Source organism: Calypte anna, chromosome 1 (genome assembly GCF_003957555.1).
Source record: "Calypte anna isolate BGI_N300 chromosome 1, bCalAnn1_v1.p, whole genome shotgun sequence".
NCBI classification, from domain to species: domain Eukaryota; kingdom Metazoa; phylum Chordata; class Aves; order Apodiformes; family Trochilidae; genus Calypte; species Calypte anna.
The window spans coordinates 28,940,167-29,001,114 of record NC_044244.1 but is presented as its reverse complement, the minus strand read 5'-3'; the positions used below and the strand labels follow the sequence as shown (position 1 = coordinate 29,001,114).

Genomic DNA, 60,948 nt, shown 5'->3' with positions numbered 1-60,948 from the left:
GTTCCCCTCTCGACCCCTGCCCAGGGATGCATTTTCCAGAGGTCTGGGTGGGCAGCAAGCCCGGGATGACCACAGGGGGTCCCGGTGGAGCAAGCAGGTTATCATGGGCCCTCCTCAGGGCACCGGGACCAGACAGCAGCTCTGAGAGGAGCGGGGCGGCAACGGGGAGGGCAGCGCCCCCGAAGCTCCATGTCCGCCCCCGGCTTATTTGCGGAGGGGAAAACGAACTTTTAACTTTCCCCACCTTTGGGGGAACCGAAGGGGTTTGTAAGCAGCCACTGCGATGCCGCTCCGCCCCCCGAGGCCCGGCCCCGCCCCTCCGGTGGCACCTGGCTCCCTGCGAGCTCCTCAGGGCTGGCACCGCCCCCGCCCCCGCTCCTCCCCGTCCCCGCCCCTCGCATGCCGGGGCTCTCGGTGCTGCCGCTGCCGCCGCCGCCTCGGTTGGTGCTCTCGCTGCCGGTGTGGCCCCGGCCGCCGCCTGGCGCCGCTGCCGGGGCCGGGGCGGGAGGATGCGGCGGCTCGCGCGGGTGGCGCTGCTGTGCTTGGGCTGCGGCCTCTGCTCGCTCCTCTACGGCTTCAGCCAGCTGGGCCGCTCCCTGGAGCAGGAGCCCGGCGGCGGCGGCCAACAGCGCCAGGCCCAAGATCCCGCCGCTCCCGGCGCACGGGCGGCGGGGGGAAGCGCGGGCCGAGGCGCGATGGGGGCCGGCAGGTACGAGGCGCCGGGGCCGGGCGGGGGAGGCGGGGGGAGCCGGTGGACGGGCGGGCGGACGGGCAGGCAGTGTTTCCCCCCTCCGCATTCCTGCGGGGAGGGCCGGGGAGGCGCGGGAGCGCGCTGGCCGCCCTCCCGCGGGTGGAGCGGGGTTCGACGCCCGCCGCGGGGGCCCCGGGCCCCCCGGTTGCTCGGTGATGGGGGGCGGGGCGGGGGCGAGGCTGTCGTCGGGAGAGGTCTTTGGGGACGAGCGGGGTTGGGGGTGTCCCGTTGCGCTCCCGCCCGGGGAAGAGTGTTGAAAAAGCGTTAAAACCCAACAGAACTTTAAAAAGTAGCGTTGCAGGGCAGCTGGTTCCGAAACCGGGCCCCCGCGCCCTCCCCGCCGCTGGAGGGACCTTAACGCCGTGCTGCGGCGGGCGGGAGCGCTGCCAGGCCCGGCAGCGTCGGGGGCCTGCGGGAACCGGCGTCCCGCTGCGGGAGCTGCTGCCACCGCACCCCCGTCCTGTGCTGCATCAGACAATCAGACATCCACCCTGCTGCAGCTGCAGTCAGGGGGGTGCAAAGCTGGGAAACTTTCGGGGTGTTACTCAGCACCTGGTAACTTTAGGATTATAAAGTAGAACTTTATTTAAGTAAAAATACTCATTATGGAGCACTTTAATAAATGCGATCGTCTCACAGGGAACTGTGAGTTCTGTTCCGCAGTTACAGCGGTGTATGGCTGAGCTGCTCACGCTCGGCAGGGCTTGTGTATGTCTGTTGTCTGCCTCCTGTCAGCTGAAAATTTTATGTGGGCAAGCAGTGAGTGAGATGATGGAATGAGAAAATGCGAGTTTTGCTTTGAATTAGTTCAATGACCCTGTTCACCTGTGGCTGCCAGAATGCCAATGTCAAGAAAAGACGGGTAGGAAAGAAACCTGGAACTAAAACTGGAGCAGAAATTAGGGCTAGGCCTTTTCGAGCCAGCCTACCTCTGGCTCTGCTCAGATTCCACAGCAGTTTAAAGCACTGGAAGTTCGATAGTTTGGCCGCTGTTCCTGCTTCAGTATGCTGCATGTACTCTGGAACCCCCACCCTCCTTACACTCCCTTGTGGTTCCCTGGTCACACAAGTGAGGTGATCTGACACGCTGACTCTGCCTGGAAAGTACCTGGGTTTCAGCTGGCTCAGCACTCTGAGTTGGCTCATCATGTAATTATCAAAGTGTTGGTGCAAAAGGAGTTCTGGTGGATGGCAGCATGACAGAAGCTCTGACTTAATAATCTTAAAACATCATGAAACAGCATTCTGAGTGGTTAGGGGTGGAGTCAGCTGAAATGTGAAACCCAGGTGGTGTTACTACTTCAGGGATTGTTTTTTGTGCTTTAGTTCAAGTTAATATGGACTGTGACTTGAAAAATTGTGAAGATGCTTGTTCATGACTAAAAACTCAGAAGTTGGTATCTAGTAGTTCTAAAGAACATGAATTTAATACTTTTATGTAGGATTTCATTGTTTTAATAAATAAGTTTTAAGTGGAAATGTGAGGGAAAAATCGCATGTATGATATTTTTTTAGTAAAGAATATATTCTGCTTACACCAAGAAAACACTAAAATATGATGTAAATAATTTATATTAGTAAACACTGAAGTTACTTTCAGGCGCATCATGCTCTGGTTAGCAAAAGAAGATCCAAGTTGATTTAAAAAGTTGCACTTTATTATTTTTTTAGAGCTTGTACTAAAGTGTGTAGTTGTAAAGTCAAAGATGCTGGTGGAGGAGAAGACCAACAAGGTTCATGAAGCTTCTTGCTTGCTGCAGTTGGATGAAATGAGAGACAAATGTGCCCTGTATTGAAGTGTGGAAAAACTTCTTTACAAACTGAGAAAGTTATTTTTCAAAAGTCTGTTAAGTGCTGGAAATAATTCTTGAGCATATAGTTTCATCTTCTTGCAACTTTGTGTGACACACCTCTGTAGCAACCCCTGACCCCTGCTACCAAACCCTTGCTGTGCAAAGCCAATACACTTATGAAATGTAGAACTGAAGGCTCAGGATGAACCTCATCTTGTTGTAAATTGTGGAAATTTTGTATGCTGTTTGTGCAAACAGTGTGTGCAAAACTCAGTCCCTTACAACAGTCCTGAAAAGGCTTTTCTTTAAGTAAAAAAAAATAAATATCTGTCCTGTGGTAGTAAAGAAATGTCCCACTTAGTGTTCCTTTATATGTATGGTTCAATTATTAAGTATTATATCAGGTTACATTGACTTGTGTAAATGCTACACACATCTTGTTGAATGTTTTGGTGTTTTTCAGTTTTTATGCTTCAGCTGTTTCTTTAGTGGAGGCTGAGAGCATGACAGGCATGTGGTTGTCTTGTGTCCTCACCAGGTTATAATGGCTTAATATCTTAAAGGGTTCACAACCTTGCAGAGTAAATTGTGTTCAGATAACCTTCTGATCCTTCTGGAAGTTTAACATTCCATATACATCCGTAGTAACTTTCAGTAATAGGTTGCCTCAGCTGTTTTCACTGGTAACTTTAAAATGCAATTTGACAAAGAAAATGTTACTGCTTCTGAAGGCATTTGTGCACTCAGCAGTTATTTCTTCTCTTTAGCCAAGAAAACTTCTTTGCCTGAATAATCAAGTTTAGTGTATGACTTAAGGGCAAAAAGGGATCAATTGTAACTGCGTGATGAGGGGAGAAGATTTCTGATAGTTTTCAGAAGCATACAAACATGAAAACTGCAAGCTTGGAGTAAAGCTTAAACATATCACACCTGGAAGAATTTTGAAATAGTGACGACACTTTTAAGTAGAGAATTTTTCATTAAAAAGGAAGTACCATACTGAAATGAGAATTACAGGTTGAGGCAAGATCCTCCAATAAATATAATATTCAGGGGAGCTTGTTGGGTAATCACTTTGGTAAAGTGTTGTTTGTTTCAAAAGCTACAGTAGCCTGGTGAACAAGATGACTAAAGGTTTCTACTATCTTGAAACTTGATATAAATAGCTGAAAAACATTTCAAGAATTTATTAGCCAAATCCTAAGGTTGGGTTTAGATGTGAAGCAAGATCAATGTGTAAAGTAAATTGTCCTCCTCATTATTAATTCCAGTGAGAATTGGAATAATGACTAGTCAGTATTGTAATATAAAGGCTAAATAAACAATAGATCTGAACTTGAAAAAAAAAGAATATTGAAGTGGCTACTTACAGAAGATACCAAAACAGTTGGAAGCCCCAGCATAGGTAGTCAACTTTTTTTCCTTTGCTAGTTTAATTTGCGGATGAAGAAGGGAACTGTGAAAAAATGAAAAAAACCATAGTGAATAAATGCATGTATGTAATTTAATTGTGCCATAATTTGCTATGGAGTACCTTTTCAAGTCAGTCTTTCAGTCAAGCTTTCAGGCCAGTTAATTAGCAGACTGTGCTTAATAAGAAATGAATCTTCAGTTAATTTTATCAATATTGCCATCTCAAGGAGGCAGAGGATGTTCATCTTTATATTCAGGTCTAAAACAAGCACTACCCTAATGGCAAATTTGAAAAGCAGAGCAGGAAAATCAGCCTGTGGGCAGTTCTGTGAATTCAGTGAGGTCAATGAATTTGACACTTTTTAAATGAAACAATTTTCCATTGTGCTGTAGTTTAGCATTTTCATGCGGCCAGCTGTACTCTTCTGTTATAGAATCATAGAATCATAGAATTGGCTGGGTTGGAAGGGACCTCAGAGATCATCAATGCCAACCCTTGAACCCCCATTGCGGTTGCTAGACCATGGCACTGAGTGCCACATCCAGGCTCTTTGGAAATATCTCCAGACACAGAGAATCCACTACTTCCCTGGGCAGCCCATTCCGATGTCTGATCACCCTCTCCGTAAAGAAATTCTTTCTAATATCCAACCTAAACTTCCCCTGGCACAACTTAAGACCATGCCCTCTTGTCTTGCTGAGAGTTGCCTGGGAAAAGAGACCAACCCTCACCTGGCTACACCCTCCTTTCAGGGAGTTGTAGAGAGTGATGAGGTCTCCCCTGAGCCGCCTCTTCTTCAGGCTGAACAGCCCCAGTTCCCTCAGCCTCTCCTCATAGGGTCTGTGCTCTGTTATGTGGGACATTGATACCTGACTATATCTGTCTCTTGTTTTCTAACTATCATGGCAAGGAGAGAGTTAAGTGCATTGTAGTGCTTGAAAAAGTGTAGGAGGCATACAGGCATACCTACAAGCTTAGACAGAAGAGGGTGTCTCTTTGGTTTGTTCTTTCCTTGAACTGTGCACAGCTGTTTTCATCTGTGTCAGAGCTTAACCAGCAGTTTGACCAGAATGCTTCTCACATACTCTTGTGCCTTAAGAGATTTGTCTAGGAACTGAGGATTCAAAAATACGAGTAAAAGTTTCAAAAGGGTGAAGTGTTGAACAATTTGAAACTTCATTTAAAAAAAATCTGCTGAGTCTGTCAGTCAGTTGACTAGCAAATGTAATCTTACATAGATATGTTGTAAATTAATTAAACATTATTAAGACTTTTCCAGGTAAAAAGTTTGTTTCCTGTCAGACATTTAGCGTTACATCTGCTGTTTCTTACCTAATAAAGCCATTGCTTTTCTGATAAAATAGACTGTAACAAATTGTTGATGTTGCTGCTGTTCAGGAAAAGCTATTCAGAATCAGAAATTCTCAGTGCATGTGGGAGTTAAATTGAGGATGTTGTCTTCCCAAATTTTACTCCTGTGATTATGAGCAGGAAGGAACTAAAAAATGTGTCCTTCCTGTTTTGCTGCACGTTGTGGGTAATGCTGTAGGAGAGACACCAGGCTGTCTCTTAGTTCTTTTCTTGCAGTTGATCAGACTTAGGTTAACTGTTCCCTTCCTGTCAGTATTGTATTATGACTGCAACCCTCACCTTTTGGTCATACTGCTAAATTTGCTGTGAAGTTACAGTAGCATAAAAGTTGTTGCATGAACTGAAAAATACACTGGAAGACTGATTTCCATTAATAGTAAGTCCATCAGTGCATTTAGCAAAGGGACTGTTTTTTTAACCACTGATTGTTGGAGGATTCTGTATCATTGAAACCTGACTTGGCTAAGAACAGTCTCTTTCTTCATGAATGTGACTTGTGGGTTGCTGGGTATTTTGCACACAAATTTATAATTGTCCTTTTATTCTGAAAAGTAATTTTCTTTTCAAATCACAATATAGACACTTCTCCTGTTTTTTCAAGACTATAAATTTTATTATCCATTGGCTTTGAAGCGAAATTACGTGATAAAGGTGATCATGAAATGGCTGGTTACGTAAGAGAGAAACTTTGAACTGGCAAATGGATCTTTGAGAGTGCTTGTCTATGATACCAATGATTTCTAAAACTTTAGATTTGTATTTAGAAAGACTTTACATTTCTAAAACTTTATATTATAGTTTATAAAACTTTTTTGACAGTGGTTGGTGCCACATCACATTCCAGTAGCGTGATGGAGGTGAGGCTGCTGCAGCCCCATTGTCCAGAAGCAAAGCTGAGCATTTGTTCCCAGTGGGCACGTATGCCCACAATGTCTGTGTGTATGTATATATATATATATATATACACGTATATATATATATATGGCTGGCCACAGAGATCAACACAGAGAAAACACTGCTTGCACAACCACAGACAACACAAGCCTGATCCTGTTCTCTTCTCTGGCTGATCAAGATAAAAGGCTTTTAGTGAAAAAGTTATTAAGGTATATTGTGTGAATCCCTCCAGTAACTGTCCTTAGACACTCAATTTCTCCTGGAGCTTGCTTCCAATCCTCTGTTTTCCCCTGTTGCTGCCCTGGACATGCAAACCCAGGAGGCTGGCAGCCCCATTTCAGTTGCTGGCACTTGGAGCCTCTTGGACATGCATGGATTCCTCCAGTTACTGGTCTTATCCTTGTGGCTGCTTCCCATGGGATTATCTCATGCAAGTGAGTCTTTCAGATAGCTGGTCCAGACCTATGGCCTTAACATTACCAACCCCCAAAAGCCAGAGGCTTTCTGGAGGCTATCTTGGACCATCTGGTCCTTCCAGTAGCGATTCCTTCAACCTTGGTCTCTTGTGTCTAGGCTGAGAGAGGTTCTTTCAGTAGCCCAGACCCTCTGATCTCTGCAGAGTCTGGCCCAGCCTTCTGGAATGTCTGAGAGCTTGCTCTCAAGCCTCTTGGTCTACTAGTGAGCTGCTCTGGTTTGATACCTGCTAGTGATTGTGTGCACCAGCATGCACACCCACACACTGTGTGCTCCCATCTCTCCAGTTTCTGTCACTGCAGGCTTGTTGGCCCTTAGAAGCTGTGGTCACCTTTTATTTGCTGGCACTTGGACCTCTGTGCAGGCAAATGCACATGAAACTGAGCACCCATTCACCCAGGAAAACAGACATTTAATAAGGAGGCTGATCGTGCAGACAACACACAATAATGACTGGCAACCTGTTTACTTATGACTGAACCTTCTTGTCCTCTCTCTGGTTTTGCATTCTCACTGTTCCCTGGTCCCCCTTAATTCCACAGTGAGCCCCACACTCATGCAGGCTGTTGGTAAAGGGGTCTGGAGAGCATTTCCTCTTGTCACATCTGTGGATCTTCTGCCTGGTTCATGGGCTGACTGCTCTCCTGTGCTGGGGCTGGGTTAGATTGCCAGGTTTCCTTCACCAGACATTATTTTCTTCTTTCTATTTGTGTTAGAGTAGCCTTTAATCATATAACCTATAATAAATGTGAGTAAAATAACCCTCCCCAATGCTGAAGGTGACTATTCCTGTCTGACTGGTAACCTCTCTTAGGTAACAATGAGTGTCCCTGTTTGATGAACTGATACAGTGTGGCTTCCTAGCTTTGTGAAGCACTTGTGGCACTTACTTACAGTCTAAGCTTTTCTCAAGTTTTATTTGAAGTGAAAAAAAAATAATTGAGTGGCATTTTGAATGTTTTTCACAATAAGAAAATACTGTCCAGTGATTCTAGTTTCTTCATCTTTGGCACGTGGAAGCTTTATGGAATGTGATAGCATGTGGTCATAAGAGACTTCTGTTGGCAGAATATTAGGTAAATGTATCCTAGAAACATTTTCATTTCAAACACGAAATTTATGAAACAAATTAAAGGCTGACAAGCTTGTCATTGTGCTAAATGGGATGTTGGAAAGACTAATATGTTGGAAAAACAACTGACTTCAGCATTAATTCAAGATTGCCTCTTGCCTCTATAGTCTGGATAGGATAGTATTTCAAGACAGCTCAGAAAAACACAGATCTTGACAACCAGAAGAGGATTTCCCTGTAATAATATTAATAATAATGAGATAATAATCCTCCAAACCAGAAAAGTACTTTTGAGAGTTTTTTCTTTGTTTTGTTTTTTTTTTTTTTTTTAATCCTAAAATTAATGACAGTTACTCTTCATAAAATGTACACAGTGGAGATTGTAAAGATTGTTCTTCAGTTAGGTGCAAAGGCTTTATGTGTCTTGAAGTTTTTAAGAAACTTCAAAAGGCACAAAGATTAATGTAAGAGAGAATTTGGCAGAAAGAATTTGTGGTTTTATACTATTTAGTTTGCCCAGAGGAGTGCAGATACCCCAGTCACAACCTACATTACACTTCTTTGAATCTTTATTTGCAGAGACCATTCTTAAGTCATGAAACAGAATTACTTGACTAATTGTTGCAAACATGTATCTACAGGATAAGAGGATTTCCTGCAATCTCTACCAAAGAAATGCCCCACCTCACCCACCCACAACACTTAATGAGGCTTTGTGAATCAATGTGTTATAGCAGGTAATTTTGTCAAGTGCTGAAAAAAAGAAATTATACAGCTTAACATTTTTCATGTATTTTAATCTAGTAAATCTACTTTTTATAAAACACTGGTCTTTACATATAGCAGATAACCAACCCTATCAAGATGATGCTGATTCATTTCAAACTTGCAAAGCCAAGTTTCATTAGTGTGCTGAGCTGTAGTCCTTGAATACCCTTGCATCATCAAGGTTTTGTGTGGGTTTTCTTCTTGGGCATCTCTTTCATTCCCAGACGCCAATTTTCAAAGGAGGATAAACACCACTGGCATTTTGTCCTCAGGGCTGGATGAGGGAGCATAGGAAGTAAAACCCTTGCTTTGCAATATTCTTCTTGCTCCTTTAAGATTTTAAATCTTGATGCTCATTTCCTCACCAGAACCTTTGAAAATACACTTCTGTTGTTCTTTTTAAGTACTTCCTCAATTACTGTTGTGTAAAATGTAGTGATGGACTAGTAAGACCTACTTTTTTAGTTAGCTCAAGTCACTAATTCATTAGTTTTGTCATCAGTATGAAGGAAAACCTGGCACATGTGGTGATTATTTCTGTATTGAATTAACCCTTAATTATGGAACAGTAGAATTTATTGGTGCCGAAACCCCTTGTTTTTTGTTAAAAATCAGTTTTGAACTCAACAGGGTTATGGATTTACTGGGATTGTGTTTAAAGGGACATTGTAATTTTGAAAGTGAAGCATTGTAGACAAAGGTATTTCAAAGATGAAGTTCTTTCCAGCAGTAAGTGTTGCCATTCAGTATTGCCTGTGAACTTACACTATGACAAGAACGCAGAATGATGCTCAGAAATTGCAGCCTCTGCTTTTCTCACTTTGAAAATATATGGAGAGGAAAGGAAAAAGGATGGGGACCATTCTCCTGATACCTCTTTTTTATTTGAGTTCTGTTACATAGCCAGTCTTCTGCCAGGTAATTAACAATTCAAGTTATCTTTAAGCTAGAAAGTATTCCATTTAACTTTGCCATGAAATCAGTAACATTTATATAGGTTATTTTTGTCTTATTCTGTTAGGTGTAAGGATTTGTCTGTATCTTTCTGGAATTCCTATTGGATGCTGCCCTCTGATGTTTGTGGAATGAACTGCTTTTGGGAAGCTGCTTTTAGGTAGGATCAATTATTAAATAGTACTTTATTATTTGACTGCAGACAGGTGTAGTTGAGATGTATTTTTTTGCTATTTAACAAGGAGACAGCAAAATATTTTGATTGCTTCACATGTTTTTCACCTGTTTATCTTATGGTTACCTTTTGCTGGACTTTCTCCTTCTGCTTTATTACGTTTTTAAAATTGTAGACTCAAATGTCCTTACAAAGAGTAGATCTTTTTCAGTTACTTTGTTTCCTTAAATAAAGACTTGTTAACAGTGGTAAATTGATTATCTGAATACAGTCTGAAAAGTTACTGATGAATTACTTTTAGTAAATAAAATTTCTGTACAGTAATGCCCATGATGTAGCTTGTTATAAAAACTGACAGATATGCTTAGTAGTTAAGTTTGGAGTTTTTAATTCAAATTACATATATTATAGAATTTGAGGAGGGCATTTGATCCCAAGACACTGAAATGACCATTTGAGGATGTGTTTTAGGATTCAGCACATTAAAACATGTATCATGCCCTTAAAGTTGCAGCTTTAGCAATAAGTTTAAATGTTTTAGTATGGTTATTCAAATTCTTCAGGATGTCATATTGCAAAAGTAGCTTTTAAAGAAATGAAAGAAACCTTAAGCTACTTGTCAGACGTGCTCTAACCTTCATGGTTCTCTTTAGTGTATAATTACAGCTGCAAGTTAATTTTTCTTATATTTAAAGTTTGACTAATTGTCTTCTGATGTGGTTATCTCTTCCACTTAATCTGCAACTTGAATGCTTCTAGGGAAGCAAAGAAAAAAAGGAAATTAAATTCACAAAACTTAATGAATTTTTGAAAATTGCAATTGTGGGAAGGCCTTGAGAGCTGTTCCACATTCCTCTCTGCTTGTGTGCATTCAGTGCTTTTTGAGCTCATCAGTTGTCAAGAAGTTACTGAAAGAGATGGCTTGGATTGATTTTTAGTCTATTAATGCACTACATCAGTAATTTGAGACTGCTGAGTCTTTCTCCCTGGCCTTGGTAGCCAGTGTGTCATTTTCTTTTTGCACAGGGGTTCATCTGATTTTCCCTTTGGCAGATTTAGCTATCTGAATGGCCTAATTATTTTTTTCTTAAAGATTAGATTTTTGGATTTTAGCTTTTCTAAAGTTTAGCACAGGGGGTAAACCAAGTGTCAGTGCTTTCGTGGTGGGGGGGGCTTAGCCTATCTTTAGTGGAGGAACAGGATGTGATTGTAAACTTAATTCATCCTTGTGCATCTGAGCCACCCTGAGAGCTGTGTAATGCTGAAGGAGGAGAGGGTCTCATTGTCTTCACACTCCATTGCCCATAGTGATGTTCATGGAACTCCACAATGCATTGTAATGCACTAAAATGGCAGAAAACTTCCTTTCTGGATTTTATGCCAGGCTTAAGGCAAGTGGAAACTTGGAACCAGAAGTGGAGAAATGCCAGTCAGTTTCATTGCATGTACCTGTCACAGTTTAATGCTGGGCCAGCAATTAACTGGATGACAGATGTTCTCTATCAATCCTCCTCCCCCCCAATAAAGAAAGGAGAGAGAATAAGGGAGAGAGACTTATGGGTTGGAAACTAAACTACACAGCTTTACTGAAACAGTAGTGATAAAAAGGAAAAAATATTAAATATATACAGATATACAAACTATACCACATTCCTCCCCCCTTCTTCCCCAGTAACTCTCATGTCACCACCAAGGCTGCAGGGCAGCCCTGGGAAACTCCAGCCTGGACTCCTGGGGTCAGCAGCAGTTGGGAGCTGGAGGCAGGAACACAGAGATTCAGGCTGGCAGGGATCAGGACCACAGGCAGACAATTGCATGGAGTCCTCTCAGGATGCTGAAGCAAACAGGGACAGGTGAAGAAGGGTGAAGAGGAAGGAGCTTGATCCTCATGACAACTCAAATTTATACTCAGTATGACGTGTATGGGTTGCAATACTCTGGTCAGTTTGGGTCATTTGTCTTGTCTACTCCTCCTTAAAGAGGTTGCAGGTATGATCTCTTCACTCCTTTTCTCTTAATGGAGCACAAGATGTTCCTCAGAACCAAGCACTGGCCTTGGTTCAGCAGACCATTCTCCAGCTGTAACTAAAAACATTGAAGTTATCAGTCCTAGAAGCAGACACTGACTGAGAAAATTGCTGTTATTTGCAGCAAGTACTGCTACTTACAAAAGTTCCCAAACTGGGACAGTACCTTAAGCTGTAACTTGTATTATTCTGTTAAGAATGCTGTGTGTGGCTGTGAAGACATGTTAGTTGAAGTATTCATTGATTATGGCACTACTGGCCAGTAAAGGCTACTGGGTTTGGCCCCTTAATGGTTAATTGATTTATATCAAACACAAAACATTAATAGAAAAAGGAGTGTAATAATTAAGCCATCTCTATTGTATTTATGTATCTAATATTTGTTCTTCTGAAATGTCAGGTTTGAAATAATGTAGGTTGATAATAGGAAAATATTGTCCTTGTGCATTTGCTAGTTGTCAAAAAACTTGTATGGGTAAAATATTTGCACTAATAATCTGGTTCATCTTTTAGGCTGAAGAAGAAAACATGTTCAATAAGTTTCTGTTTATTCTTTTTGTGAATTTTTTAATTCTTTTTTGTAAACAACTTCAGCACAGCTGAACCTGACAACCTAGTCCATTTGGTTACAGAATCAAGCCAAGATGGTTTAGTAATGCTGGAGAAGGACTGAGAGACTTAAGTAAGCAGCCTTGCTTAGGAAGCTGAATATTGCATGTGTGCATCACTGCATTCAGAAAGGATCAAAGAAAAGCAAGGCTGTAGGTCTGTCACAACCAGGTAGGAAAGCTTGTTTTGATGTAGAATAATTTAAAAAATAATTTTTGCAACATACAAAAATAGTTTCGACATCCTTATATTACCATTTTGTAGTACAGTGGTGGCTGTACATAAAAAATAATGGTGTGAGTTAGGTTGGTGGCAATTTTCTCAGAAAATGGTGACTATTTTTAAATAGTTCAAAACTCATCTGATTATATTAAAAATGGTAACACCTTGTGGGCTGGAGTAAAATTTGAGAGGACAGCTGAAGTGAATTTATTATTTAATTATTTTTACCACTTAGTGTTCTCAGTGCCTGGATGGTAATCTTTCCTTCCTTAGCTTCCCCAGCCATGTTAAGGAAATAGGGGAGGGCATCTTGATTTCCAGTGAAGTTGGGCATGGAGCTTCCTGATGGATTCCTGGACATGTTCTTTGTGATATATGAATAGATGGTCAAAAGGAACTCTTGAGTTTGCAACACAGGATTAAGGCTGACTGTGGTTCCTTTGTGGCTTTCCATAATAGGTGCCACTATATTTCAATGTGGTTTGAAAAAAAGAAAAATAACATTGAACTGGGTCACATTGCCAGTTCTTTCAGCAGTACCTAAATCACACAAGGTGCTGTAGCACTGCTGCTGCTCTGAAAGGTTTGAAGCTGGAAAGGTGACAGCCTGTGTGTGTGTGCAGAAGCAGCAGCTGCTGTCCTGTGACCTCAGCAAAGCAGGCTAGGATTGGGACACCTGTAATCACAAATTGGAGTTGTATACAGGATTACCTATTCCTCTCTGAGTTTTCCTGGGGGTTTGATACCCTCTTACCTTTTTTTTTTTTAAATGTGTTAAGAAAGAATAAGATTAGGAGAGCCCTGCCATGCTTAAGAGGTATGCAGAGCTTCCACTGCAGTACCTTGTGCCAAGTCTAAAGGGCAGAGCTAAGATCTCTGGAGCTGGTGAGTTTTTTAGTAACAATACCATTTGGGTTTTTTTTCAAGACATTCAGCTGAAATGCAGTGAAGGTTCTAGAAGAGTACAACCCATAAAAACATACCATTGTACCTTACTAGCAAATAATTAATTCATAATTTAATTGACCTAGAAATGCTAATTTAATATATGGTGTGTCACAGTATACATCTTTAAACATATGGCAGTGTCTTGATGGACAGGTTCTGGAAAATCTTGTTATATTCATTGAGCAGCTGTATGTTCCTCTATCAGAGGTGATTAACACCATAGCAGAATTAATCAGTGCAAAATGGATGTCTTCAACACAGAAATACATCAGGACAAGTCTTGCACCTGAGCTTATGCTGCTGCTGAGTAATATGCTTTAAAGTCTATGGTTTTGTTCTCACAGTGTCAAAATGGATCGTTTTTATTGTGTTTTCTAAACTCATGGGAATATGTGTGGTGCTTGCTTAAGTGATGAGTTTCATTTATTTTTATTGCCTCTACCACTGGTGTGTAATTAGTATCCACAGGTAAGCAAAGTTCTCAATGTTTTTCCTTAAACACTCAAATCCAGGCATGGCTTCCTGCTCATTATCCTCTATTGGAGCACACTTTGCTCTTCCATTTTAATAACCAGAGGTTTCCCACACACACACCTGCAGGAATTAGTAAAAATTTCCTTGTTAGTCTATCCAAAAGCCTTACTTACTTACTTACACTGCATACTTGCACTGAATAATTTCACTCTATTTTTGCTTTTTCCAGCTTCTTCATGAAGCTCTCCCACACCAAAATATCAAGCTGCTAGTAATTAGAAATGTGCTTATAAAAATCTGCATTTTTATTTTTGTGTTTCCCATGTTGCCTCAAAATATTTATTTAAAACTAACTCTTTACTTTTCAAAGTGTCTTAACACTTTCAGAATCTCCGTTCAGGTTCAATGAGGGTGTTGCTCTGATACTAAAGCTGTCACACTCTGATACCAAACTTGCTCAGGTTCAGACAGTTCTTGGAAAATACATTTTATTTAGCTCATGCTCAGATTGGCTACTAGACTGCTATAAGCCATCTCTATTGCTGAAAAAACTTGTGTCATTAGGTCATACCAAACCCAGGGCTGTCTTAAAGGAACAAAGTTTTCCTTTCTCTGCCTTCTGTTGTGGCAGTTCCATGACTTAATACCATGGAGAGCAGTGGAAGGAAGATAGGAAAAGGGTTACAAAGACTGAAACATTCAGGAATGAGTAGAAAAGAGAGCAGTTGAGTGCATTTAATTTTGAAAGGGAAAGGACCAAGGGCACAGACAATAATTGAAGAAAGGAGTGAGACAAGTCATAGGTTTGGTAACTGGCTCAGTGCGTGAGGCATGTTAATACTGAAGGTGAAACTGCAGAGAAGGTGATGAGCTCTGCTGGACAGCTTAAGCTTTATGCTGCTTCTAGTGGGTGGAGGATGAAAAAAGTGATAAGTGCTGGCAGCAAAGAATTAGCACGAGAGGTGTAAGTAGTTAGTGAGGCAGTGGTTTCACTATGGGAGTGGAGAGAGATGTATATGTATAGGGAGAGAAGCTGAGGCCTGATAATTTAAAAGAAAGCTGTGATTGCCAGTGGCTTGTATACAGGGAAGTCAACTGCAGCTTATGATCACTAAACGATGTATCTTCATGGAGTCTGCAGTAAGGACCACAGTTCTGGAGTCTCAGAACTTGTCCTGCCATAATATGTCCATCACACCTTAAATGTCTCATCCCCATCTCAGTGAATAGTCCCCAGAGGGTGACTTCTTGTTCCATCTGCTTCAAGGGTAAAGCTTTGGATTATGGACTTACAGATCTGAATCCAGCTGTTCTCCATAATTAAGCTGAAATTAAGTTACTGGTATTTTCTGAAAACTTTTTAGCCTATTCAAAAATATTTTTAAGCACAGGTTTAAAAAATTGAACTCATGAAGTCAGAAACTCCATCATAGAACAGAGGGTTTTTGAACAACTTAACTGGAATCGTTATACTGTGATTATTCTGTTTTTTGTTGTATGGCTTGAAATGTTCTTTTATACACACTTCACTAAAATAAAAATAATACATGTGATCTTTGAATCTCAATGTGTTTCAGAGTTGCTTTGGCATAATTTTCATGATTCCTTATTCATGGAAAGCCATGTGGAACATGTAGTTCAGGAACCTGGCTTTCAGCTGTGGAATTTGTGTAGGTTGTGCCTTTCTTTATCATGTGAACTTGCAATATCACTGTAAGCTCTCATGACTTCAGGGTTTAATTATTGTAATTCCCTTTTCAGTGGATTATTGTGGAGGCTAATCTGCTGCTTGCAGCTTTTTCAGACTGCAGCAGTGTACTTCTATGTGGGTTTCAGCTACCTTCATTACATTCAGCTTGCTTTGTTTTTATTTTTTACAACAGCTACTTACTACATGGTGTAATGTTTAAATTAGCTCTGGGGTGCTAATTTAAAGGTCTGAATAAGGGTCTGAATGCATAAAGGTCTGAGAATAGGCATGCATGTTTACATTTAAAGATTCTATTTTATATAGTTTCCCTGTTAACCTGAAGTAATTTTTCAGGTTTTGTTGCAACACTTATAAAGGTTTCAGTCTGTGGATTAAATCATCTGAATGGAGACCTCTGCATAGAGGTGTCTAGGTCAAGTAGGTCTTAAGCAGTCATTAAAATTGAAAGAGCATAGAGAAGCATCCTGGTGACTGGCCATTAAATTACTGAGAAGTAAATAAATGACTGGTGTTAAGTGAGAATCACTTGGGTATCTTAGATGTCTCCTTAGGACTAGTAGATAAAATATGATCTTTGAGGCACTGAGTCCTTCTGGAGTGGCTCCTGGAAATCAGGTGGGATATTCTAGAGCATATAAAATGGGATTATACCTGTGCTGAGAAACTGAATCAAGCCCTAGGTATTTACTGTGAAATAGGATGAATTACTCACTAGGTCTCCATTGGTTTTAATGAGATTTTAGTCACAGTCTCATACGTCAGCGTGTTCATTTGGATGTCCTGTTTTGGATCTGAATCTTACCTATGAGGTCTTTTCTCCATTTTATTTTTAGTAATGTCTCAAACCTCAACTGAAGACTGACTGCATGTTCTTATTAAAACTTAATTAAACCTTAAATCCCTGGGATGCTGGAATGTTCTAGTTCCAGGGCATTAAACTCTTCCAAATCTCAGAATGCTTTTTAAATGCAGCCATTATTTATGACATTAAACGCGAGCAGGTTTAAAGTGGTATCTTATTTACATCTTGCCTCATGGAATTCAAAACAATGTATGTTGCTCTTCTGTGCCTTAAAAAGAAAAAGGCATATTTTCCTAGTATCTTTGTCAATTTAAAGGAAAACATGTATGCACTGAAATATATACTAGTTCATCAACTGGGGGGAGATTTTGTGCTAAGACTTACATCTGTTAATTTCTCTTTTGAAGTGTCTCTCTCTTTGGCAAGTTCCTAAGAATGGCTGGTATGTTTGTCAAGCATTCTCTGCTGTTACTAGTTGGGGAAGGTATTTTCTAACTTTAAGAATTTTTTTTGTCTGCACATCTTGGAATTAAACTTGCTATATAAAACTAGCTGCCCCTAGTTCTATTATCCCCCTTGTCCCATAGCCTGTGCAAATATCTCAAGCACAGAATATTGATTGAATATTAGCTTTGAGTTGACATATGCTTAAAACTTTTGAAAGCTCTTCTGGCTAATTAAACGTATGAAATCCTGGAGGACATGGATTTAGGTTTAATACACCCACTGTGTTTGCTACAAGGCTATTGGTATTTACTTGATGATAATTTTTAGCCTGTTGTATTGAAATAATAACTTTTAGAGGTACTTTGTGCAACAGAGTTCTCACCATAACTGTTGGACAGCTGTCCTCAGGGAGAAATGGTGTCCCAATGCCCACACCTCTCAGTGGTTTAGCCCCAAGGACGCTGGGCAGTGGATGTGGTCATTTTCCAGACCAGGTATGAGGGATTTTCCAGAACTCCTGCAAGCACCAACACATCCCAGAGCCATTCAAGCTGTTAGTTTCATGTCCTTCCAGTTCAAGTTGTACACCTGCAGGATAGGGCAGGAGAAGGCTTTTTGCCAGTGCTTAGGAGAAGCCCTAACGCATGGGTTTGACAGAAGGTCTTGCTGGAGCAGAAAATGGAGTTTTCTGCCTAAACAAAGTTTTCTGCCTAGACAAAATGCCTACATCACTCAGTTCTTTACAGAACTTTTTAAAAGTAGGAGTTATCTCAGTTTTTGTTGTTGGGTGTAACTTTGCTATATTTAAGATGTTTATCTGTGTACTGTCAGCCTTTCACATTTCAATGTCACTTTCTTCTAATCTTGATATTTCTTTCAACATTGTTATTTAGATGGAATTCTTTGCTAGTAATGGACAGTAAAATTATGAAGAAAATAAATGTATGTATGTTTGTTTAGTTTCTGCATAGCTCTTGCATACCTTATTTCTCCCTCGTGGTCAGGGTTGGGGGGAGTGAATATTTCAGGGGGAGAATATTTCAAGTTAAGTGTTAAGTCTACATAAGTTTAATATTGTGGTTTTGTATGTTATGTTTGAGTTATTCATTGCTGATTTGAATAAAATAATGGGTATTTTATGAAATTACATGTTGCAGTAAATGGCAGAGCTTTTCTTTTAAGTCTGTGCTAGGAATAGTGTCAAATGAAAAAATATTTTTCTATCAGGTACAATTACATGAAGACACATCCTTCTGAGAAAATGCATCTAGCCGTGGTTGCCTGTGGTGAAAGACTGGAGGAGACTGTTACCATGTTGAGATCAGCCATTATTTTCAGCATCAAACCTCTCCAGTTTCATATTTTTGCTGAGGACCAATTGCACAAGAGTTTCAAAGACATAGTAAGTACTAAATAATTTTAAAAATCAATTTGTTGTACAACTGGAGTAATATGTGTGATTTCTCAACTACTTGGGTAGTAAATGTTGGATATAGAGGCCTAAAAAAGGCAGTATGCAAATCCTTTGTAGTGCTGTGCAGGGATTTTTAATTTTTTCTTGCTGGTAAGTGGCAGTAGCTCATATCAAAGCTTTCCATAGAAATAAACCAAAACTTCTAATTTGTCACCTTGAATCTGGTAAATACAAACCTGACGTTCTAAACACAAGCTAGTTATCTTATGTGAGCTTATTTAAAGTTGTTTTTTCATGATAAAATGGAGATCTGTCAATTTCTGTCCCTGGGCTTACAGTAAGTATGTATCAGCCTTACATTGTCTAAACAAAGTGAAAATGTGTAATTATGTCTAATTTTAGCAACTCCCAGTTAAGGCATAACATTTTGACTGGAGTAGCAGGATTAGTAGGTGGCTAGTATGTAGCTGTGGATAGTTTGCTACTTTTGAGATTTAAATGTTGTGCTAACTATGACATTAGTATATTGCACATGCTAGTATATACACACACTAATGTCATATGAACAGTAACTGGCAAAATTGCATGAAATCATTTTAAATTGAGAAAGACTTGATTGGTATTTCTCCTATGGAAAACAGCTAAGAGGGGGGGAAATTTTATCTGATGTGTTTACTTTTTGTAAATACTAATGTATTTTACTTGCTCCTGTGTTTGTGTATGATCTGATATAATGTGTTTACTTCACAGTGGCCTGCAGGTGCCACTTGTTCCAAGTATTTTGAATAGCTGGCAGATTTTTGTAGTTCAGGAAGTATTTCTGTTATGGAAGAGAAGTGTTGCAGGTGTGTTCAGTTATCAGTTTAAATGGGCGATTGGTTTATTTTTATAATAGAATTGAACTGAAGTAATTTTTGTGATCTTTTCTTTTCACATAGCTTGATGACTTCCCCTATGAAGGAAAAGTTAATTACACGTTATATCCAATAACATTTCCAACTGAGAGTGCAGCAGAATGGAAGAAACTGTTTAAACCATGTGCTTCCCAAAGGTTATTCTTGCCAGTAAGTTATTCTGTAATAGGGTTATACATAAGTCTGTTTTCGAAGCATCAAGCTTTACTAACTTCTGCTTAGTCTGAAATGAAATACTGCTCCTAAAAGTTACTTTTCTGACATTCTAAAACAAGCTCAGAACTTAAGCATTTGTGGCACTAGTACTATATAGAATAAGAGTCCTTTATCCACTTGCTGCAATATGGCACAGTATCCTCAGTGAGTAATGTAGGTCATGTCATCTTCTGAGACATAAGAAGGATTTATCACACCTCATCTACTCATTTACCTGGAAAGTGTCCTGAATGTGCAGGTCTGAGAAGTGTTAGAGAAAATGAAACAAGAAATAGGCTATTGTTGCCAGAGTGTTTTGTGCAGCCTTTTCTTTGCTGACCTAAGGCACTTCAGAGATCAAACTTCAGGCTAGGTGAATTATAGCAGTGTCAGCCACCATCCCTGGAGGTGTTTAAAAGATCTGTAAACATGGTGTTAAGTGACATGGTTTAGTGGTGGGCTTGGCAGTGTTAGTTTTACAGCTGGACTCAGTGGTCTTACTCTGTGATAACATCTCCCAAATACTGTCTCTTCTGGGGGTCCCGTACACCTCTCCCTTTTTTTGATTAGATGCATAGGAAAGCAAAAGAACAGGAGGAAGATAGGAATACCTGTTATGGTAGTTTCACCTGGCCTGCAACCTACTCCTGAAGAGCTTTGGGATCTAAAATGTAGACTAAGTGCTTTTGTGATACTCAGCTGTATGAAACCTCTGTTTTGTAGTTACAAAAATTCTCTAAAATTAGAGAGGAACGAACAATGATAAATTGTTACTGAAAACTGTCAGTCTAAAGTGAATTTATTTGCATGTGACAAAAAGGTGTTAAACTGCATTGTGTAGTGGCAGCAACTTGAGTTTTATGAAGAGAAATTCAATAAAACTTAAAAGTTAGGATTTAAATTTCTTTCCCTCACAGTTAATCCTCAAAAACGTGGACTCGCTACTGTACGTTGATACTGACATCCTGTTTTTGAGACCTGTTGATGATATTTGGTCTTTCCTGGGAAAGTTCAACTCCACCCAAATTGCTGCAATGGCACCAGAACATGAAGAGCCTCGTATTGGGTGGTATAATCGCTTTGCCAGACATCCCTATTATGGAGTAACTGGAATAAATTCTGGAGTCATGTTAATGAATATGACACGTATCAGAAGAAAGTATTTCAAGGTATGTCTGCTGCCTTTATTTTATTTTCTGTGGGTTTATGTCTTTTAATTCTGATCCTCTTTGAAATTTGTGTGGGACAGTATTTTTCGATTTTTTTCCTTATGATTGGTATAGTGCTTTAAAAAATACACTGTGTTTAAAATGGTACTTAACTCATGCTTTTAAAATGGTCTTGTAGGACTTGGAATTCCTGAATTAATAGTGCTTGATTATTTTAGTTTTTCTTAGTTTTGGGAGATCCTGTGACTTGATACAGTCTGCTGTAAATTACATTTATCAGTAGATATTCTGGCATTTTTTTCTTTGATGTAGAGATCCCAAAAAACAATTACTGTATACTGCTAACATTTAAAATGTGTGTAGCAGTGCGACCAGGAGGTGGTGCTAAAACATTTAGTAAGTTATTTTCACTGTACTGTTTCCAATTTTTGACCTTTTAAATTGTAACCAGATGATTATCACTTTTAACTATCTTTTGATTTGCTTTGAAGTCATAATTTCAGTAGAGTAGTTCATCGTGAAAGTACTGACTAAAGCAGTGCCTACAGCATCAGAAATGGTCTTTAATTCATAGATAATTTTTTCTTACATACTTGAAACATACAAAAAGTACAAAAGCAGTGCCATGTGATTGTACTAGGAAAATAGTATTGTGTAAGAGAAGTTTGAGGGAAAAATAATCATGCAGGCAAAATCTATTGAAAGTGTGCCCTTAAGAGAGGCAATATAAGCTTGCTGTTGACATTAGTACTTCTCTCCCATCTCCAATTTAACAAAGATTCAGCTTTCATCTTGCATTCTTGCTATGTGTTTTTGTTACGGAAATACGGTGAATTGAGACTGGATTATCCTGGTTGTAGTTAAAGTAGAAAGTTATAGTAGTTATGGTATATAGCTGTAGTTTCCCCTAGAAGAAAAATTCACTGTGTATATCATCAGTGCAGTCCTGCATAGTCTACTTTGATATTTGTTTTCCTGACTATAGCATCTGAAGAAATGAAAATATTAATAAGTGTAGCAAGAAAAACACTTCTATGGCTGAAAACTGCTTGTAACTTAACCTCCTGCAACGTATTTCTATGTAGTGAATTATTTTTAGTGTGGTAAACTCTTGAGACAAGGTTGGTCTTTTATTCATATTGCATGAGAACTCTTATTTGGCTTCTCAGTCCAACTTAGGTAATCAGTTTATGGGAAACATTATGCAAATTTACTAAAATCAGAATTCATGTTTCAAAAGTATATGAATTATGTAGGATACTGTAACTGTCTTTCAAATTAACTGCAGTTTTCTAGGGGACAGTTTAACACCTTAACACCAGTTTTCCATAACACCCCAAACCAGTTATTTCTTAAAATCTAGTGTGTATGTATATATATGTATGTATATATATATGTGTGTGTATATATATATGTACAGATTTAGGTAGATTAAACAATTCATTGATATTTTGAAAGTCAGAATTAAATATTTCTGCTTTTCTTTAGTATTAGAGTACTGGAGTATCTTTCAGGTCCTGAAAATATCTGCTACATATTCCTTCTGTTGCCTTTTTGTGTACTACTTACCCAACAAAACACATCAGATTGCTAAACAAAAACCAGCCGTGGAGGAAGTGATATTTTGTAATTACTCGTTTTTATGGGAGTGCAGATCTGGGATTTATAAGACCTCAGCTGTAAGGCAAGGCACAAATCTGTACACTTTTTCTCATGATCCTTCTGGCAGACTCCAGTATTCCTCACATGATACACAATTTCTGGATAAGTGGGCCACTGAACTTCCTTCTGTAGTGAGGCAGTTTGTGTGTCACTACTGGTATGGGTACTCAGAACAAAAAAATGTCTTGAATCGCCCTTAATGCTCTTTCTCAAATTGTCCTGTACATACAAATTTGCTTGATGAGCTGCAGGCTTAACATTCATATAATTATGGGAAAGGAACTGAGATTGGAGTGAGCCACCCAGTGCTGTGCATGTATACTAAATATTCAGCATTATGAAGGGGCACTTGAGAAAGGGAGGCAGGAAGAGAGCAAAGCTTCCCAATAGCAAAGTACATTATTCAAATTCCTTTCTGGTGGCTTTAGTTAACAAACATTTAAAAAGGCAATTAACCCATATTCCTGCTCCACTTCAGTTGTTTTAAATGTTAGAAACACAGGATTTTCTGCCCTTAATCATTAGTTGTCATTCTTTGGCATCTTTGCCAGGGCTTTACTGTCACTTCAGACTTAAACTTCCCTTTTTATGTCTGATTTGACCCTTCCTTTTGCAAGTCTTCTGAACTTAATAGTTGTCTTGACGCTCCAGTGACTGGAGCACTTGTCTAAACAGTGCAAGTTTTGGATCAGGATATTAACCAAAATGATGAATTTGAAGCTGTGAATTCTTTTTCTGTTGTAGTTTCTGCAGTCCAAAATGACAGGCTTCGCATCTTGAGACCTTTAACCATCTTTCTGCTGTTGTCACATTGATTTGTAAAAATCAAGAGGAACCAAAAACTGAATAAATAAAAAGGAGAACCAGAGATTTTAGCCAGTGGATTTAGTGCTTTGCTGGGTAGCAGAAAACCTCTAGTTTTCTGCATATGATTCTATGATATATTGCATGAAGATTAAATCCTTTTTTTGCCCCACTTATTTATTCAAGCCTCAATCTTCTCAGGGCTGTCTTGTCTATTTCAGATGAGCATCCTAGCTACTTGTCTATTGTACCTAATGGAACTTGTCACTCCTAGTCCTAGCTATCTTGTTTGTCTTGAATGTTTTGAGACTTTATGTGTATATATATATATATACGGTGCAAATATATACACTCTATAATATACATATATGTGCAGATGTGTATACCCTTATAAATAATGCACATATGTTGTCAAATATAGTGTGGTTATTAAACAGTACATAACTGGACATCAGACTAGAATCAGTAATGAAGCTTGTGATGGATCGTGCCTGCCTGTTGTCTTTGCAGCAATTAAAAAGTGGGAATATAAAATACCCCCAAGTATTAAGAAGATCAGTTTCTTTAGATATTGCTGTGCGAGTTGAGTATTCTTCCTCAAGTTTATATTTTCTTGATAGAATTAAGAGTGAGGTAATAATAGTATGTTAAGGTGCTACAGGCTAAATGTGACAGCTCTTCTGACTTCAGCCTTGAACAGGCAGAAGTCTTCTGGATTAGAAATCAGTAATGACCAAAGTAATTAAAGCACAGCATCTAAACCAAGAAATGTTTAAGAGAATATCTTGTGTGTATTTTGTTCTTGCACATTTTCTTGCATTCAAAGAAAGGGTTTTTGAGGGCTCATGAGAGTCTGTATGTATCATCTTGATGGCATCACAGAATACTGCACAATTGCCCACCACCATCGTGTTTTGGTTTTGTTTTTTTTTTTTTTCTTAAACCTCTTAAACCTTCACACAATCACAGAATCATCAGAGTTGTAAGGGAATTCTAGAGCTCATCTAGTCCAACTCTCCCACTAAAGCAGGATCACCTGGAGCACATTACACAGGACTCCATCCAGGCACGTGGATGCAGCTTGTTGAATATTGGAGTGAAGGTTTACATTCTGGAAAACTTCAATTCTTATATTTACTTGAGTAACTTCTGAAAAGCCTTTCTGTTACCAATTTGATTGCACTTGAGCATTCTACTTCTTCTGTTTGATGTCGTTGCAAGTTACAGCAGAATTTTGAAGGGAGTGTGTAATTATTCAAATATTATATCTTGCGCTGTGATTATTACATTGTTTTAATGATAAAAAAGCGTTAATAAATAAATATTTAAATCTCTTCTATTTATGCAAAGGTTATTGAAATATTACACTTTCCATTTCTTAGATCTGCTAGCACTGTTTGTCAAGTACTATTGCTTCTAGATACCTAGCAATATAATGTGTGCTGTTCCTTGCTTTCCATCACCTTGGGATGTACTCTGGATTTCACTGCTACTAAAACTATATAAGATAAAAAAAATATAGGCAATAATGACTTAAACAATTTAAAATTATCTTTTTATGGGTTGCTCTGTAACTTTATCTACTACTACTGCTTTATATACTACTGTATATTGTCATGATTATCATGGCATTAGTGAGTTAATTTATTTTTATTTTTAACTCTTAGCATTGGGTCTAAATTAAAACCTTATGTCAATGTTGCATGCATAGAAAGGTTCAGGTGAAGGAGTAATCTTTAGCTGCTGTGATTCAGTCAATAGATTTGGTTTTTTAGAAGGTTTTTGCTTGGTGTTAAGCCTGTGTTTTCTTTTGTTTAATCACATTGCACTGAAAACAATGATAATTCTTGCTAGAGAAGAATTCTCTTCTCCATTTCGTATGCCTGCTCTCAGCAAATACTTGCAGCCAATCATATAAATTTTTTAGGACAGAAGTGACTGTTGTACTCAATTTGGCTTCCTACATAATACAAGCTATAGATCTTTTCTGTATTAATTCTTGACTGAAATCTCATAGTATTTCTTTTTTTAGTCTCCTGTTCTGAAAGCCCTTCATAATTGGTGGCTGAGATGATCTGAGGGAACACTAAAAACTGAACTGAATAATTTCTGCACTTTCTACTTTTTCACTGGAAAACTCTGAGAAGTCTGATACTATAATTCTAAAACTGAATATTTTTCTTCTGGTAATATTTCCCATTTCTTAACATGGTTTTTCTGTATACAGGTTCCAAACCATAATGGAGTTCCAATTCAATGTTTATTTTTGCAATTTGTTTTAAAAGGTACCATCCTGTAATCCAGGAATTTTCTCTCTTTGAGACAATGTTATTCCATCCTTGCTTTTCCAACTGAAGTAGAAAGTACAGAGTAAGCAGCCTTGTTCCTTTTCTCTAGTTGAGCTTAAATGTGATATAATGATAAGAAATTCTCTTTAGAATGTATAACCTGTTGGTAAGCCCCCCTTGATAATCTGGAGTTCAGTGTAGGCCACCCTACTCCAAGTAGCACCTCCACAGCTTAACCCTTAGTACTCCATCTCCTTTTCTTTTGAGTAATTTTGCTCAATCAAGAGTTTGTGAATTAAGTAGCAGCTGTTCATTCAGAGTCTTATTTACTTCTGCTACTGAAAAGTTGTGCCTTTGCTGTTCAATAACTAAAAATTGAGTTCAACTTAAATGAGAAGAAAACCTTTGAAGGATTTTTCTTTTACATTGCTTTGTAGGCAGTATTTTTAGCTGTGTGTGCTTTGAACTATTTAATAATTAATTTTGTATTGATCTGTTTTGAATTTTGGAAATGAATTTTAAAAGCTGTGAGTCATAGAGAAATTGCATAGAGAAAGGATAGAGAAATCTGGATAATTAAATAGTGCTCATCTAATATGAGCATCAGTTAAGTGGAGGTTTTGTATTAGATAATATATTTTATCTAATATGTATTATCTGCTGTATAAAAAGAATGTTGCATTTTCCTAGAACTTGAGGGAAGTCTTGAAGACAAAAATGTTATAAAGCAGGTAAATATTGGATGCACATAATTCTCCTTGTCATAAGCTAATTATTTAGAAGTAAAGCATATTGCAAGTGTTCATAGCTGCTTTCCTTAAATGCCCTCATTTGTTTAAAAGGAAAAAAATCATCTATACGTTTGAGATTTGTTACTTCAAAAAGCAAATTACTGTGAATCTGTAGGGCATTTCCTCCTTTGTAGGGATAACAGTCCTGAATGTGTGTTGTTTTGCTTTGTTTTGTTTGCTAGAATGATATGACAGCAGTCCGGCTACAGTGGGGAGAAATTCTTATGCCACTGCTAAAGAAGTACAAGTTGAACATAACATGGGGTGATCAGGATCTATTGAACATAATGTTTTTTCACAATCCAGGTAAATCCGTGTTAATTTGAAGTCTAACATGAGAAACTTCATCTCTTGAATGTTAAAAAAATTCAGCAATATACTCTTTTAGCAGATTTTCTTAATTAAAGCATTCAGAGGACTTTTCACTTCTTCCATTTCCTGGAAGTGTTTTGAGAGACCTTATTGGAGCTTGCTAAAGTGTAATTAGCTGTTAAGTTGCAAAAAAACCCCCAAACCAATGCAGAAATTTATGAAGAAGCCTTAAGGGAAAAAAGAGAAGATTAATACATTTGCTGAAAAAAAATTGATACTTAATCCAGAGTTCTCATTTTTCTGCACAGAAAGTCTGTATGTCTTTCCTTGCCAATGGAATTATCGGCCTGATCACTGCATCTATGGAAGCAATTGTAAAGAAGCTGAAGAAGAAGGTATATTTATTCTTCATGGAAACAGAGGTGTTTACCATGATGATAAACAACCAACTTTTAGGGCTGTCTATGAAGCAATAAAAAATGTAAGTATTTTCAGCATTATATTTGTACAAACTTATTTTAAATGTATATTTATCTACAGTGTAGCAAGTATTTTGTAAACTTTGATCCCTACCCTAATTGCAACAAATTATTTTTTTTCTCTTGATTAATTATTTCATCAGTTTTTCATTTACTGCTTGGATAGAATTCCAGTGTGTTCCTTTTGTAATGAGCACATTTTGAAATATGTTGTAGACTATGTCTAGGTTAGGATTCTAAAACATTGCCTATAGTTATCAATGTCGATTTAAAGGACTTTATTCCCCTTCCTTTTATAAATTCATCTAGTAAAGTGTTTGAGTATTTGGAGGTCACCAGAAGCATAATTTTTCTGCTGATTTTAAGATGAAGGAAAACCTCCTCCTTCTTCCCCAAATTTGTATGTATTTACTGCAACATTTTAATGTTTGATTGTAGCTAGATTTCAGTTGTAGAAATTTTTTTAATGCTGTTTTGGTCTTTTATACAAATTGAGTGTACTAATATGTTGCTGGTCCTTTAAGTACTAAGCACAATGACTTCTTTTCATTCTGCAAATAAGTCATCTAATAAACTATTTATCACCACATCAGTATACTCACTGAAGAGCTGTAAAATTTAGCACTGATGCACATTTTAATGTAGCAGGCTATTGTGTGTATAACCTTCAAAAATCAATAGTATATTTTAATGGTGCTTTATTACATGTTGTCGTATGGATATAAAAGTGAAGAAAAGTGCTTTTGGGGGCCTGAGAATACATTGCAGGGAAAGTGAATGTGTTTCCATAAAAATACGATTTCTTTGTTTCCTATGAGCATTGTCAAAAACAGAAGAAAAAATTATTTCTTTTTATTTATGGTCCCATTTGTTTTATGAGAGTGTCAGAGAAAGTATGTAAGACACTGCTGATTCAGTGGTAATAAGATGAACAAAATTATATTGCTTTGAAATGCTGGTTTAGTTTACCATTTGTTTATAAAAAATATTGCACTGTTGAATTAGTGACTTCTTTATTTCATGTCCCTGTTAAACATCAAATATGTTTGACGATATTTCATTTTAATGAAATTTCAATGGTACTCCTTCTCATGCTGTTGTTTCATTAAAATTTGATAAGAATTGTATTCCTTAAGTTGTATGTCATTCAAGAAAGTTACTGTTCGACAATTAACCAGAAATAATTTTAGATCTGTTAATTTTTGATTTAATGAGGTAATTATAAACTTCTCCCTGTCTGAATATATGCTTTTGTTTACCTTTTAAAAAAACAACAAAAAAACAAACCACCCTCTTGCTTGTTAGGCTTATTAGAGAATATTTCTGTAATGTAGAGGTGTTTTTCTAAATGGCATTCAGAAGATTTCATGAAACATTTGATGAACCCATGTAAAGCAAAAACAATGTTTAGAGGTGTTTTTATAGAACTCAAATACCTCTGGATAATGACACTGTTCCGTGCTGACCTTACATCTTCTTTTCTTACCCTCTTTACAGTATTCATTTGGAGATGATATGGTTCGTTCCCTGTTGCAGCCCCTAGAACTGGAATTACAGAAAACCATGCATACATACTGTGGAAGAATATACAAAGTGTTCATAAAACAGCTAGCAAAAAGCATAAGAGACTTTTATGCCAGAAGGTCCAGGGGAAGGTGATTTATCTTTTTTCTTACTTCAAGGTGTTAGATCAAGAGACTGAGTTTACATACTGGTCAGAAGGTGCAAAAATTTTAATATGTTTGGAATCGCCTCTTCATGTGCCCAGTTAAAGTTTACTAGCATACATAAAAATGAAGAAAATACTCATCTAATGAAGAACAGGAACATTTTTTCTGCGAAGATGTCTTTTTGCTCTCTTGAAGTTTGATCACTGCTAATGTTTATCTTGGATGCAATGATTTGGGTGTTACTGGCTTCTAAAGTCAGTAGTTTTAGTCTGCATAATTCAGTTACCTAATGATCAGTTGAACGAGGAAAAAATGAAGATGATTCTGTTTGGGAGTGTACCTCATATATTGTCTAAAATTCTTTTAAACTGTGAATGTAGCAATAACTGAGTCAGCAGCACTAACCTCACTTTAAAGGTGTGAGTCTTCATGTAAACAAAATTGTTTACAAGTGCAGAAAATACTCTGTTTTCAAAGAAATGTGGTATCACTGACAATCTGTATGTGCCTTTATGTTCATCTCTTAGATATTGAAGTACTGTTTTGACAATCTCGTTTCACTTATCTTAGATGTAAACTGCACACTATAAATATGATTTTCTGAGAAGTGAATAACTAGTATGTGATACTAGTTTTCTTTGTAGATATACAGAATTTATTCTGCTGTAATAGACAGCATTTGTTTCAGAGCAGGATTGAGGTGGTTTTTTTTAGCAAAAATTCAGTATGAAGTTGTCTGTCTTACAATACCTTTTTTTAAATTACATGGTTTTGCAGCTTTATAGGGCATTTTGGAAGTAGGGGGAAAAAACCCAAACCAACAGTGGAAGGCTGTTGCTATTGTATTTCCTTACTAAGAATGATTACCTGGTAATTATAGAGTATTTAGTACCTAAAAATGAAAAGCTGTAATAAGAGTTCTGATGCTTCATCGGACCATATATTAGAAGGGTTTCTTGAAGACTATATATCCTATTACCATATTTTTTTAACAACATGGCTTTAAAATAGTTTTGGGGCAGACCCTCAACTACATGAATACATTACTGTCATTAGGATGATAGTGAATAACAGATAAGGATTAGGCTTTCTTTAGTTTACGTATTTCTGTTTATGTAATGTACTTCTTTGTGGAGAAAAGCATGAAGAAGGCTGAGTTCTAGTGTTACAGTAAAAGTCTATTTAAACTTGCATGGTATGAAATGTATTTGTAAAGTATATTTGAACTTGGATAACATGTCTTAACTGAGATGAAGTCTTCATAAAGTGAGATTTTGGATTCCAGAAAAGTTCCTGTGTGTTGAAAATGGAGGATTCATTCACTGACGGGCACCTTCATCCCAACCCCATTTAAGATGCTTAATTTTTGTGACTGTTTCTTTGTCAAAGACAGGCTGGCTCTGACTCCCAGATCCATGTAAGATGGACAAATGCTTTAGCAGTAGAAAATCACACTGCATTATAAGCAGGGTTTATATTCTGCTCCTTACCTCCCTGCTGGCTCGGGGTATCAGCATCTGTGAGGGAAACTAGAAAGCAGTCTGTCTGTCTGACATGTAGTTACCATCTCTTTTTCTTGCTATGTAACCTTTTGAAGTCTGAAAATCTAAAAATGTGTATGAAGGTGAATACTGTTATTGACTGATTTTACAATATGCAATACATTATTTTTTTACATAAATACTGATTTTTATATCAATTTGTCTTCAGCTTGTTTTTTCTACTTGTACTGTGTGCTTGTATGTAACATTTTTTGGCCTGTTTTTTTATGTTTGTCTTTGCAGAACTTCTCAGTTTTTCATTGATTATTAGTATGCATGTGAAGATACTGCTTAAAACCCAATGAGCCATTTTAGAAGAAAGTGGAATTTGAACAATAAGCTGCAATTTTTCCACTTAGATTTCAGGTTTTGTGGATGGTAACAAAAAGGGATGATACTGAAGTGGATAGGAGTTCTTACTTTGTGCTTATTTCAAGAGATTGAGGCAGCATGTTACAAATAGAATACACTGCCTTCAGTTTTTATTAATGTAACCTTAAACTGTTCACTCAATTTTCCATTCCCAAGTGGCACTCATAAACATTTTGGAAAATGTAAAAAACAGCAAGTGTGTAGTAACTTCCATGAGGAAAATATCCCTCCAGGGTTTTTTGCTTTGAGTAAATTTTTAGTTATGTAATCCCTGTTTTACATTTAGAAAGAAGTGCTACCTTTGAAAACAAATCTGGTTTGTAAAGAGAACCTTTGGAGGTTGTCAGGAGACTGGCAAACCAAGTAGTGTGAGCAGTTATCATGCCAAACATTCCAATATCCATAAAACCTTGTGGTGATATGCACATAACTGTAGAAGCTTGCATCTAGCCTGTGAATCTTTGCTGTCTGGTGTCAGAAGCATTACTTTTTTTTCAGAATAAGTAACTAACAAAATAGGACCTGACAAATTACAAAACTGTAGAAATCCCATTTTTACTGATGTATTTATAATAAAATTATTTAATGCTAAGAGGAGTGTAAAGTTTCATAGAAAAATGTTAACATCAAGAAATGTACACTCAGGTTAAATTAACCTAAGTATGTCTTCCTCCTGCTTGATTTGTGTCTGTATCACAGTAACATTGTTCTGTCTCCATTGAAAGGAATCACAGCCTCATGGTAGAAGAGATCTCTTTGAGGGTGCTATCTTATTAGTATGAAATTGTATCTTTGTATATAGTATGAAAGCTTATCTTTTAATGAGACTGACACATCCTTATGTATGGTACTTGTACTTCTGCCTGCTTCTAAGGCTGTGAAAGTCTTATGAATATGTCTTTCCAGTTATTTCTAGTTTTAGTTCTGCCAAAATTTAGAGTGAAGGTAACATTTAATGCCAGTTGAATTGGGTTTGGTAAGCTCTTGATTTAAAATTAGGTTAAGAATAGAGGTTCAGAAGAAAAATATTAATTTATTTTTCCTTATTCTGATTTTAAACAGATTTAAAAGGAACATACAGTTGCTTTTTGCTTGTTTTGACTTCCCAAATTATAGTTCACACCTAGGTGGCATTGAAAGGAAAAAAAAGGCAATGTCATGGTGGGAGGAAGGAGGGATCTGGGTCTACCTGGGATGCTTAGAAACAGACCATGTAGGAGGCAAATCTCTAGGTGTAATGAATTGTCCATATGTGCATTATTAGATGAATTGAATGAAAATAGGAGTGAAGCATTGCTGGTTATTTACATTTATGGTATTTGTGGTGGATTAAATAGGTTGAAGCTAAGGAAAAGATTCAGTCTATACTTTTTTAGCTTATCTGTTGGAAAACACTAGGCTTGTTTTTCCCTTCCTGGTTTAAAAGGTGCCTGCAAACACATGGACATATCTAGAATTTCCAGTTCACTGAAGTCATAATTTCTTTTTAATTGTCTAGTTTCTGTTTTGAATTAAAAGATTTTCACCTATCAAGCAGGCTTAACACTATCCATTTACTGACTATATAATTTTTTTATTGGGCTAGGTGGAATACTGCTATAGAATTTTACAGACTGAATCATAGAGTGGTTAGGATTGTAAGAGACCTTAAAGATCATAAAGTTCCAACCCCCTGCATGAGCAAGGATACCTCCCACTAGACCAGGCTGCACAAGGGCTCCGCTTAAGTGAATGTGTAGGCTCTTTGTGTCTCCATTTATTATTATTATTTTTTTAATAAATAACCCATTTTGAATAATTATGAATTTTATATTCTGTCCTGTAGTATCTAATATGACTACCATAATTGTTATGACTTCCCTGTCAACTTCACTGCTTTTTGAGTGGATGGTATTAGATACAGTTCCAGTAATTTTGTGGTGTTGAGAACTGTAATGTGAAATTGTGGCTTTTTCTTGATCAGCAGGAAGTGGGTTGTTTTTGTGGCATAGACAGTGGAACTATGAAGTAGTGGAGAGCTACTTCTCATAACCTTGGATCTTGGAACAGATCTTACATGTATCTTATGTTGCTGTCAGTTTGAGCACTACTTTTAGAAACGTTTAAAAGTGGTGTCATAACTTGTAATTTTCAAAAGGAATTTTGAGAACTTTTGGTGTTACTTCTAAAGCCTGGATGTCTGCAGTTCTATTTCTCTTTTTACTTCAGTTCTGTCCAGCTGAATTTATCTATATACTCATAATTTCATATACTCATATACTCATTTATCTATATATTCATAATGTAATGAAATTTAATTCATAACTGCACAAAAAACTGCACAAAAAATAGCCTAATTATTTGCTCAAATTGCCCAGCAAGTCGAATTTAAAAAAAGTAAACACTGCTGTTTGTATGTGCTTGCAGCCCAGAAAGCCAACCGTATCCTGGGCTGCATCAAAAAAACGTGGCCAGCATGTTGAGGGAGGTGCTTCTCCCCCTTAACTCTGTCTTGTGGGACCTCATCGAGGGTCAGATGGGGCCTCAGGGCACCTATTTCAGCTTTGCATTGAGCTCCGGGGTCCTCAGAACAAGAAGGACATGGAGCACTTGGAGCAAGTCCAGAGGAAGGCCAGGAAGAGGATCAGAGAGCTGGAGCACCTCTCCTAAGAAGAGAAGCTGAGAGAGTTGGCATTGTTCATCCTGGAGAAGAGAGGGCTCTGCAGATATCTTAGAGCACCCTTCCAGGACCTGAAAGGGGCCACAGGGAAGCTGGAGAGGGACTTTTTACAAGGGTGTGTAGTGATATGATGGAAGGGAATGGCTTCAAACTGAAAGGGAGTAGATTTAGGTTAGACACTAGGGAGAAGTTCTGATGTGTGATGAGATGCTGGCACAGGCTGCCCAGGGAAGTTGTGGCTGCCCCCTCCCTGGAAGTGTTCAAGGCCAGGTTGGATGGGGCTTTGAGAACCTGGTCTGGTGGGAGATGTCCCTGCCCATGCAGGGAGTTTCCAACTAGATGATCCTTAAAGTCCCTTCCAACTCCAACCCTTCTACAATTGTGTAATATTATTAAAATTAATTATTGTTTGATCCAAGTTTAGCTCTACAGAGAAATATTTGCCACTGGTTTTCTCTGTTTAACTACCAAATGTTAAATAATGCAGGATAATTTTCTGTAGAAAGGAAGGTTGCCTCACACTTGCTTTGTATTCCTAGTAGGCTACTGGAAAATATTACTCACATTTAAAAACAGATGTTTGCAGAGGTAGTAGTGAATTTTCCACTTTAGGATGTAAGGAGAAAATGTAATTTAAAAATAGTTCTCTCTAGTAACCACTTAGTGGAAGAGTTTGTCCTCCAAGGTTGTCATAAAATTTAAGATTTATGGTTCTCCAATGCATTTTTAAGCCTTTGTGGGCCTATTACAATTTTAAGTTTCTTGAAGGATATTTAGTAATTGGAAGTCTTTGTGTAGAAGGATTTCATTTGCCTCTCTTCAGTTTTGCAGTTGCATTATGCACAGCTGCATTCAAATCTTTAGAGAGTCCTCATTTAAGCTGATGAATGTGCATTTTCCTGTATATTTGCTAGCAAATTTCTAAAAGGCTTCTTTTCTCTTGTCTGCTCCCTTTTCCCTGTATTGTTCTTAAAAGATGGTCACTGAGCTCTTCTTTAATTTGAATGCTTATAGAAATTCCAGGACATACTATACAGGTCTCTGTGCAGAAAGCTCGAATTAAAGAGGACCTGTATTCCTAATGGGGTTGGATTTTTTTTTTTCTTTATAGATTGCTCTTTGAGGTTGTTTGGGTAGAAGGAAATTTTTCAGTTGTTAATTTCCTTTAGTTTTTATCTGGTAGTTTCTTCCCAGAATCAATTAATACTAGAAATATCCTCTCTGATGACAGATGTTTGGCTGCTGTCTGTCAACTCTGTTCCTTTAATCGAAACAGTGACTGTCACTTCTAGATCTGGCATCCCATATCTGGGGACTGCCTTATTAGTTGTACAAACCAGGGACCTAATCTGTTTCCACTTTTAAGTGTCCATCTTTTTTAGTTTCTAGCTGGACCAGTAGGGATAAAATGGTGAGGTAACAAGGAGTGCAGAATTTCTCACAACAGAAGCTAGAGAACTGCAGATTTCTGAAATTAATTTAACTGTTTTGAAATAAGATTCTATCCTTGAGTCTAATTTCTGATTTGATAGGTGTAAGGATTAGCAGCATCCCTATTTCAGTCAAATCAATTGCCTTTTTCTGTATCATCCCCTTATGTAGAGATGGGCAGGGATCTCTTAAAAGAAAGTCCGGTTCCTTGTTTACTGTGATCTCCAAAAAAAAAAATAATAAAAAGGAACCATAAGTCATAACTGTAGATCATTAGTACCATCCTGTCTAAACTCTGAAACCAGTAATAGTTGCTCATGCTGCTAGTTAGCGATGGTTTTAGTGCTTTTTCTAATGGCTGTGTTGGAAGGGAAGGGTAAAAGATGCAGTTATTTGTATGTCCTTGTTAATTCCTTCCCCGCTGTCTTTAGAATTCTGTGATGCTTAAAAAACCCATGAAAACCCAGCTTTCTGCATTTGGGTCAAAGCCACAGAAGAATAAACTTGATATCTTCTCCTGACGCATTAACAAGTGCATCAAGACAGTTTCCTTGTCCTGTTTAGCAAAACAGGTCTGCAAGAGCAGGACTTGTCAGCTTTGATATGGTTTGCTTCTGTTTTAAGAGTGCCAAACATTACATTCCCAAAGCAGGTCTGTTGGAAGCCTGTAAGATTTATAATCTAAGTCTACAGTCTTTAAGACTTAGGACTGCATTTCAAAGTACTTGTTGAACTAATAATCTCACTCAAAAATCCCCTTTCTTCTTTCTGTGCTCTTTTCCACAGTGATTTTTAGATCTGTTTGTCTTTTTAGAGCAAATAAAAAAATTGAGAGTTTGAAAAAATGTCCCCTTGAATCCAAAAAGAATTTTATAAAGGAAGAAGGACTGTGGAGTTTGTTTGCTTGTGATCATTTATGCACTTCAAACCTCTGTAAGGCAAACATGGAACTTACCTGTGGCTTCTTCACTGCTCAGAGAAGTGCTAATTTAATTTCCTCCCTGATTTCTAGCATCAAAGACTGATTTCTAAGAACGCTTTTTGTGTGTTCCTAAATGGCCTTTCTATTTTACCTGGTTTGTATTAAATTATTAAACCATCTTAGATGAACAATTTATTAGAACAGCCTAATGTATTTTCTACCACCTTCATATTCTCTGAGGTCACTTTCTTCTTTTGGATCATTTAATATCATATCCTCATTCTCAGCATTATAATCTAGGTACAACACATTCTTTTTATCTTTTATGTCTGTCTTATGAATCTTAATATTCTGCCAGTCATTTGTGTACACGTTCTGCTAGAGCAATTCATATCAAGTCAGTCTGCAATATTTAGGGCATGGGGGTTTTTTTAGGCTTTCAAGAAAATGAAAGCACAATGCTAAGTTTTAACTCGTGATTTAAGAATAGGAAATTAAATTTAATTAAAGCTGGTGTTTGAGCCTTATAATGCTAACCTTCTGTGTCTCTGAGCAGCTGGTGCCTAGCAAACATGCTTGTCTGTTGGATATCATGAAACTTCAGGTATGATGTCATATAGTTTCTGACACTGGTGTTCCTTTTTTGTTTTCAATTAAAAATATTCTGCTGTTACTGTTTTACATTTTTATGCAATGGTTAGTGTTATCCAAGGTGAATTGAGGTTGCAAATCTAAATCAAAGAAATAAAAGCCACTTTTGTTTCCCAGGGTGCTATATACCATACTTATAATTTGATTTGATATTTTTCCCTCGTAGAGTGGGTAAACTTGGTGGAATTTGGTTTACTGCCTGTCAGGAGCACTCATCTTTCCTCCATGCTGTTCCTGCCTTGCTTCCTTTCTCCACTACCCCTCTGGTCTCCTTGCTGCCTGTGTTCTCCAGGAACTGGCATCACTCCATCTCTCCTCAGGATAATTTTTGTGGCTCTTGGTGTCTGCTAACACCCATGTGACAATGTTGCTTCAGCCACTAGGTACACACTTTCAGAAGAGGGCTGTTCACTGTCAGAAACGAAGGTTACTGGTTGAAACCAAAAGGGTGCCCTGGTGTGGTCATGCTGCTTTCTCCACAGTGGTAATGGATGAGCATATGTCTGGGCACATAAGTGTGTTCTTGGCCCAAAGTCATTCCTAAGCAGCTTTTTGGCTGTAGCTCAGAGAATAAACTTAGTTTTCCTTTTAGATTTATGTAGACTGTTGCAAAATTTTGATCTTCTTTATTGCTCTCTAGAGATAAAAGGCTTTTTATAGAGGTGTGCTTCAGGAAGAAAGCTTGTCTGATGAAGCTGTTAAAATTAAACAGGTGATCTGAGCCATTCTTCTGCCTAAGGCAGGCAGGCTCAGCTGGGCTTTGGAGAACAGCATGAAGAAAAGCTGAGCCAGGGCACCCGGTGTGCACAAGGGGCTTGGTCTCTGCCCTGTTCTGTAGGAGCAGGACAACCTCTAAGGGAAAAACAATCTTCAATCACTTCTTCTTCCTCTGCACGTAGAAAAAGAGAAAACTGACGACTTCAGAAAGGCCAAACAAAGTTTTAGAAGGATTACAGAATGCCAGAGAGAGCACACAGGATGCAAGAAGGTTCTAGCTGAAAAATTAATGTCAGCAAATAACTTATTTGAATGCACAGGGTTTTAAGAAGTACCTGCTTCACTGGTCCATAAGAACAATAAATTAGACCAGCAAAAATAAGTAATGGTAGGATATTACTTAAAAGGTAGATCAATATCGTATTTTTGCAGCAATCCCATTTGCCTACCTTGGTCTTTCTTTGACCAGAAGATATAATTAATGAAAATGGATTTGGCTTGAAGTGTAAATTCTTAACGGTTTGTGATCTTAAAATGAAACACCTAGAGAGAAATTGCTCTATTTTTTTGTGTTTTAGACCTCAGTGTCTAAATTAATTAGATATTGCTTTGTTAATGTACTCTTGTCTATTAGCACACTTGCAAGAACTTTCGTACTTTTGTACAAAAAGTATTTTTGTATTTTAAGTCTTAAGGTTGAATTAATACCTTTTTGCATAGTTCCTGTATTCTGAGGATACCACATCCTGAAGTGTAAGGCAGTAATAACTTCTAGATGCAAAAATCCAATTGCTTTGAAATGAGAATCACTGTAGAACAGGCACATTATCCCCTTAGAGGGGGATAGTGAAAATTGACTCTGAAAATATGTAATTTTTGTCTTCTCTCTGAAAATATGTAATTTTTAAGGACTAGATTATATGGTGCATTTGGCCTGCTACTACTCTTCCTTTTCATCCAAGTTAAGACTCTTTGAGGGTGTAAACTTTTTTTTTCTTGGTATCAGCAGGGTGTCCATTACTCTAAACAGAACTGAAGAGCAGAGATCTGAGACAGTTCTGTCTGGGTACCCATTGGCATGTTTGAGAACATCAGAGGAGACAAACTGGATTGTGTTTCTTAAACAGAACCACTTAGCAGTGTTGTGCCCAACTGAAATCAATACCAGCTGCTTCAAAATAACTACATAAGCACAAAGGAAATATCCAGTCTGTAACAAGAAAGACAAATACAGACCTTCTGTCCGCCTGTAGAAAACCTCAAAAATCTCTCCCTAATTAGTTTTACTCCTAAAAGCAAAAGTTGCAGAAGCTCCTTGAAGTCCACAAGGGATTTTGCTGTTGCTATTGATTTAATATGAGAGTGCTGGAATACTGTAGCAATGGATGGCAGCATAAAGCACCAATAAATCAATTAATAGAGTTTAGCCTTGGGGTGTGTGTTAGTTCATCTAGCCTCCTCTGTCATATATCACAAGCCATTAAATTTCTCCCTGCTACCTCTGCACTGAACCCAATAATTTATTTGACTAAATCATACCTTGTGTCCAGCTTAATCATACCTTTCTGAGAGATGTCCAGTCCTGGTTTGAAGGCATGAAGAGGGGAAATATGTCCCTTTGCCAGTTTATTGCAATGGCTCATCATTCTCACAGTGATGAGTGGGTGCCTTGCCTCTCATTTGAATTTCTCTGGCATAAATTTCCAGCCACTCATTTTTTTTTTATACCTCTACTCTAGGGTAAAGAGCTCCTTAATATCCTGCAGTTTCTCTTCATAGAGGTACTTGGATGTTGTAATGAAATAACTTCTCAGTTTCTTTTGGGCAAGCTAAAGAGATTGATCTCATGAGCTTTCTCATATTACAACATATGTAATTTAAAATTGGTGGCTCTTTTTTCAGGGTCCTCCTGAAAAAGATTTATCAGTTTTCCAGGGTCCTCCTTAAAGTATGGGCCCAGGACAGTATACAGGATTTCAGTGTAGTTTAAAGACTTTCTAATTGTAATACATAGGTAAAATGATCCTAGTCCTATCTGAATTTATACACTGAATGCCTGCATTAGCTTGCTTTCCATTCCTGGGATAAGATCCACATTCCTCAACGTGGTTTTGTTTGGTAAAAATGAGCTCAGCCTGGTGAAACTGATGTCATTATCCCTGTTTTTCATCTTGCCAGGGATTGTTGCCTGCAAACTTTGTCATCCACGATTTTATATTTACTTCCAGATCATTGGTAGTGTTGTGTCCATTATAATGTCACTGGAAACAGCTCATTTTACTTGTTGAGAGTAGCCAGTTAGTCTTGCAAGACTTTGATGTTTCTGTTTTCTCTCTGCACAGTATCTTTTCAACTTAATGGAACAAAAAATATTTTCTAGAATAAAGACCACATTTGTTTGACAAACCACACTGATTTCTTCTGATTGCAGCATTTTCTTTTAATTCTTATCTAGCTAATTGTGTTGCAACTTTTGTCATTATTTTTGGGTGGGTACAGTCTCATAGTAGTCTGACTACAAGCAACTTAGTATTTTGAAGCATACCAAAATTATTTAGGTTGTCTTCTGGATTTTTCTGGGAATGCTAGGATTTATAGGATCTAGTAACAGCAGGACTCCTCAGGAAATTATTTCCTGTTTTCCTACTGTGAATTGTCCAGATCATCTGATTCTGAAATATTTATATCTGTTCAATGTTTGTTTGGCTCTCTTCTGATTTGCTAATGGACAAGAAAGTATTTCAGCATCCTCATGTGACGCAAACATCTTTTATTTCTGAATGCAGGAGACTTAATTGAATGTTTTTTCATTATCAACATTCTAATCAGTGGTGAAACAAATTTTACTTCTTTTGTTCTTAATTTATTCCAAAAATCTGTCTTGTAGTCTCAATCCTTCATTCTGTCAGCTGCAGGGATTTCTTTCTTTTCTTCTCCAGATGTAGTACTTGCAATATAACATTATGGTAATTCCTACATAATTTAGGCAGTTCTAATTTTTACCTTTTGTTATTTTTATTGTGCTGAAATTTAATTCCACATCATCCTCTTTGTGCCACGCTGGAAGATGATTGTCTGCCAGATGGAGCTCTGCACAGAGCTGGCATGTCTGCTGTTCCTTTCTGCATCTTTTTACCTCCAGGTCTGGGAAAACTTTCATGAACTGTTCCAGAACAGTGTTGTGTGCTCACACAGAGAATACAGAGCAGGCCAACTGAGTTGGTATAGAAGATTTCCTCCAGGATAATCAGCAGATTCCAAGCCTGCTTGAGTCAGTGGACAGGAGGAAGGGAGATGTGAATGGGGGTGTGTTTAAAAAAGCATTGCTCAGTAGTTGGTCCTTTCAAGTCAGCTCACACTGGTAAGTGCAGATACCATGATAGCACCTTAGAGAAAATGTGTTGGAGATGTGTTCAAGTTTCACAACTTGTCAAAAAGATTTCCTTGAGGCTGCTGCTGCGAGGTTCAGAGAGAATGTGATATTCTATTAAGTCAAACAAAAAACTACCACCCCCTTCCTGAGTCTTTTTTTTTTTTTTTTTTTTTTTTTTTTGGTAAAAGTTACCAGTACATGTGTGGGATGATCAATAAAAAGGCACTAGGAAAAAGAATACAGCTTTTGTGTTTTAGTTGCCTGACTGAACATAAGCATGACAGAAAAATTAACTTCTGAGACCTGAATGACTGGTGCTGGCAACTGCTGTACCCACTTGTCATGGATGTAAAATTGGTGGTAAACATCTTGGTGGAAAAACATCTTAAAGCCTAAACAGCAGAGCCATAATGCAGGAATGTTCAAATATTAAGAACAGTAACAACAGCTCCTTTGAATTTCTAAAAATTCACAGAATAGCTGAGATTAGAATGGACTTCTGGAGGTCAGCTGCATCTGATCCAATCCTCCCTGCTCAAGCAGGGCCACACAGAGCTGGTTGACCAAGGCTGTGTCCAGATGGCTTCTGTATACCTCCAAGGATCAAGGCCCTACAACCTCCCTAGCCAACCTATGCCACTGCTTGGTCACCCCCAGTAAAAAAAGTGTTTCCTCATATTCAGAAGAAACCTCCTGTGTTTCAGTTTGTGTCTGTTGTCTCATTTAAAAATTTTTGAGAAACCATAAATGCTTCAGAGAGCATACATGATGCCCATTCCCTTCAGACTGTTGCAAGGAGAAACCTTGCAGGCCAGGCCTGTACCTGCTTTGGAACAGAGTTTGTGTCTTGCAATTTATTTTTCCTAAAAGTTAACAGTCTAATTATGCTGTCTCAGCAAATTACTAGGAAATAAACAGATGATGAACTTTGGGGCCATGGAGAAATTTTTTCCATGTCAGTGTTTCTACAGCAGTGAAAGGTGCTGTTGATCTGAGAGTTCTGGCTGATTTGTGATTTATGGTTACATTTACTTTTGCTTCTCAGTTACTATTTTTTATTCTGGCTGCCAGTTTCTGGTTGCCAAAATAATTTTGATCAGAAAAGAAGGCCTTTATGTAGCTATTGTATGATTAAAATAAAAAGTTTGAACTTCAGAGGCTGGTATAAGACCCTACTGTCTTTCATTTCTGGGAAGGAATCCATGTAGCCCAACAAAATCAATTAGGAAGTTTCCAGAAGTTTTTTTTTTTCTTTTCACTTGTGCTCTATGTGTGCTCTTTTCAGTGCTGGCAGGCAGCAGCTGGAAGAACTCTCTGCCAAACTGTCACAGTCAAGATCTGAATTCACTTTCAGCATTGTGGAAACAGCATTCACCACTTCCCAACTACTGTCTTGTGATCCAGGGCTGAATAGAAGCTTGTACCAAATAAGCAGTGGAAATAAATGTCATCCCTCTTTTCAGCTGGTTGAAAGAAAGTAAATGTCAAGGCCATATAAGGGATTTATTGAGGAGGTAGTTGAAAGAAGCTGAAATGGAAAACTAAAAGTCAACAATGAAATTAATGACTTGAAGTCATCTTTATCCTGAAAAAATCTTGATGATGCAAAAATCAGGAAAATTAGTGCCAGTTGTCTTATTAGTCATGCTCTTCTGGTCAGACGAACTCTTTAAAATTAGCTCCCTTCAGTCACCTAGAAACCCAGCATGTTTGATTGCTCATACATCAACATTTGCAGTTATATGTCCTCAAAACACAAGCAGAGTGGAAGGCTCTCCCTTAGCCTTAGGGATAATCCAACTCAGTTGTGCCTCTGGGGTATTTTCTTTGAGACAGCGAATCTCTGGACATCACGTGTCTGGATCCAAGCCCTCCTGTCAGCAATTACCTTCTGGGCAACCTTTATGGTTTACTCTGTCAGACCAATGAATTGTGACACAATATTCTAAAGATAATTTTCCACATGAGGGTAACCTCATATCAGTTTCTCTGATGACTACAGCACCACTGTTCTCAGCGTGAACTTGCATGTGGATAGTAGAGCAGAAGGAAGGTTTCTTGGAAGTTACTGTCTAATCTTCACTGAGCACTTTGCATAATTACCTTCAACATCTGCCCACTGACCTTGCTTTCAGTGTTTGTCTGGGCCTGTGTTGGCAGCTTCTCCCACCAGGGCAAAAATTACACCATATGCAGGAAGAATGAGATGCTTAAAGGTCTCAGTATTAGCATGGGTGTATTCTTGGCACAGGGTGAATGGGACTACAAAAAGCAAATAGACTGTGAAGAATATCTATCAAGGGATGAACTGTCTTCCTCTTTCATCATTTAAAGGACACTACTGAAAGAGGTGGAAATGCTTGTAAGGTTGCTGTACTTGAAGGAAAGGCACTTCTCAACAAGAGATAACCACTTTACCACAGGCTACTTTTCTTCTGATCATTTTATTTCTCATCACAGATTTTCTTTGCAGCTGAAATTGGGGACTTCTTTCTGACATCAGAATGTGCCTAAAAATGGGAATTGTTGACAAAAGCAACACTCATTAAAACTGAGCAAGCAGATGCCTATGTTATAGAATAGCACAAGGTCTAGTTACTGTAGTCCTCCCTCACTATTTCCAGTCCTGAGTTTGCTAAGGAGATTGTGGAAGTAGTTTAGGGGTGGATTAAATGTTGTTTTCCCTCTGGCACAATCAGGACTTTTGTTTCCCCCAGCACCTGCCCCGTGAGAGCCACTGCTTTCTAGAACTCCCTCACCATGTGTCCCCATGTGCGAGGCAGAGTTACCAGCATCAGTACCAGCCCTGGATTTAGGGATTTGGTGTGAAACTCCAGCAAATGCTGGCTGTGGAAACTTGAGGGTCCCTGGCTCCTGATGACTTCAGGAGGAGGCAGTGGTCCCCAAGCCCATGGTCCTATTTATGGGTCCACCAGATGCTTGAAGACATTCTCAGGAGGTCTCTCATCACAACAAAATTTTATTCCATGCCATTATTTTTTTATCTGTAGATTACAATAAAACACAGTAGGGATTTATTAGATTGGAAGATGTAGCATTTATACTGTGTCACTCAAACAGTTGCCAGCAATATCTGTTGGGGTCTCTTGGTCTCTTGTTAGTCAAGCTGTCTTGCTTTGTGACACCTTCTGTGTGGCTATCTTGCTGCTTTGAATAGTGGGGTTTATTTGCTGTGTGTTTTTCAGTAATGAAGTAGCTAAAAATCACCTTTATTACTTCCTTTAAAAGTAACTAATATTTTGATACCCTAGGGCTTGAAGTCAATGGTTTTAAATCAATATTTTCTATACGGAGTTATTGTTTATCTCCACCCTACACTCTGCAGGCTGAAAATCAATGGGGTACATTTGTGAATTGGGATAGGGAAAGAATTACATTTTATGCTCTTTTGGGAAATGCACAAAATTAAGGAAATTAAGTGGCACTCTTCTCAATAAAATCTCTAGTTAAACTAACGCTGTTTTCTTCTTAAATATCTCTTGGGCACTAATTGAAAAGGAAACAGTTTTATTTTTCAGGACGCAGTGAAATCTTGAACAGCAATTAAAGTACAGAATGTTTTGTCAGTCTTTAATAATGTAATTGGTTCCATGGACAGGAAGAGTTCACAAACTGCTTTGCATTTCTTTTGCATTTACTCTTAATTTTAAGAGCCCATTATTACTTGTAGTCAGCCAGGAGCCCTAGATTCAGCAGCATCTCAGGGGAAAGAGAACTCAACAGGGCAACTTTAATAGCATCACATGTTTGTTTATCTCAAGCTCTTTATTTTACTTTCTAAACTTGCTATATTGAATACTACTACCAACTGTGCTTTTTCATCTACATTTTTAAGAGAAGTTACTTGGTCTGAAATTGAGTTTTCTAAGAGAATGCATACTAATTTTACATAACATTAATTTCTGTTATTTCAAGAAATTAGCACATTCTTCTGAGCTGGACTAAAAGAGAAGGACCATGCACGTGTTTTTGGTGCCCAAAGCCTTCCCTTTATTTTGTTAAAGAAGGCTTTCACAGTGTTTTTTTCCTCTGGAAACATCTGGCAAAATGGTGTACATTCTCAGATACAAACCGGGGAAAATGGAAACAACAGTGATTCAACAGCTACAAGAAATAAGATGCTTCTAACCCTCTCAAACCTCTATAGCTGTAGAATGAACTGACTTATAATATTTTGATCTCGTTACAGGAAGTAATGAAAAAATTTTAATCCAGATGTTTTCATCCCAAGCTGGTATGAAGGGCCATGATGCTGCATTTCTCTGGGGGAGAAGACTGGCTTTTCCTGAATTCTCTCTGGAATTTAATGAAAACAGTGAAGATACCCTATGAAGGGGGAGAGAGAGAAGGGCCCTGTTCAATATTTTTATTGATGATTTAGATGAGGGGATTGAGTCCATCATCAGCAAATTTGCAGATGACACTAAGCTGGGGGGAAGTGTCAATCAGCTGGAAGGCAGGAGGGCTCTGCAGAGGGACCTGGACAGATTGGAGAGTTGGGCTGATTCCAACGGGATGAGGTTCAACAAGGCCAAGTGCCGGGTCCTGCACTTTGGCCACAACAACCCCAAGGGGAGCTCCAGGCTGGGCACAGAGTGGCTGAGAGCAGCCAGGCAGAAAGGGACCTGGGAGTCTGGATTGACAGGAAGCTGAACATGAGCCAGCAGTGTGCCCAGGTGGCCAAGAAGGCCAATGGCATCCTGGCCTGGATCAGGAACAGTGTGGCCAGCAGGTCCAGGGAAGTGATTCTGTCCCTGTACTCAGCACTGGTGGGGCCACAGCTTGAGTTCTGTGTCCAGTTCTGGGCCCCCCAGTTTAGGAAGGATATCGAGGTCCTGGAGCAGGTCCAAAGGAGGGCAACCAGGCTGGTGAAGGGACTCGAGCACAGATCCTATGAGGAAGGGCTGAGGGAGCTGGGGCTGTTCAGCCTGGAGAAGAGGAGGCTCAGGGAAGACCTTATCACTCTCTACAACTCCCTGAAAGGAGGTTGTAGCTGGGTGGGGGTTGGTCTCTTTTCCCAGATGACTTTCAACAAGACAAGAGGGCATGGTCTCAAGTTGTGCCAGGGGAAGTTTAGGTTGGATATTAGAAAGAATTTCTTTACAGAGAGGGTGATCAGGCATTGGAATGGGCTGCCCAGGGAAGCAGTGGATTCTCCCTCCCTGGAGATATTTAAAAAGAGACTGGATGTGGCACTCAGTGCCATGGTCTGGTAACTGCAGCAGTAGTGGTTCAAGGGTTGGACTTGATGATCTCTGAGGTCCCTTCTAACCCACCCGATTCTATGATTCTATGATTCTATGAATGTTCTGCTTCCTTTCTATGTTGGGGGTCCCAGTTTTAGGGTGAAATCTGCCTGCTTTTGGTGGACTTCTTTTTTTCTAGTTATCTTTGCTACAACCACTCACAGCTTACCTGCCAGGGTAAAATCCAGATGTTAGTCTCCCCTGGGCTGTGTATCTTAGACTACCATTCTTTTCAGTCTCATCTCTGGATTTAACTGCACATTCTCTTTTCCCAACTGATTGCCTTAAAGTGTTGCTGACCAAGTTACTTCTGTGGTGGGCTGCTCCTCTTAAGACTTCCAGAGGTGGTCCCTCCCCTTTAAACATCCTCATTGCCCGCCACCTCTCTGACCCATTTACACCTGTGGCTTCTCCAGTATGGTCTGTGCATGACTGCAGCCCCAGCACTATCCCTGTACCTGCTGTCCTCTTGCTCAGGTCACCCAATGGGAGCATTTTTGCTGTGACCCAACCTCACTCAGAGCATCAGAGGCTGTGATGGAGGCTGCAAACCCTCCTGGCTGCTGCCATCCCCTCTGTTTCTCATTTGCTGCAGCCTCTCCTGGTGTGTTGCCATCAGCCTAGCTTGCCAGCTCTTTATGGCAAAAGACAGCTTTTTACTGCTTTCTGTTATTTCAGCTGCTGAGCATCAATTCTGCGTGAGAATGAACACCCTGTAAAAAAGAAATCTTGTCAATGCAGCAGCCCACACTGCTGCAAATCAATGGTAATGGCACAAAAGCTCCATCCAAACTGGGATGATGATCACAGCTCCATCCTGTGAAGGGTTACTTTCAGACCAGCCTGGGAATACTGGTTCATTCTGGGGGTTTGTTCTGTTGCTTTTGTAAAGTGGACCAGACTGTGAGTTTTAGATCTCTTTGGGCTATTATTAGAGCTGCCAGGCTTGGTAATGATTGATAAAAAATAAGTTATCCGAGAAGCTCTAATTTCTTATTTACAGAGGCCTGTAGAAGGACCCAGACAGTGACAAAGTAGATCTTTTCCCTCTGTGAGTTGGAGTCAAGTGCTTTGTATTTCTTCTGGCTGGTCAATGCAATAAACTACCATGAAGGATGTGATTTAGTGCACAGTGAAAACAAAACATTTCTACTGCTCTTAGGAGTAGGGAAAGGTTGAATCAGCCTTTCTCAGGATCACTGAAACCACACTAAGGGAGCTGCAGGGCTGAACATCACCTTCCTTTTCCTCTAGGTTATAGAGATGTGAGAGAAGCAGAGTTGTGTTGCTATGAAACTTATATATGAGCTTATGTGTTGGCTTGTATATAAAAGTTCCCATGTCCAGTGGTTCTGCAACTCAGGGGACCTGTGGGGTGCAAACTGGCAGCACATCTGGCTGCCTGCTGCTGACAGTTTGGCGGGGTGCTTATTGCAGCTCTGAGAAGCAGAGGGCTGGAAATTTGCCTTCACTGTGAAATTAAGTACAAGGCAGAGTGTTTGCAATGGATTTCTTCAACTTTTCACAGGCAATTTCATTTTCTTAATCCTAATAGCAAAATACTAATAGTTAAACAAACTGGCTTGGCACAAATTGTGTTTTCAGGGAGTTTCTGCATCTGCCCTTCAAGTCACACTTTCTGCTCTGCCAGGTGATGAGGTCAGGGAAGCATTGACCTGGATGATGGCACGAGTTCTGGACATCAGTCCAGGTGTACTGTACCTTGGCTTCTTGTGCAGGGTGGGTGGACAAATGACATCCTGCAATCAGTTTTGCAGTTCTGATTCTGGAGCTTTCCTCACTCAGACTGATGGATTACTGATTGCTCAGAGCTAATGGCCTGGAAGCATGTCTGAGTAGCCTGTGCATTTATGATTTATCTCTGGATTCATCTGCTAATAAAGGACCTGAGACTACTGTTTCTTAATCTGTCTGAAAGTGTAACAATCCTCGGGTTTATTTTCTGAAAATGTGACCAGCCTGGTCCAACCACAACCTGTGAGCTCCTCTACTGCAGTTGCTCTTCTAGCCTGAAGGTCCTGAGCTGCTGCCAGCAAGGAAGTCACATGAAGTAGCAGCCTTCTGCTTCCTTCCCCTGCTTCAGACAGAACCAAACCACTGCTGACTGCTCTCTTCTTTCTAACCCCAAGGGAATTTCAGCTCAAGGTTTTAGGAACTCTGACAATGGCTCTGATAATTTTGTATGAATACTAACATCATCCCTAACCAGTATCACTGATACTGTTGTGGATGTTTTTTTGGTGGATCAGTGCTAACTTAGAGAGCAATTAGACAAGAAGCATAAGAGACTGAGATCCATCATACTGATTCCCATGGAAATCGGAATTTTAAATCTTTTTCAAGCTGTAAAAGTCTTGGACTGGAGTCCATTCTCCTCTGGCTGCATCTGTTCTGGCTGTATATCTACACAAATTAGAGGAGTTGATTAGCAAGCCTGTGAGTCCATGCACATCCTCACTGTCACTGTCCCCCTGCTTGGTTTGAGCCTGTCCCCCCAGCCCCCAGCGTGGCCACCATCACCTGTGCCCTTACAGTTAATTCCAGGAAGAAACAAAAGGTCTGGTCCCTTTTATGTTTTAGTAGAGATAAAAGCTCTGATGGAGTTACTGACTTGCTGGCATTAAGATTTTCCTTAGTGCCAGGCTCCCAAAAGTTAAATAAATTGCAAAATGGTCAAATGTTGAGTCATTAAGAAAAGATGGAACATTTTGTACCATGCTCTTAGAACTGATTATTTGCAGTTTTATGTTCTGCTTTACAAGTAGAATTGCTCTTGCCTTATTCTGGGATACACAAAAGATTCTGGTCTCCTGTATCTTGTAGAGCACCAGGGGAGTCAGTTCACCGACTGGGACAGGGGGACAGCTGTGGGGACACCCGTTGGCACGTCCCATGCCCATCACCAATAACCTGTGCTAAGGCAAGAGAGAAAAGGGGTCTCTTGCTTAACACAAGAAAGTTCAGTAGCCCTGGTGTAGTTTTGAGCCTTAATCTTGTGTAATTAAGCTGGCTGTGAGTTTGGCAACTGAACCCAACCTGGAAGCTCTTTGGCACTAGTGTTAGTTGTGTCACCTCTGTGACCTTGTAAGTGAAGGCTGAAACAAAGAGAAAGTGTTAAGTATTTAATCTTTCTCAGCACCAGCCATTAGCCTTTCTTCTTTTCTAGACAGCTTTCTTATTATTTCTAATCCTTTTTGGTTTGTGACTTTATACTTTTCTGATACAGCTGCTATATTTATGTTGTTTTCATTAACTTTCTGTTATCCCTAATAATTTACTCTGGTTTCCACTGTCTGTACACTCATTTGAGTTTGAAATCATAGAGAAAGGCAGGATTTGATCAGACTGACTCTTATTATACATGATGTCTTTACGCTAATATTTTGTACTTGTGAATAATATTACCTTCTGTAATTAATTTCCCTATGGACCTTCCTGATTGGTCACTGAGTTTTTTCTGTATCTTCTCAAAATTCACTCTTTTTTTTTTTTTTTTTTTTTTTTTGTCAGCTGTGTGACACGCAACTGTGGAGAAAAAAAGTCCATTTTCCCTTCTGCAGTATGGAGAGAGTGCCCAGGGCAGAAGAGGGAGTATGTGCGTGGAAATCAGGACTTGGGATAGCTCTGCTTCCACCTTCTTCTGACAGTACTTGCTTAATTCATTGGTATTTTCCCACCTGAGATTCTCATTAGATTACCCTCTTCTCTTTATTCTTGCTCCTCTTATGAATAACTACCCCTTCTTTATTTGTATCACACTGTCAGTTCGGGTTTGTGTTTTTTTGTAGAGGTCTTCTCAGCAGTCCTTAAGAATCCCAATCCTATTCTCTCAGCAAACTTTTGTTCACAGTTACCTCATCTTTGTAGTAGTCATCTTCTCCCAGAACAAAGAAGCCAAAGATTTTTAAGTGATACTGTGTGTACAATCATGCTGATCCCCAGGATGGTCCTGTTCCCATTAGGGCCTTTCCTTGCAAATGTGAGGGCTGCAAATCCTACTGACCTTTCAACTCGTAGCCACTCTCAATTCTTGGTTTTAGAGCTACTGGGGACAATATCGTTAGTGCTCATTTGGATTTCCCAGTATGAAGTGGATGAACCCCAGTGGTTCTTCTGAGTGACCAATCTAAGGCAGATGGTGGGATGTCAGGTTAACAGAGAGTCCCTAAAACTCTTCAGGACTGAGAAAGGGCCTCTCCATTCCTTATTTGCTCTTTGAGTTGGTGGGTTTGAATTCTGTCCTGAGAAGAATTAGCTTTTCTTCATCTACTAGGGGTGATGATCTTGATTTTTATTTGGGCAGCTGGTAGTCCGAAAATTGAATTTTCTTTTCTACTCATAGTACAGAAATCAATTACTTTCCATTGCTCCATCAATAGCTCATGGTGGATGTGTTGCTGGATGGCAGGTTACTCCCAGGCTTGCTGGGTGTTTCTGGAGTCACTGGCATCCCTTTTTCTCACTCATACCTCCTCTGCAGAGTGTTATGGGAATACTCAAACCTGATCTATTTGTTGAGATCCCTGTAAATAACTTAAACCTTCCCAAATAAAAACACCTCAAAAGGCTCATTTTCAAATGACTACCAGCCCCTTATAAATGATGGGGAACTGCACAAAGATGCTGAAAAATGGCCCCTGAGCAGAATAATTTTCCTTTTTCCCGAGGCATAAGCATACTAAAGAAACTTCTCTTTTGTTTTTTGTTTTTTGTTTTTTGTTTTGTTTTGTTTTTCCCTGCAGTGCTTTAGTTGGAGCAGGTGAGTCTGCCAAGCAGGGTGTCAGTAGCATATATAGATATAGACAGGCAAATCTGTACTTTTAAAAAATCACCTTTTGTTCTGAAAAAATTGCACAGCTGTACAGCAGATGGTGCTCTCTTTCTCTTTCTTCTCCCACACACACCAGTGTCATTAGCTAAACTTTTCAAAACAAGACTGGGGATTATTAATAATCTTTTCTGCACTGGCTGAGTAATTGGAGCTATGTATTTTCAGAGATGGTTTACTTAGCCATGCACTGATTTTGTTTTAAGGAGCAAGAAAGCATGCAGTCTGTTTCTGGGTTAATTTACAGCTCTAATCTGTCTTCCCTGTACAGCTAGAGAATGCTGACATTTTTTTAGGTATTCTTTTCATGTGTGCAAATCCAGTATTTTTTTTGAATGGGAAATTCTTTACTATAATGAATGAGCCACAAAAGAAAATACAGGTTGAGTTTAAGCAATGAACTCAGTGCAACTCTCAGAACTTCTAAATCAAGGTAACAGTTTCACAGCTTAATTAACTGAAATGTTTACCCAGCTACCTCAAGTCAGATGAGATATAAAAAGTATTGTCTGGTTTTATGCTGAATAGTTGAATTCCAGCTCTTTCAGCAGAATAAATGCTATTTTCTGACACTTGGCACAGTTAGCCCAGGCTTTCAGGGACTTGCTTCACAAGTGATAGCTCTTGGATGACTAGAAGTGGTGCTGAAAAAGTCAAATCCATTGCAAGGATTTGGTGAGAAACAGTGCTGTAAGCTTTGAAATATTGCAGACTGCAGTAATACCATAGTAATCTTCAACAGTATTAACAGCTTAAACAGACAAGCCCATATAAAATGGCTTAAAACCAATCAGGAAGGAGAACTTCTCTAATTCGGACTTGTAACCCTGTGAGTTGTATTGTGGATTACTGAATGTTGCAAATTAAGAAGAAAAGCATGATGCAAAGCTCATGGAAATCAAAGTAAAGACTTCCATTGACTTTACCATGCTTGTATTATTTCCTTACATGGGTTTCCATAACAAAGATACCAAGGATACTGAAGCACAGTAGGTACCTTATTTATTTTGAAAATTCTACTCCATTTGCTGTCATTTATGATTCTCTCTATTTCACTCCATTGCATTGTGCTTGATAAAATATATTGCTATTTACATAACAGTAAATCTAAGACCATCAGATCTGGGTCTATGTTAGATGCTATGAAAACACAAACCAAAAGGACAGTCCCTGACCTTAGTGCTCAGTTTTTGTCAGTGTAAGGCTGTCTTATGAACAGTCTGTAAGCAATAAATTTTTCTCTGAAGTTCTGTGAGTCTACGTATAGTATTTCAGATGAGTATCTCTGCATTTGAAATTCAGACTGAAACCCCCCTACTAAATTAATTACTGTTTTTTTTTATTATTATTCAGAATCATGGATTTGGTTTACCTGTGAAAAGGTAAAGCAAAATTCTATTTCTGCAAGTTGATATCTACTCTTTAGCAGACTATATGTATCTTTTAAATAGATCCTAAATGACTACTTCCTGTAGAAGATGTATCCTAAAAATAACTGGATTTTTTTTTCTCTTAAGGTGGGAGGAGGGTGGTATGACAGTCATCACTGAGAAAGGGATCAAAATCCACTTTTCTTTTTCAAGACTATGAAAAAAATAATAAATGTGTTTTTCTCACTTGGAAAGCATTTTTCTCAAACTATTAGCTAGGAGATGTATTTTGGATTGATGGAAAATGGACTATTAAATATGTAAGTATTGCACCATGTGTTTCATTTTATCCCTGAATTAGAGCAATGAGGAGTGAACCGTATAAAACAAAAAAAGAAGAGAAAAAAAAAAAAAAAGAGAGATAAATTTATTCCCCATTTCAACATAGCTTCATATGTGGACTTATAATGATGAGGTGAAATGTTACATTTCTGTCCAGCTCTGGGGAGCCTGGAGAGCTGACTTAGGCAGCTCAGGTTAAAATAAAACTAATGTGGATTGGTAGCAGAGGGAAAATGGGGAAAGATAAATGACATTTCAGAGTGAGGGAGGTGGCAGGAATGTACCAGGCATTGGATTCACTCCATGGTGCTGGAAAGTGGGACTGTAAGGGCCCAGGCTCACCCCACTGCTTGGTCTTCAGTGAACCCAGTAAATACAATAAATGTTATATATTACATATGCAAACTCAAAGAATGAACAAGCTAACTAGATGGGATGCCTCTGTCACCCACAAAAGAAATATTGTGGACACAGAGAAAAGCAGTCTGACTCCCTTCAAGATCCCACTCAACTCAGTGCCAATACATCTTAATTTAGTGCAAAGTGCTGATAACTCTGTTCCTCCTTCCTCGGTTGATTTGATGAAAATTAACTTTCAGCATTCACATCTGATCAAATCACAAGCTGGAATTATGTGCTAGCATGAAGAAGATGATACCTCATTCTATAAATACATGCTCGGTAGTAACTTTTTAATGTTAGCAGAGTTCAGTCAGTATTAGAAAAATACCTGTCATTAAGAAATGGTATTTCATAAGAAAGCTGATAATAGGATACAAAGTTCCTAATATGATTAGATGATGATGTGTTAATGGGAATTCTCTTTTTTTTTGTCATAACGAGTGGCTTTCAGTTTACTCTAACAAAGATGATATCTCTGATGGGAGATGATAATACAATAGAAATCTGGGAATGGTGTAAAAAAAAAAAGAAAACTGAAGATCCAGCAGTACAGTCAGTAATTTGGAGATCCAGGATGAGTGAATTTTAAAGACACTGTTGGGGAAAATAAAGCAATTCTAAGGTAGAGCCCGGAGCAAGGCACACAGCCTATCTGTTTAAGTCCCACTCCTACACTTTTCTCCTATGGGCATAGAGTGCCTCTTTCTCAAAATGTGGCTAAAATCAAAAAAGGGCTTTTTACAGGAAGCTTTCTCCCCTCTGGAACAAGAGCTGTGGCTGGCAGACAATTCACACTTCAGGCAACCTCAGAGTTCTCAAAGACTTAAACACAGAGAGTTCTGGAGTTGATGAGAAGAACTTTTTCCAGGGACTGGAAGACCATTTTTCATCAGGCTGGATTATTTGAACTGACCTATGTATTAGCATATTCCTCTCATCAACAATTTGGAAGCCTCTGCAGAGGGACTGGGACATGTTGAATTAATGGACAAGGCCAACTATATGAGGTTCAAGAAGGCCAAGTGCTGGGTCCTGCATTTTGGACACAACAACCCCATGCAATGCTTGGGAAAGAGGGGCAGGAAAGCTGCCAGGCAGAAAAGCCCCTAGGGGAGCTGTTTGTCAGCCACTGAATAGGAGCCAGCAGTGTGCCCAGGTGGCCAAGGAGGCCAACAGCATCCTGGCTTGTATCAGGAATAGTGTGGCCACCAGGAGTAGGGAAATGATGGTGCCCCTGTATATTGGTGAGGCCACACCTCAAGTACTGTGTTCAGTTCTACAATAAAGATATTGAGTTACTGGAGTGAGGTTAGAGAAGGTCAACCAAGATGGTGAAGAGTCTGGAGAGTAAGTCCTATGAGGAGAGGCGGAGGGAATTTGGATTGTTTAGTTTGGAGAAGGGGCTGGCTGAGGTGAAACTTTTATTGCTCTCTATGACCACCTGAAAGGAGGTTGTAGGAAAGTGGGTGGTTGCCTCTTCTTTCAAGTAAATGGTGATAGGACTAGAGGAAATGGCCTGAAGTTGCACCTGGGGAGGTTTAGGCTAGATATCAGGAAGAATTTCTCTACTGACAGAGTAATCAGATCCTGGAACTTACTTCCTAAGGAGGTGGTACAGTCACCATGCCTGGAGTTATTAAAAAACAAGTGTAGATGTGGCACTTTAGGATGTGTTTTAGTGGGCATGGTGGTTGGTTGTGTTTTGGTTTGGGGTGGTTATTGATGGCTGGACAGGGTGATCTTAGATCCAGCCATAAAAATTCTGTGATTCTGTGAATTTCACCTTAACTTTGTAAGTATAACTCAAAATTTCTAAGTCTTGCCTATCTTTGTTTTGGGTACACTAAATCAAGTATGTATTGGAAGGTCAGGTTTTCTTAGCAGTTTTCATTTATCTTTGTGCAGTGGTAGCATAACATAATGTTTGTGAGAATAAAAGAAACATAACTTCAAATTGCCTTTAGACTGCTTGCCACTTTCTCTCATCTCCCATTGCAGCACCAACCCAGGGCTCAAGCTACAGGTTAAGAAAGGACTTTGTCTTTACAAACAGCATACACAAGTAATCTTGATACATCAGCCTTTAACAGTGGAAGTTGGCTGCATTAAGGATACTCCTTTCATTAATTGGTTTTAATGTAGGAATGTCACCTAAATAATCTGGGCTCCTGAAGGCATGTATGATTTTAAAAAGAAAAACACTGTAGTCAATGAATGTCAAAGTTGTGATTAAAAAGCAAAAAGCTGACATGGATACCACTGTAATAGGGTATGTCTCAGTGGGAGCTCACTGCCACCACCATCTTCTTACAATTTTTGTATTGCTAATACGATACGAAATGCACCACTAGGAATACTGCTGCATATCAGATTCTTATTTCATAAATTATTACTATATTACACTCCAAATGTCCCAATGAGTATAACAGCATCAAAATACTATGTAAAAATAATAAAACCATACAAACAGCAATTATTGAACTGTTAGATGTGTACAGCAGTTTTTTTACTTCCTTTTTCCTTAGCTTTATTCTGAATAAATAAACAGTTTGCAACTGATAGGGTCGTTCAGCCACCTCTGAGACACCATTGCTTCTCAGTTGGAACAGGGCAGCTAATTAGTGCTGGGAATGTGATGTGACAGGTTCTAAGAGTGAGTAAACCAGAGAATGACTTTTGATATTCAAATGTGCTCTCATCTTGATTCCATATTCTGCTGCTGGCACTAACGAAGGAAGATGTGAAATGTTTCTCATCACACACTTGGAAGGGCTGAGAGCTTGCACATCTCCTTCCTGCTCAGCCCTCCATCTATGAACCAGGTGGAGCAAACAGAACTTTGCCTGAGCAAGATTAAAAGATTATGTAGAAGGTCATATTCTCTCAAGTTTTCAGGAAATTGTGGCTAGCACTGCAGAAACCATCATTTCTGTGGGAGGGAGAGGGCTCATCGTTTGGTGCTTGTGTCCTCAGCTCGGCTGAGCCTGTGGCCTCATAAAAACTTCCTATTCTATTTCATGGTAAAGTCTGCAATTCGAAACAAATTCCCATTCTGAGCAAAAAATATCAAAAACGTGTTTGCAAGAATTATGAGTTGATAAAAATATCAAAAACATGATATGAAATGAAATTAAAATAAATATTCTGGATAATGTGTTATGGAATAATTTCTCCCAAGATTTTCCTTCATGTTTTGTTAATAATGCACTTTCATTAATTAGAAAGAAGTTCTATTTAAAAAGAAATGAATGAAATGTTCCCCTTCAAAAAATCTAAAATGCTCTGTTGTTCCTTATTAGTAAATATTTGTAAGGGGAAATTAGAGTGAGATATTGTTGAAATAAGCAATTTGCCATTGGCCAAACAGCATTTTCCAATGGAGAAATACTTTTAAATGAGATTTATGACAGTATCATTCATTCAGAATAATTTTAATAAAAACAGGAAGGTTAAGATTTATGTGATTTGTCTGAAGGTGAGAAGTTCTATTTAAAACTATGTCAGAGTTCATTTGGGAGATACTGACTCATCTTTACAGATAGCCCAGAATATAAATAATGTCCTGGCAAACAGAATTGATAATGTCATTCACAGACATATCATTAATAATTATAGTTTATATGGCTACAACTCAAAAAAAACAAACCAAAAAACAACAGTTCTCATGGTGCAATAAACCAAAGAAGTAAACTCAACTAGTTTACGACTTCATTAAAATGATGAGCTATAATTGCAACCTTGCAATCAGCAGATGTGACTATTCTATTTGCAGTACTGCTGGTTTTATTTTATGTGTAACTTTCTCTTCAGACAACAGGAACTTATCCTGTTTTTCTTGGATTTTGGTGCATTGAAGGTTTGTTCTTTGGAAATAGACTAACAGCACAGAACTGGAATTGGGATTATGAAGAATCTCATGCCCTTTCCAAGCATTTATGTTGTGCCTTAAGCAATGGCTCTGGTTGTAAAATAAAAAATAGCTAGAAAGAATGTAGTTGTCATGAGAGTATGTGTGTCCAGATTGCAAGCCAGAAAACTGTCACTGATGGTGGGGTATAATTGACCAGAGTGTATGATAAACACATTATTGATTGATTAATGTGACCTCTTTGTATTTGAAATGTCAAAGAGGAAAATTGAGTTGTCATTTTATATCATGTTCTTCTTCAAGTAACAGATAAATATTACAATTAATGACTTTTTACTAAGGTTATCTAAAAAATTTAGGGAATATTAAACATCACATTATTCAGAGTCATCATAGGTGAATGTATTATTGATGAATATTGATCAATCTTTGCTTATATGAAACAAGGCCCAAAGAAATTCACTTATACTTAAATAATCCTTTCTAATAAGATGTCTTCTGATTAAATTTTTATAATTTGAATTAGTAAATTGACTAACCTCACTAAATTCTTTCTACAATTTAGTAAGGTTTTATTTGTACTTAGTCTAGGCAATCTGGAATATTGATTTAGAAGGTTTACATTTTCCTCTGTTGAAGATGGTTGTAAAACTCCTTCTGACTAGAAAAGGAATAAGAATTGACCTGTGCAATACCTTGCTACCATTTCCCATTATATCCACAGAAAAACCTTCACAGGTACTTGAAAAAATGTGCCTTAGCCAACGAATTTCCAAAAAAATGTTTTCAGCCTTGAAGTAAATCTCAAAGAATCCTCCAAGCTATTATGGATAAAACAAAGCCAAAGAGCATCTGCTGCCTGTTACTGCAATGTTATCACTCACCATTTGTCTGAAGAATACCTGTGAAAGGGGCTGCCTGTCAGTTGGAGACTTTTGCCCCGGAAAATGCAGCTCCATCTAAGTCTTGAGCATTTGCAAGAAAACAGAACATTCTGGAAAAGCCTTTATTAGGGAAGCTTTTAACTAAATTGGTTGAACTTTCATACTTAATTTTGGCAAATTTTGAATTTGTGTCATGTCTTTTAGATCAGACAACATTTGGACTTCGTAGTCATATAATTAACTAAGTGGATGGCAGTATCTTACAGAGTCCTTGGAGTCCCTGAATATTCAGTTCTTTTCAATATTTTTGTGTCTTGAGGCCAATTCACCTGCATGGATAAAGGATTCTTACGCCACTCCAAATGCCCCAGGTAGGCACATGGGGCTACAGGTGTAGTACTTGTCCTCTGAGAGGCCAACAACCAAAAGCTATCTGGGATCCCCCAGCATTGCTCTGATAACCCCAGGTGCCTTCTTACAGGTTCAAGGATGAGCCCTAAAGCATCTGTGTTAAATTGGGCTGAATCCTCCCTATGGTTATTTGAGAGTATTGATCAAAAGTGCAGGGATGTGATGGCAGCTTGGCCACCTAGTTCATGTGTGTGTGTTTATATGGAGGCATCCAAATCCTTAGGTTTTTAATCTGGGACCAAATCCCACCCTTTGTTACTTCAGCAAACATTTTTCAGTGTTGTATGAATCAGTGGAAGAATACTCTGTTTTGCCTGTGACCATTTAAAAAATACATTTGGATTTTTAACATCAGTCTTTTTGGAAAACTATGTCTAGGCTGCTTTTCCTGGAGAAAGAAGTACCCCAGAAGAATGATGTGGAGGGCCTGAATTACTGCAAAAAAAGCACACAAAAAATGCTGGAAATCAGATCCACCTGCTCTCTCAGGTGCTGTGCTCAGGATGAAAGGAAAATATATGTGTGAGAGTTGTCCCTGGAAAACCATGGAAAGTGGTTCCAATAACAGCAGAACAACTGCAGCAGCACATGCCTTCCTGAGAGCCAAGAAAAGAGAGTGCAAATGATGAAATCAGAAGATTTCAAGCAGCCACATTCGTGCTGAAGTTGACCATCTTCCACTTTAACAGCAAAGCAGGGGCTCATCTTCCTTACCCCTAGAATTTGGAAGGGGTTGGGCTTATTCAGAGGAGTCGATGATCCTAAATTAGCTGACTCGTTTTTACTTCTCTGTTTTTTGCTGGTAGTGAGATTTTTGCATGAATGTGGAGGGGTGGTCATCAAGTGGAGCCCAGGAGCCCTTGGGTGGGATGGGTGTCAGGTAGACATCTCGTGCAGACTTCTCCTGCTTGGGCTGGTGAAATATTTGGTGTGAGCAAACAGATACAACCCTGCCTCTGAACTTGGTCTTCAGGAGCCTGCCTACCATAAAGCTTCTTAATCTTCCCAAGAGTTGCAAAACAAACCAGTATCTTTCTAAACAAAAGGTGTCAGTTTTTTCACAGAGTTTTGCACTCCTTGTAATATTTTGAGCAAATGTTTAATTACAAAAGGATGGTGCCTAAATTGTCATAATTAAACTGAACCCATTCTAGAGTTCACAGCAGCCAAGACTTTTTACACTGGTGAATCACTCACTGAAATACTCTGTGCTTAAATTGCAGGAAAAGATGCTATTAGAAATCTCTGTAATAGATTTTATGAAAGCTCTAGCTAATTTAGAGCCCAATTAAACCCAGAAATCCAATTATTTCTGAATAACATAATTGCAAGAAAGTAACTATCATTGTAAGTATGCAGTAGCTATTATAGAAGATGCTTTAATAAAAGAAAATAAGTTCTGAACTGCTGAAAAGATGTGTTCTTAGTTATCAGAAGGATGGTCTGCAAATTTCAGAATTCATCTATTTTCACTCCTCTGCACTGGAGGCCAGAAAATGCTCTCCTTGTTGCTCTGTGACTGTCATTATGTGCATTTTGTGAGTCCAACTGAAGAGCAGATAAAAGATAGTAGAGCTTGAACAATTTTTGTTGAATGAGACCCCTACCAGTCAGTGAAACAAAAATCTCTCCAATCTCTCTTTCCCCTCCTATCACAAAAAAATCAAAACAAGATTGCTGTGACTTTAGCATTAAAGAAGAGAAAATATGAAGGCAAACAGACCTCATCAAAATGACAGTAGGGATGATGATGGAAACTGAAAGCTTTGATGTGGATAAGCTTGGACAGACTGATAGGAACTGGGAACCACATTCAGCTGCTGGTTCAGTAATTATTAATTAACTGTGGATGTAATTGTGAGCTTGGCTACCTACACAAAAGGGCTAGAGAAAATAAAGCAGACCAAGCTCCTACTACAGAGTGACAATATGGTAGGAGAACCACTCGGAGGCTGCCCATGGCTTTGTTTGATGTCCTGGAGGAGAGTGGTGGAAGCTCAACACCAAAGCCCTGCATAGAAGCTCTGTGGCTGCAGTCACTGAGCTCATGGAACCACGAACCTTGTAGCACATCTGCAAAGGTTAGCAAGGGCAGCACTGTAACAACCTCCTGCTGGAAAGCTGTCCTCAAAGGCACTGAGAGTAAGTTAGATCAGAAAATTTCTGCTCATCTTTCTCAACGTTGCTGGAGACAAACTTTGTGCATTAGGGACTTTGCATGGCTATAGGCATGGCTGAGTGAGGATAAATTTTGATGGGGGTGTAAAATCCTTCAGACATCCAGGGGCAGACCCTGGCTTGGACACCTCAGCAGAAGTGGAGAGAGAAACTTCATCTAACCCAGTTATTTGCAGTAGTTGTAGCTTTGCAGCTTTTTTGTTTGGTTGGTTTGGATTTTGGTTTTTTTTTTGTTTTGTTTTTTAACCCCAAAAGCCACAGTTAAGTGGAGATTTGCTTGAATGAAGATTTGCCATATTAGAATTTAGGTTGCTGGTTTCATCACAATCTGTGTCCTGAAAGACAAAGCTCTGACCCTAAGGGAAGGTGGGAGGAGGAGAAAGAATGGTCAGAGGAAAGGGTATTTTCAACTCACTACATTTGTTAAACATCATCTGGTCACTGATTTGCAGATAAAAAGATAAAAAGATGTAGAGAAACAAGATAAACCAGGTGCCTTGGGTTGCCAAAGAGTGGGTGTGAGTCCACCTGTGCCTGGTTAGGACAGGCCCCTATTGGGCATGAGCAAGACCAGGGGGCCAATAAAGGTGGGACACACACCCATAGAGAGAAGCTCAGCTCAGCTCAGCTCAGCTCAGCTCAGCTCAGCTCAGCTCAGCTCAGCTCAGCTCAGCTCAGCTCAGCTCAGCTCAGCTCAGCTCAGCTCAGCTCAGCTCAGCTCAGCTCAGCTCAGCTCAGCTCACCTCACCTCACCTCACCTCACCTCACCTCACCTCACCTCACCTCACCTCACCTCACCTCACCTCACCTCACCTCACCTCACCTCACCTCACCTCACCTCACCTCACCTCACCTCACCTCACCTCACCTCACCTCACCTCACCTCACCTCACCTCACCTCACCTCACCTCACCTCACCTCACCTCACCTCACCTCACCTCACTCTGGTGTGAGGCCATGGAGAGGCCAGCAGCTCATCGAGCCTCAGGAGCAAGAAAGGCTCCTCCCGCTACAAAAAGATATTTCATTAAATAGCTGGGATCTGTTACACAAATGCTTACTAAACAATCAGGTCCCTTCAAATGGGTATAGAGCTGGTGCTAC

General features: G+C 38.9%; 1 protein-coding gene across 4 annotated transcripts; it reads left to right on the top strand.

Annotated features, from left to right (window-relative positions):
* The first annotated feature begins 390 nt into the window (after positions 1-390).
* Positions 391-30,298, top strand: GXYLT1 (glucoside xylosyltransferase 1). 4 transcript variants are annotated; one of them, XM_030453094.1, is made up of 9 exons: positions 459-709; positions 8,414-8,509; positions 9,562-9,654; positions 18,137-18,311; positions 19,262-19,387; positions 20,350-20,601; positions 26,329-26,452; positions 26,767-26,939; positions 28,435-30,298. In XM_030453094.1, exons 1-9 carry the CDS (start codon positions 510-512, stop codon positions 28,594-28,596), a joined length of 1,401 nt encoding a protein of 466 aa, XP_030308954.1. In that variant the 5' UTR covers positions 459-509; the 3' UTR covers positions 28,597-30,298. The 4 variants fall into 4 exon arrangements, with proteins under 4 accessions (XP_030308976.1, XP_030308954.1, XP_030308960.1 ...); XM_030453116.1 differs by lacking the exons at positions 459-709; positions 8,414-8,509 and adding an exon at positions 391-440; XM_030453100.1 differs by lacking the exon at positions 8,414-8,509.
* The last annotated feature ends 30,650 nt before the right edge of the window (positions 30,299-60,948 follow it).

Coding starts and splice junctions, on each gene's coding strand:
- GXYLT1 (XM_030453094.1), top strand. CDS start 510: ATGCGGCGGCTCGCGCGGGTGGCGCTGCTGTGCTTGGGCTGCGGCCTC. Junction 18,312..19,261: donor ACAAGAGTTTCAAAGACATA/GTAAGTACTAAA, acceptor CTTTTCACATAG/CTTGATGACTTCCCCTATGA. Junction 19,388..20,349: donor CCCAAAGGTTATTCTTGCCA/GTAAGTTATTCT, acceptor TTTCCCTCACAG/TTAATCCTCAAAAACGTGGA.